We start from the raw sequence: 72089 nt of genomic DNA, 5'->3' as shown, positions 1-72089 counted from the left end.
CCCATATCTCAGTCTCACTCAAATTTTGCAATCCCAGTTGTTTAAGTTATCTAAACATTATCACCCTAGGACTCCAAACCCTATCACACCTCTCTCCTAAAACCCTATAAATACCCTACTGGGATAGAGAAAAAAAGGCGGGAAGGAAAAAAAAAGAAAGAAAGAAGGGGAAAAAAAAGATTCAGAAATATTCAAAAAATTCAGAGCTATTTAGAAATATTTTAAAGCTATAGAAAATTTAAAGATATTCAAAACTCTTTTAGTTCTTTCTTGTTTCTTTTTTTTTCTTTAAGAAGATTTTCTTACAAGATTTCTGAAAGGCTAGTTTTTGTTATTTTCTTTTCAAGATCTACGCCACGTAATATTTAATTCTATGTTCTTTGTCTTTTAATTTATCTTGCATATTCATATGGATCATGTAATCATGTTTAATTTGAAGGGATACACAATTCTGCATATATTTAGTTTTCTGTCTCTCAACTTTTTATTATTTTTTATTATTTTGTAAATCTGTAAAAATTTTAGTAAAATTAATTTGATTAATTTTAGGTTCAAGAATCACTGAAAAATCTTCTGTACTTTATAAGTTATTGCTATTTGAAGTTAGGGTTTATGCCAAATCCGATTCGCAGCATACCTAAATTATGAAACCTATATCTTCCTCGTTTCTAAATGTTTTTGTGCGAATCTGGTGTCTAAAATTAATTTTAGAATCTTATGAAACTTTTCCAATTGGTTTCGCATTCATATCTATTGTGGCTAATGAGTTATGAATTTTATAAAAAAAATAGTGCGATTCTATCACTTGGAAAACTTACGATTTGTGTAGACCATTTGGCTAGGGTTTTGTTTGGTCTATAAATTTTATGATCTTGTATGTTTTGGCTGTCTTATGTAATTTTTTCATGATTTTTAGGCATCTCTAACTATTTTTCAAAAATCAGATTTCTTATTAATGTCAATTTGTCAGAATATGGAAATTGAATGTTTATGCATGTTCTTGTGTGTTATTGGGTTCTAATTAATATTTTATCAATTTTTCTGTGTTTTTTAATTTAAGAAGTGTTATGAAGTATTTGTAATATATTAGAAGACCTGGACCCTTAGGTAATTGTAACTAATTAGGAATCTTAATTCCTTAGGAGATTGGAGTTAGAATCCAATTTTATTTTCTTTCTTCCTTTATTTTTTTTAATTTTTCTTTTTTTTATTGCAAACAAAATTGGAAAGTAGTCCTAAGGTAAGTACCAAAAAAGACATTTATATAGAGCTAAACGAGAGTAAACCAAAAATATCATTGCCATACTAAAAGAGAAGATCTTTTTTTAAGGGCAGTTTGCTTCAATGGCAACTGCAATTATTAATAAGTAAGTAGCCCTAAATTTTTAAAATAATTGTTTGTATGAAAATGTAGTAATAATAAGATTTTTATTTGGTAAATTAAAATTAACTTTATTTTTAATTTAACCGACTTTTACATGTAATTAATTTGAATAAATACTTGGTAAATTAAAATTAATCTCATTTATTAATTAAACTAACCTTGGCATATAAAATAAATTTAATTAAATACTTGGTAATTGTAAAAAAAAATTAGTATATTAGAAATCTTTATTAAGTTGTGATTGTTTGGGCCTTGTGTGATATTAGAATAAATTACATACGTACATAATTAATTTAGTTTAATTATCCTTAGGATAACTTGGTGAAAAATTAATTAATTAAGTTAAATAGAAACTTAGGGTTGTTTGAAATTAAATTCTTAATAATGAATTAATTTTAGTCATCCGGTAAATATCATTTAAATAATTAGCAATTCCATACATAGGAATTACTTAAGCATGAAAACTGTTTGTAAACAATAAACCTTTTATGAATTACTTGCGTGTGTAGAATTAGAATTGCATTTACAGGGTAAAGTTTAATAGAAGAATAATAAACATGAAGGAACGGAAGCGTGAAAAACACAATATTATACCATTGAATTCAAAAATTTTCACCTAGGGTCATATGCACCATGCAAGATTTATTTTTATCTATTTGATTTCAATGATAAACAACATATTAAAACTCTTTTAATATGTTTTTGGATCTGTATTTGCCATTTAAGATTTTAAAATTAATCAGATTAATTTTAGAACCCTAGATTAAATCAAGAACGATTACACTAACCTCTTGATATGTCAGCGTGTTCGCGCTTTGAGATTCGTCTTGAGACACGGATGTTGTCCCTCTAGCTTGTCCACACCAAGAACACCTATGGCAGCCCTTGAACAGCTTCTAAAGCCTTTTCTATTAATTAGAAATTCAAGTTCTGCCTTTTAAGAGATTAGAGATGTAAACAGGACACTAGAAACAATTTCTAGTGTTCTTAATTCAAGAGATTGATGGCTAATCTCTTTGAATTGATGAGAGATGAAGAGAAATAGCTGGAGAGGCTCAAAGTGGCGTGACAATTGAGAGGAGAGGCTGCTGGTTATGTTTTCTTTTCATAACCACACTTAAATAGCTAGGTTAACACATTAAACCCTAGCCACATGTCACCTTTTGATTAGCTCTAGGTTTAAGTGACCCAATCACATTGTGCCAAGTGTCAAACCTATATTTAATCTTGATTTTAATCATCTTACATGATTAAAAAACATTTGGCAAGCTTATGTGTTATGCCATGTGTCACCATCTCATGGTGCCACGTGTCACAATCGTGAAATGACCAAAATGCTCCTGTGTCTTAATTTTGAGTTCTTAACCCAAAATAATTATTTTCTTCTTCTAATTAATTTATATCAAATATAAATTAATTAATTAATCTCTATTAATTAATTTCTCATCAATTAAATTCATATTTAAACACTTTAAATATAACTTTAATTTATACTACACATCCAATAATCTAGATTTGGCTTCAAGTCATGCTAGGGACTTTGCAATTTAATTGCAAACCAAATCTATTTAATTAATCAATTAAACTCTTTAATTAATTAATTAATTAAATCATATTTAAATAGGTGATAACTTGTGTATGTGTGTGACTTACTAGGCTCATCACTAATTGGCAATGAGACATGATATCAACTCTTAATATCATCAGAACTCTTTCTTACCATAAATGATTTCTCTAAATCATTTTATGAACCTCATAGACCATGGTTAACACCTAGCATAGCATGCCATGGCCACCCAATTAGTAATAAGGTTTACCTTAAATGAACCTATAATCATATGTTACCATGCACTAGAATCTCTCTCATTACAAAATCCCAACTCAAGCCGAGTCATGGTTTATGTCAAACTCCATTTGCTATGAATATTATGTTCTCTTTTAATTCCAGTTCTTGATTAAAAGATTTTTCTCATCGAAACTCTTTTACGAATAAATCTATCTGTCTGGCCAGAACTTGAAACATCAAGAACAATTAAATGAACATAGGATTTTAACTCTATTTACTTAGAGGAACAGATTCCATCTTGATCAACACCTACCTCCATATATAACTAGCAGGAGCCAACACATGCCCATATACCCATACATAGTACAAGTATGAAAGCAGTATCAAACTCAAACTACCTATATACAAGATAACTGTGCTATCTCGTGTCTAAAGATTATATGCATCGATATGATTTATGACAAAACATTGACAAGAGTAAACTCCATGTGCTTGTCATAAGTGTCACCGGTTGACCTACTTATCATTTATAAGTGCCTATCAAGTTTGTTATATGGCATGAGACTCACCATTCCATCTTATTTATATCTCATATAAATAACTTGGGAACAAACATGAATACAATCTTTCTGGATAAGTCATGTCCTTATTATGAAGTATCCTCGATTGTGAACCTATTTATGATACTTTGTGCTAGAAATATTGTCACTCATATTCTTAACAACTTAAGAATAATATTTCTAACAAAATATCAATGGACCTTTTCTATTACACATAAATATATTATGTAAACGGAAAAGTGAAAATGCCTTTTATTATTAAAAATATGTACAAGATACATACTAAATGATATGCTCTAGGGCATACTACTAACAAAACGAGATTTCTAGAAACATCAGTAAAGGACTGATATTCGAATTAACGAGATTAGACTAGGCGTAAGAGGTGCTTAATACCTTCCCCTTACGTACTTACTATCCCAAATCTAGACATTGGGTGATAGTAATGATGATTATGGAAACTTTGCAAGGAGTAAGTTGCCATCCATAACCCTCAAAAGAAATATTGAATATATCTCGGTTATTACCCGGATATCAACTATTGTCTATTTATGCCTTCGTGATATAAATTCTTAGTACCGTGATAGTATTATGAGAAGACGATACTTACTAGTGATTCGATTCTATTAGGATTGTATGAAGTGCATGTCTAGGAAATGCTGTCTGAGGAGGTGATACTTAAGTGAGACCATTATGACTTCACCATTTTTTCTGGGCATTATCAGGTGTATTTTATATAATTCTAGTAGATGATATTTCGCCTCACGCCTTACTACGATCTCCCCCTCCCCCCCAATCTATAGTCTCCCCAATAACTAGACCTAACCCCCTACAAGAAAAACACAACAATCACAACCAACAGGGCTTCAGGCCCACAACAAAAATTATAATGCCTATCCGGGGCCTACAATGACCTAATTTAGGTCCAAATCTTCAAACTCCAGCTCAAGTCCCTAACTCCTTTACAGTCTAAATAATTATTTTTAATACTTTAAAAATTATAAAAATATTCCTAAAAGTCCTCTACATTGTCCTTGGATTAATTAAAGTCATTTTACTTAATTTTACTAAGTAAAGAATATTTTACAGATTTTACCAGCTAGCTTAAACAAAGAACAAACTACACAATTTTAGTTAGAGACTACCTTTATAAATTCTACTACTTGGAATTTGTCTGGAACGTTTGAAAATGCTAGGAATGGCGGTAAACATGACCCCTTTTTGGGACAGCCCACTAGACACCCAGATTGGGCTAGAAACTCAGTTCTGAGTGCCGGTGAGCTATCACCAATCCGATTGCACCTAAACAAAGCCCAAAAATTGTTAATAATTATCATATAATTATATTTAATTTTTGGGCATCCAAAATAAAAGTAAAAAATCTCACCAAGCGATCTGGACTGTCTGATGATTGTCTTTTTCAAATAGTGTACGATCGGAGCAGGGTTGGTCTAATTTGGAAGGTCTCAATGCGCTGAGTGAAGGAGCGGAAGCATGAAAATTATTAGATTAGAACATTGAATTTAAAAATTTTCTTCTAGGGTCTCATGCATCATGCAAGATTCATTATGTACCTAATTGATTTCAATGTTCAATTGCATATTAAAAAACTTTTAATATGTATTAGGATCTACATTTGCCATTTAAGATTTTTGAATTAATAAATTAATTCATTAGAACCCTAGATTAATATAAGAATATGTGCACTAACCTTTTGATACACTGTAAATGTGATTAGTACCTTTGGGAAGCACTTAGGACCCCAAATGTTGTCCCTCTAGTTTGTCCACACCAAGATCACCAATGGCAGCCCCTTGAACAGCTCCTCAAGCCTTGCCAACCAATTAGAAATTAGGGATTTGCCTTTAGAGAGGTTTTAGATGTATATAGCACACTAGAAATAATTTCTAGCAATTTTAATTCAAGAGAATATGGACCATTCTCTTTGAATTGATGAGAGAAGAAGAAGAAGAGAGGAAGAAAGCTTTATGGGTGGCTGCACCTCTTTAGAAAAATCAGAACGTATTTTTATTCTTTCATTCTTTCCCTTTTATAATTAGGTCATCACTTAAAACTCTTGCCACATGTCATCTTCTGATTGCATCTTAATTTTAATTGACCTAATCACATTAAGCCAAGTGTCAAAACTAGGTTTAATCTTGACTTTGATCATCATGCATGATAGGAAGACAAATGACAAACGATGATGTCATGTATCACCATCTCATGGAACCACATATCACCCTGTGAAATGGCCAAATTACCCTTGCGTTTTAATTTTGAGTTCTCAACCCAAAATAATTATTTCTTCTCTTCTAATCAATTTATATTAAATATAAATTAATTAATTAATCTCTATTAATTAATTTCTCATAATTAAATTCATATTTAAACACTTTAAATATAAATTTAACTTATACTATACATCCAATAACCTAGATTTGGTTTCAAGCCATGCTAGGGACTTTGCAATCTAATTGCAAACCAAATTTATTTAATTAATCAATTAAACTCTTTAACTAATTAATTAAATCACATTTAACTTGGTGATTACTTGTGTATGTGTGTGACTCACTAGGCTCATTATTAATTGGCAATGAGATATGATATCAACTCTTAATATCATCAGAACTTTTTTTCTTATCATAAATGATTTCTCTAAATCATTTTAGGCACCTCATAGACCATGGTTAACACTTAGCATAGCATGCCATGGCCACCCAATCAGTAATAAGGAATGCCTTAAATTGAACCTATAATCATATGTTACCATGCACTAGAATATCTCTGTTACAAAAATCTCAATTCCAGCTGGAGTCATGGTTTATGTCAAACCCCATTTGCTATGAATATTATGTTCTCTTTTATTTCCAATTCTTGATTAAAAAGATTTTCTCATCAGAAACTCTTTTCTGATTAAATCTGTCTGTCCTGGCTAGGAACTTGAAACATCAAGAACAATTGAATGAACATAGGATTTTATCCCTATTTACTTAGGATAACAGATTCCATCTTGATCAACACCTATCTCCATATATAACTGGTAGGAGCCAACACATGCCCATATACCTATACACAGTACAAATATGAAAGCAGTATCAAACTCAAATCACCTATATACAAGATAACTGTATTATCTCAAGTCTAAAGATTATATGCACTTATATAATATATGATAATGCATTGACAAGAGTGAACTCCATGTGCTTGTTATATGCATCACTGGTTTGTCCTACTTATCATGTATAAGTGCCTATCATATTTGTTATATGGCATGAGACTCATCATTCCATCTTATTTATATCTCATATAAATACCTTGAGAACAAACATGAATATAATCTTTCTGGATAAGTCATGTCTTGTGTGAAGTATCCTCGATTGTGAATCGATTTATGATACTTTGTGCTAGAAATACTGTCATTGATATTCTTAACAACTTAAGAATAAAATTTCTAACAAATATCGATGAACCTTTTCTATTACACATAAACACATTATGTAAACGGAAAAGTGAAATTACCTTTTATTATTAAAATATGTACATGATACATACTAAATGATATGTTCTAGGGCACACTACTAACACTGAGTTCATCGATAGTCTCGGATCGCTGATCCGATAGTTTGATTGGCTAGAATTTGCCACAAAAGTTTTAGTTTCTCTCTCCTAGATTCGTCGGATTTCGACGATGATAAGGGCTGGGGTTGGTCGGATCTGGTAGCTTAGAGGTAGAGGAGTTGAACACCGATGGTATGGGTCCAATTCGCTATCAGAATTGCTGGAAAATGGCAGAAGACCGTTTGCCTTCCTCCTTGCACGCTTCACTAAAAAATCACGCCATCCACCACTGTTCGTCGTCCATAGAGGGTCGCCAATGCAGCTAAGGGCCACTAAAGGTCTGCTGGAGCTTTACCGACTATCGCCAGCCACTAGTCTGGTTGGAGGCACAATGAATGAAGAGGGAGAAGGAGAGATGCGAGAGAAAGAGAGAGAGGTTTTTAGGGGGGGGGGGGGGGTGTTGTTCTATTTGCATATTAAAATTTTTGGAATTTTTTTTAACTTTTAATTATACTTTCAGTCCCTAAACTTTTTGAGTATATTCAAATGGGTCCAAAATCCTTTTCAATTGGGTGCCCAGAATACAAATATAGATATAATTAAATAATAAAGAAAATACAATAATAATAATAATAATAATAATAATAATAATAATAATAATAATAATAATAATAATAATAATCACATTAATAATAATAATCACATTAATAATAATTAAATTAAATCTTAGAACTAAGGTTAACAATAATGTAATAATATATTTTGTTAATTGATTTAATATTAATATTTAAAACTAATCATTTCAATTAAAATTGGACTATTAAATAATTTATAAAATATGTTTAGATATAACATTAAAAATATATAAATGAAAGTTTTACCAAAATTATAAATTAGTTAGATAATATTAAAACAATATTTAACTACCATATATAAAAATATAAAATTTATATATTTTTAAAATTCAGGTTACTACAATCTTCTCCCCTTAAGAAAAATTTATTCCCGAATTTTACACAAAAAGGCCTAAGGAAAAGAAGGTGGTTGCTCATTACTCCTCGAACTCTACTTATGTTGTTGAACCTGTTCTACTATTCTCTAACTTTGCTGTAGCGTCTAAGCCATTATCATCCTTTTGTAGCAAAACTCCTACATCCAATCACTCCCTAATCTTTTTCTGATATCTTTGATATTCTTTATTCTTCTGCTACACTCTGGTGTAGCAGCTTGAAATTCTAATCTATGTTCTCTTCTATTACCAATCTTTGTGGCACACAAAAGTGACTCGTACTGCTTGTTTTACAATGCCTCGTGAAGCGTCCTTCTGAAATAATTACCTTTGCATGCACTTTTTCCAAGATCATTGCTGATCTTGTTTGGCCATTAGAGCTTTAATAAGACTTTTCTCCTGTGCTAAAAACACTGGTACTTCTTAATTCCATGATATTGTGAACTTCTTACTTACTTTATACCACGAACAAGGTCTTTGTACCAACTCCTACCTATCTCATAGGTGATCAACTGTGTAGAGTTCCACCCAAAAGCCAAATGTTTCTTATACCATCTATTGACATCGGAAAGTGAATTGGTCTCTCTCCCAACATGACAAAAGTTTATGTATTCTCCAACCACCCAGTCAACATGACTTATTATATCCTACTCCTTTTCTAAAAAGGAAGTTCCTTGACTTTTGCTTGAAATTTCTTATTATTTGATGTACTTTCTGATACATTGGCACTTTGATCGAGACTCCACAGCTCTTTTAACCTACCATTTTACCATAACTTGTCCTAAACATCCTTTAGTATCCCTCTCATATCATTCCTTTTAGTCTTTTCTCACCTTGTTCCTTTTCTTTGAAGATATCCATCCCATCAATGTTAACTTTAACCTTTTTATTATTTCTTAATCCTAACTTGATTGCTAACTCCATTACTTTCAAAATTCTAACTCTGTGATTGGTTTTCACTGGCATATACAGCATATAGTACCACACTATAGTACTAATCTACTACTCATATTATAGATCATAACCATTCACCATAAATAATTCTTCCTGCACCTCCTTCCTAACATAACCATCAAAACATTATCGTTCTCTGTTATCCTTTGTAGGGAATTACTCTTCATGGTTAGATAGGTACTATTGAACCTATGAGTTTCACCTAAACTACCATGGTAGTGAGAAATACGTGTTATGCTACAATCCCATATAAGATACTTTATGCATTCATTCTTCTTGATATAGCCACATTTATTACTTGCAGCTTTCCAGACTTCGTTCTCATATTTACTTATATCTCTTAGTCCTCCTTTACAAATCTCATCATCTCTTTGCAATTATTATGCTATTCTATAAGATACTAGCTACACCTACCCTTTGATATATTATTGGTCCCCCTGACATATCATGTTCATAATTTACTATCTCTGCTATACTCTATTCATTTGTATTATTATCATTTGTCTTGTGCCCCTTATACTCTGCTATATTCTAGAAGATATCCTTCGCTGATAAATTCTTCCAGAACTAACTCCAGTCTTACCAATAATCATTCTTTTGACCCTTGTACTTCTTAATAACTTGTAATTATGTATATACCTATCTTGCCCTATCTTGTCCTCTACTAGTGTTCTCTTATATATTATCATACTATCACTCATATTTTCTTATAAAATTATCCAATTAGTCACACTGAAAATATCTGCCTAACTCTAATTATAGACTCTATGACTACTGTCTCACCATTCAGAATTCTAACATCAAGTCTTTGTGCCATAGTCCATCATTCTATCCTTTCATCATACATATTTGAATTGTAACACCCCTATGTTCGATAGTGCGTTCTACTGTTCCGGTGACCAGTGTCTGTCCGGATAGCTAGGATGTCTAGAACTATATTAAAATGTTAGTGCGGAGACATAAAATAATGAAATACAAGAAAGGAAAATACGAGATAAACAAAGAAAAAATAATAGCAATGAAATGTAACCAAGTTAAACGAGCCGAGAACCCTAGCGATGGGTGACTGCACCGGAAAGTTACGGCGTGGACCGTTGACTAGCCCTGGACCGCGAGGAACCCTGTAAAATATTTTTAAGACATAATTAAAGACTTATTAAAGTATAAACATCATTAGAAATATAAAAAAAATTAATTAATTAATTAATTAGTACAAAAAAAAATGAAAAATCTAGAAAACGACAAAACTCGGTATTACTGAAAAATCGGGAATGTAACTTGAACAGGGGCATGGTGGTCATTTGACACCCTGAGTTGTCTTTTGACCTAAATGTCCATTAAAAATAAATGATATTACACTTGAAAAATGTCATGAAAAATTAAATTGTGACACATTATAAGAATAGTAAAAGAAATGGGGGATAAAAACTAAATTATGAAAGTTTAACATTAAAAATTATTTTTAATTCTATTAGTGCTCCACTAACACAACTAAAGTGGACCATTAAACATAAAATGGACAGCTATTTCACTCATCTTCTTCAACCTCACTCTTCTTGCCGAATTGAAAAAAAAAAACTCTCAAAACCTCCATGGACGGCCAACCATGGCCAAAGCTTCCTAACCTCCATGCAATCATGAAGTAAGCCCCTTTTCCACTTGATTTCTTCAATAAAGTTTGTCTATACAACTTGGGCAGTAGATAGGCAGCAAGAAAGTTAAGTTTTGGTGAGGTTTTGAAGAATTTCAAAAGTGGTAAGTATGTATTTTTAATTCTTGTTTCATTAAACTTTGAATAGGTGTTGTGGGTAGTTAAATTGTGGAAGAATTTTTGAAGTTTGATGTTTTAATGGAGATGTACATTTTGGCAGCCATGGAACTTCAATATGAACAGCTTATTCTTGCATGTAAATAGTAGTTGGAATGATGATTTAAATGTTTGATTTTATTGTAGTTGAATTCCATGTGTAAGGTTTGATTTGGAAGCTTGAAAAGTGAAAATGGAAAGTGATGGGTATGTGTAAACTTGTGGCAGCCTCATGAAGAAAATTGAAGTGTTTGAGTTTATGAAATATTGTTGAATTATGTTGTCATTGATGGTAGCATGTGTATATGAATAATTGTTTAAATTTGGATATGTGTATAGTGGTTTGAATTTGGACATGTAAATGAGGTATGTCTTGTGGTTAATTGTTGTAATTGGACTTGGAAAATTCTGTGTTATAGTGTGCATATTGAGAATGGTTATAAGCTACCAAAATGACAAAAAATGAGTTGCTAAATGTGTTAATGTTATGGTACAAACCAGAATTGGCATGGAAGAGTGACTTGGTAAGCATAGGATGTGTAATTGGTAAAGGATGAACAATGTGCAATAGGGCAGTGTATGTTTTGGCTTAGAACCTTAAGTGTGTGGCTCCAATTGGTATGAGGCCAATTGGAGGTGAAACTAAGCACAAAATGTGCCAACTTTCATAAAGGAAGCTTACCAAAATTCTGCCTAGAAGGTAACTTGAAAAATGACCAAATCCGAATTAGTGCTTTGAAAGCCTGAAAATTGACCATTTGGGTAGTAGTTAGTATTTTGGCCATAACTCACTCAAAACAGGTCCAATTGACCTGAAATTTTTACCATGAATAGTTGAGACATATATCTACAATTCTTATGAAGACATCAAATCCCAAAAATGGCCAGAACCAAGCCAAATAGCTTGCACAAATTCGGGTCCAAAAACTGGCCGAACCAAAAGTGACCTATAAATGACCTAAAGCTACCATTTTGGTACATTCTGTCCAGCATTGATAAATTGACCATAACTTGGTCTACACAACTCAGAATGACCTGAAATTTTGCCCCGCATGCAATAAGACATAGAGTTACAAGTTTGTAGTTTTGACTGAAACCCAAAAACCGAGGGAACTAGGTCATCCTGTTAGGTCAAATTAGTATACCGAAATCCGGCAAATTACAATAAAATGCAACATACTTGGAAATGAATTGGGTAACATGTACAAACACTAAAAGGCTAAAAATGTAACATATTGGTAACATTAAAACCTAATGCACCTAGAGTGCATTGAGGGTCCACATCTTAGGCTGACTAAGGAAATAATAGAATTCAATAAGTTAATTATTAAGCTTTATTCTTAGAGACAATTTAAATGAGTACTGAAACACTTCAAATTGTGTGTTTCAGTTAGCAAAGACTCAGAAAAGGGGAAGGAAACACTGAGTCAGGGCCAAGAGACATTTATCAGAGGTTTGTGTACAACAGTTATTTCTTTTGAATTTTTCAATTGAAATAAATTATGACTATTTGTATATTATTGTTTTAAATTGTGAAAAAATTGTTTGAATGATATTTGATGGATACTTATTGATTGAAAAACATTGTAAATGGTTTGAAATCACGGCTATCATGTATATTGATTGAATTCCTCGCTAGCTTGTCTAGTGGGATGAATTGACTTTGAATTCCCTCTCTGGCTAAAGTGTTGAGGTGTGTGCCTGTTGAAAATGAATAGAATGAGTACTCATATTATTGCTAGCTAGCTATGTTATTCCTCACTAGCCATCAGCTTTTGGGATGAATTGAATTCCTCACTAGCCATCGGCTTTTGGGATGAATTGAACTTTGGCAACATGATTAAGCTATGTGTGTGTGATTTATTGATAATTATTGTGATATTGTGAAATGGAGTTTAAATTCTTTATGACATTCATTGTCTTTGAATTTAACTATGGTTTTAAGTATCCACTATTTATATGACTTATGATTTGTGATTTAAAGTTGTATTTGGTTAATGTTGTGCACCACTGAGACATTGTCTCAGCGATAGCTTTTCATTACTGTCGCAGGTAGACAGACTGACAGGGTAGCAGACTAGGCTCCTAGTACTACACTGAGAGATCATCGGGTATATTGAGTATACTATATTTTGCATTTTGTATTGTAATGTATGTTCAGTGTATGTATATAGTGTTCTTGGTTTTGAGCAGTTGTAAATTAAAATTTTACATTAAAGTTGTAAACTAAATTTATAAATTATTTTGGCTTGTAAATATTGTGATATATTTCTTTTATCTCAGTTTTGAAAACACTGAAAAAAATTATTGCGGATTTGAGTTGCCAAATGTTGAGAAATTTATTGTGTTGATTGAATATTGGAGTTTGGGGATTGAACAAAATATAGGAAGTGCTTTTTACAGGTTTTTGAAGAAATGTTTTATTCAAAATACAGATGGCACTCTGCCAAAATTTTTACAGAAATTATTAATTATTCAAATGTATTATTTGGTTTCACTTCAGTTAAAAAAAATTTTAACACCTGTAAATAGTGCTCACCACTGTAAAAAGAAGTAAGAAAGGGTTTAAAATCTCTTGTAGTATATTTAATGGATTATCAGTGGACGAAGTTTAGTAATTCATTAGATATACTACGGGATCATGTTATGCCTTACAGAGGGGTAGGGTGTAACATGAATCTATTAGGTTAACTTTTGTTCAACTTACTATTTTCTAACTTCGCTTCTTTGTCTAATGAGACAGCTCAAATTACCACTGCACACCCTCTGGTTACTACCTATTTTGGTCGCATAACTCACCTAACCTTTCTCATATTATTAATAATCTAAAAAGTCCTTATTCCATTGCCCTCATTCTACCTTGGGGACAGAAAATAGACAAAACTTATTCCATATTCTACAACTCTGATCTCCATGTTCTGGCTCCTAACACTACACCAATTATGACCTACTTTGAGTTCTACACTTCTGGGTTCTATATAATGACAAACGTTCTCCCTAATGTCATCCTTTTCCAAGCTCTCTATCCTTAATTTTCTGTTTACCTCATTTACCTTTCATAGAATCACATTTTGCCTCTTCTATATCTTGACTCTACTCTTTTTAATCATATCCTAATTTAGGCCTTTCAGTTTGTTCTTTAGCCAACTCCTTTTTACTTGACTCAAAATCAAACTTTGATTATTTTATTCTTTAGCTCTATTCTCTTTCTTGACTTGACTATCATGTCAGAAACTTATACTTTTTTACTGTCTCAACCAAGTCATCTATACCTTAATGTTACTCAAAATTGGTCCTTTGACCACTCCATCTAGTACTTCCACTGACATTCAAGTTATACTGTACCTATAACTAACTGTCCAAATTTTCATTTATATACTTTCTCTATTTACTAGCTTTCTTTAATTTATCATTGCTTACTTACTACCCTTAATATAATTTTGTTTAGAGTATACTCTTGTCTTGAGCAATAGGAAGTTGAAAAAGAACTCAAGGATTAACAGCCATGCATTCATTGTGTGATCTCTGTTTCTATCCTTTAGACTACATGCTATCCTCTACTACCTCAAGGAGGAGATCTGTAGGGATTCTATTTTTCCATATCCACTCAATTAGTCAAAACTTAAGATATTAGGTACCATAACCCATCCTTCAATTCATAGGCTTTCCATCCATCATGATCTGATCACTTATGGTTCCTACAATAGAACTTATGCTCTCTCCAGGATACTTGAACCAATAACTCTTTATCACACTCTATAGTCCCATTTGGGACACTACTCTGTAGGTTACTATCAGTAGTAGTAACGTTCTGTCTCTCTTGAAAGGATAAGATTATACCCTATATCACAACTGACTGCAAAAAGAGGTACTGCATCTGCCATCCTACCACAACCATGTCAGACTATTTGCTCTCTCATCATATTGCAAACTCCTTAAAGTGTCTTTTCACAAGCTATGAAACATCATTCATAGCATCCAGTCTCCTCTTAGGGAAGCAAAGTCATACTCTATTCCTTGCTGCCACACAAAAAATATACTATTTTTACTAAACTTTAGGTAAAATGTCCATTGTAATGCCAAAATTGTCTAAGACCCCATATCAGAGACCAGATGGTCTCACTCTACAGATGTTAACTTTACTTTGTGACTATACTGAATCCTCTAATTTTACGACAACTCCTAATATAACTCTAGCTCATGCTAGGATAATCGAGTTACTGACTCTAATTACCGCCCAACTGTGACCTTTGATATTCTAGCTCAAGGATTTTAAACCCCTAACTAGAAGTTCTCAACTCCTTTGCACATATAGAACTCTGTTCTGGCATAACTGTACCAAAACAGAGGCTGTCTGTAACACCCTTAGGATAGACATTGGGGATGCACGCAGTTTTATAGAATAATCCCATGTCAGTCCTGTAATCTACAGTTTACAGCACAACCACTGAGAACATTACATAGTTACTATGATACATCACAACAGATTGGCTTCCCTGTCACACCTTACCCCTCTGTAAGGCATAACATGATCCCGTAGAATACCTAATGAACTATCGAACTTCACCTACCGATAACTCATTAAGTACCCTACAAGGGATTTTAAAACAATTTTCTTATTTTTGGTAAGTGGTGAGCATTTTCTAATAGGTATTTAAAATATTTAATTAAAATTAAAACTAATTAAAATTTTTGGTCCATTTTATTTTTCTGCAAATTTTATAAAAATTTTAACAGAGTTCTGTCTGTATTTTGAGAAAACAGTTTTTCAAATACCTGTAAAAAAAATACGTCCAAAAATTTTCTCAACCACTACTTCAATTTCACAATCAATCTCAACAATTTCTCATATCTCAAAATTTAGCAGTCAACATTTCTCAATTTCTAAAATTCAATCATCAGTAAAATAATATCTACCAATCTCATTCAAATTAAAATAAAATATTTCCATTCATTAAAGACAACAAACTATATATATACATCATACCAAAATCTACAGTATGAAAATTCAAACTAAATTTTATTACAACTTTATACAAACTTTTTACAAACTGCTCAAGACCGATTTACATGTCCATATATTTATGTGCAATACATACATCAAAATAAATATTTACAGGCAGGGTATAAATTATACCCGATAACTTCAAGCTGATAAATCCTCAATCCTCAGCAGCTCAGTCTACTACTCCTCTAGCCTCTAAATCTGCAACAGCAATAAAAGCTATCACCGAGTACAAGGACTCAGTGGTGCATAACATACTAAAAGAATCTTTATGCAGAATTTAAATCACATTTATTCAAAAATTGAATTGAGCATGCGAGTTAAACACAAAACATGAATTATATGATTTTATTCCAAACAATTTCATTTCGAAGTATCAAACACATTTCATAAAACCCACAGTTAGATCATGACATTCGAAACAAATAAAATCTCAATAGCCAGAGGCTAAAGAGAAATCACATCACAAGGCTAGCTAGCTCAAATATATGGATATCCATTCACATCCTCTTCTACTGGCACACCTCAACACTTCTCCAGAGAAGGAATCAAAATTCGAAACTAATTACCCCCACTAGTCGTGCTAGTGAGGTGTTCAAATATATAGTCATGACACTGTGGTTTCAAAACTTATCTTAACAATTTGCTAAATATTGTCATTTCAAATATACACAATAACTTTCACAATTTAAATCAAAACATCATAAATAAGGTCACAATAAACTTTCAACAATTCAAAGCAAAAGTAAAATACATATTTCATTCACTTTAACAATGAATTTTAAAGCATAGTGATGTTGTACACAAACTTCAAGCGAGTCGCCTCTTGGCCTTGACTCGGTTCCTTAGGTTTTTTTCCCGGTATTCTTTTCAATTGAAACACAAAATTTTACAGTGTTTCAATACCATAACTTAGCACAAATCCAAAAACAAATTTAACTTCACTTTTACCTAGCTTTAACGTGCTAAACTCGACGTTCTTGAAATTTTTGTGTTTCGGGTTACTATTCACTACACTATTCAAGTCAAATTGTTGACTTTCTAAGGCTTGATAGGTATGGAAATTCTAATTTCACCCACATACTACATTTTGGTCATTAAATTCGTTGGTTTTGGTTGTTTATTCAAATTCTAAGTCTTTTTAGGCAAATTTGAAAATTTTCAGTTTTGGAGTCTAAAATTGTACTGTTCCATTGGTCACTTTTCTGTTAGAATTTGGCAAAACCTCCTTCATAGAAATTGTTTCATATTGTCTTAAGTTTATTCTCCTTTTTGAATCACTCCAATTGGAGTTTTGTAGCTCAAGTTATAGCCATTTGAACCATGGCTGCGGATTGGACACAACCTAGAATTCTGGGCAATTTTCTGTGCTGGCAGTTTTAGGTCACCAACTTAGGGTGGTCAAATGACTTGGTTAATGGCATAATTTGGGCTTGTGTTCTTCATGAAAGTTTTAGGTATATATCTCATCTAACAAGTGGTAAAATTTCAGGTCATTTTGACCTGCCTAGCTCAAGTTATGACCAAATGAACAAACACTATTCATTTGGTCAGTTTGTACAGAGGCAGACTGCAATTTTCCAACTTTAGTCAATTTGTTCACTAGGTTTTGGTCACTTTTTGAGCATGCTTCCTAAATGAAAATTGTGTCATTTAGTGTCTATTTTCATTCCCAATTAGTCTCATACCAATTGGACTTGTAAAATTTCATTTTTGGTCCCTCAAATGTATACTCCATCCGAATTTGACTTTGATTCAAACACTTCTAACACACTTAATTAGGTCACAAATGACCATTTCTCACTTCACATTAGGTCAAAGACACCATTTACAAGTTTCTCACATTTTTGTCTCTAACCCTAAGTGTCCCAAAACCCTAATTCACAAACTCTTGCATTTAGCTACTTTCAAAGTCTTTAATCATAACCATTCAACTAATCAAAGTTCATATACCCATTCAAACCATTCAAATCATGCAATAAACCCCCATACACATGCTGGCTGAATTTTAGCTTAGTCCCTCAACAATTTGTTTTATTTCATTTTAAATTTATTTCTATGTTCTTGATGCTATACACACACTAATTAAACTAAAAATTTGAAGTTTGCATTACAAACCTTGCTTGGAGGGTTTTTAGGCTTCCCTTTCTTCAAGTCTTTCTTCTTCTTTTTACTCTCTAATGCTTTCCCAACATGTAAAGAGAATTTTTAATGTTGGGACTTTGTGAATTTATGGAAGAGAGTAGGGAAATTTAAGTTTTCTTTCCCTTAACAATGGTGGAATATGGTGAAGGAATGGAGAGAGAGATGGGGCGGCAAATGAGATGAGGAAGATGACTTTTACCTTTTTTTTTTTATGTCTTTAGGAAGACCAAAAATCTAATTAATTAAATATATTAATTATTATTTTTATGGCATCATGCATGATGTCATGCATGATGTCATCACCTTTTTAACTTTTTCATTTTCTTTTTTTTTCTATTTATTTTTTTTATTAGTTCTTTAATTTAATTCTCGATTTCGAAATTTTCTTTTCTCCGATTTTATTTGACAGTTAGGTCAGGAGTCAGCTCTTGGGGTCAATTGACTAAATTGCCCCTCACCGGTTCATCCCAGTTTGCAATTAATTTAATATTTCTTCAGGCTCCCTGACCTAATTATTTGACTGGCTTAATAGTTCTTTTTCGTGATTTTCTCTTTTCCACTGTGTTCGTAATGGTCCTAAGGACCACGGCGTTACATTTTATGGTTTGAATTTTGAGTTGAAAATGACTTCGCAGTTCTTCTTGAGAAGGTCACCCATCGCTGTAACTCTCTGCTCGTTTAACTTCTTATGTTCTGTTTTTCTTATTTATACTTAACTAATTGGCAATTACTAATTATTTGTGTTTATAGCTTATCTAGTTATCTTAAGTGTGGTTCTAATCCCCTTAATTGTCCGGATCGACATCGATCACTGAAATAGTGAAATATACCAGGCTATACAAATAGGGGTGTTACAATTCTCTCCCCCTTAAAATAAATTTCGTCTCGAAATTTTATCTGGTATCAATCTCTGAACAGTTGTGGGTGCTGTCTTCTCATGTCCTCCTCTCGTTCCCAAGTAGCCTCCTGGCCCGAATGATGGTTCCACAGCACTTTTACCAACGGTATTTGCTTGTTCCGTAGCTGCTTTACCTCATAAGCCAGAATCTTTATGGGTTCTTCTTCATATGTGAGGTCTGGATTCACTTCAATTTCCTCTACTGGTAGTACATGAGATGGGTCTGATCGATACCTCCTCAACATAGACATATGGAAGACATTATGTATCTTTTCTAACTCTGGAGGTAGTGCCAAACGATATGCTAAAGGACCCACTCTTTCTAAAACCTCATATGGCCCGATAAAACGAGGACTCAGTTTCCCCTTTCTGCCGAATCTCATAATTCTCTTCCAAGGAGAAGCCTTAAGGAATACTTTCTCACCCACTGCATACTCAATATCCCTTCTCTTCAGATCAATGTAGGACTTCTGACGGTCTGATGCAGTCTTAAGTTGATCTCTGATCACTCTGATTTTCTCCTTAGTTTGCTGCACAATTTCGGGTCCAATCATCTTTCTTTCACCCACATCATCCCAACACAACGGGGTTCTACATTTTCTGCCATACAAAGCTTCATATTGAGGCATTTCAATGCTTGATTGGTAGCTATTGTTGTAAGCAAACTCAATCAAAGGCAAGTGTGTATCCCAACTGCCCTCAAATTCAGTCACACAAGCCCGTAGCATGTCCTCCAAGATCTAAATTACCCTCTCAGACTGGCCATCTGTCTGTGAGTGGAATGCAGTACTGAAGTTCAATCTAGTTCCTAGAGCTCTCTGAAGACTACCCCAGAATCTAGAAGTGAACCTAGGATCTCTATCTGATACAATGGATACTGGCACTCCATGCAGTCTCACAATCTCATCAATGTACAACGTGGGCAATCTTTCTAAACTGTAGTCCATCCGGACTGGCAAAAAATGAGCAGACTTGGTCAGTCTGTCAACAATGACCCATACTACATCATGACTCTTCTGTGTCCTCGGAAGTCCCATCATAAAATCCATCGTTATTCTCTCCCATTTCCATTCTAGCACTGGTAGTAGATGTAATAACCCAGTTGGTACTTGGGGTTCTGCCTTCACTTGCTGACAAGTTAGGCATTTGGAAATAAACTCTGCCACATCTCTTTTCATACCCATCCACCAGTAATGCTCCTTTAGCCCTCTATACATTTTTGTACCACCAGGGTGCATGGCAAAAGGAGACTCATGTGCTTCCTTCAAAATGATCTGCCTCAAATCAACATCATTAGGAACACATATTCTGCCCTGGTGTAGCAATAGACCATCATCTCTTATTGAGAATTCTGGTTTCTTGCCTTGCTGGACTTCTTCCAACGATCTACGATACTTCGATCATTACGGCGACCATTCTAATCTGATCAATCAACACTGGCTGTACATGCCATGCAATTGCTGTCTGCCCATCATCATTAATCTCTAAGCTGGCATGCAATGATCTTAACTCATGTACCAAACACAAAGGAGTAACCCGTAGACTTGTCATAGTCTTGCGACTTAAGGCATCAGCTACAACAATAGCTTTCCCTGGCTAATAGTCTATTAGACAATCATAGTCTTTTATCAACTCTAACCATCTCCTCTGTCTCAAATTCAACTCCTTTTGAGTGTCCAAATACTTCAAACTCTTATGATCTGTGGAGATGTAACACTTTTCCCCATACGAATAGTGTCTCCAGATCTTAAGAGCAAACACAATAGCTGCAAGCTCCAAATCATGTGTTGGATAATTCCTCTCATGCGGTTTTAGCTGGCGTGATGCATAGGCAATGACATTTCGATCTTGCATCAATACACAGCTTAACCCATTGTGAGAAGCATCACTATATACTGTATATTCTTTACCCAGTGTATAGCCTAACCCATTGTGAGAAGCATCACTATATACTGTGTATTCTTTACCCGGTGTAGGTAAAGTAAGGACTGGAGCTTCATTCAAACATTTCTTCAATTCATCAAAACTCTGTTGGCATTTATCCGTCCACTGAAATTTCACATCTTTCCTAAGCAGCTTGGTCAATGGAGATGCCAACATGGAGAATCCCTTTATAAATCTACGGTAGTATCTAGCTAAACCCAGAAAACTGTGAATCTCTGTGACATTTCTGGGTGGCCTCCAATTAAGGATAGCTTCAATCTTACTTGGATCTACCTTGATGCCCTCTTCTGATACTACATGCCCCAAAAAGGATATCTCCTTCAGCCAAAATTCACACTTCGACAATTTGGCATATAGCTGTTTCTCCCTCAAAGTATGCAGTACAATCCGCAGATGTCTATCATGCTCTTCTGCACTCCTCGAATAAACCAATATATCATCAATGAATACCACAACAAACTGGTCGAGGTATGGTCTGAAGATAGTGTTCATCAGATCCATAAAAGCAGCCGGAGTATTAGTTAACCCAAATGGCATAACCATGAACTCATAATGGCCATAGCGGGTTCTGAAGGCAGTTTTAGCAATACTCTACTCTTGTACTTTCAGCTGATAATAACCTGATCTCAGGTCAATTTTGGAGAACACGGCTGCACCCCTCAACTGATCAAACAAGTCATCAATGCGGGGCAATGGATATCTGTTCTTTATAGTAACCTTATTCAACTGCCGATAGTCAATGCATAAGTGGAGAGTGCCATCTTTCTTCTTAACAAACAACACTGGCGCTCCCCAATGTAACACACTAGGGCGGATAAAGCCCTTGTCAAGTAATTCTTGCAACTGCACTTTCAACTCTTTCAATTCTGCAGGTGCCATTCTATATGGTGTTATAGAGATTGGGTCCACACCAGGCATAACATCAATCTCAAATTGCACCTCTCTTTCTAGAGGCAATCCTGGCAATTCATCAGGAAACACATCCGGAAAGTCACATACCATAGGGATGTCCCTTAGTGCTGGACTCCCCACTTGGGTGTCTATCACATGTGCCAAGTATGCTTCACACCCTTTTCTGATCATCCTTCCGGCTAGTGCAGCCAAAATGATGTTTGATGGCAGTAAATGCATCTCCCCATGTATTACCACATCACCGTACAAAGGGAGACCAAAAGTGACTGTCTTCAGTCTACAGTCAATCATGGCGTGATGCCTGGCTAACCAATCCATGCCCAAGATGATATCATACTCTCTAAAGGGCATTTCAATCAAGTCTGACAAGAACACATGTCCTTGGATCACCAAAGGACAGTCTCTATAAATTCTGTTGACTCGAACCTCTTGTCCTAATGGACTAGTTACTAGCACTTCAAAACCCATTTGCACACATGAAACAGCAAGAGAACAGACTATGCTAGCACTAACATATGAATGGGTTGAACCCGGATCAAACAATACAAATACTTCTTGATCAGAGATAGAGAATGTACCAGCTACCACATCGGAAGTCTCAGCCTCTTATCACTGTCTCATCGTGTAAACTCTGGCTGAAGCACTTCCTTATGGTGATTGACCAATCGCGTTGCTGATCACAAGTAGTGCCTCTACCTCTGCCTCTTCCTCTGCCAACTGACTGTGAACCTCTGGGAGCAGGACTCTGAATAGATCCCTCGACAGTAGTAGGAGCTGGACTATATCTCGGAGACGAAGCACTAGTGTAGTCTTTAGCTATATGGCCCTTACCTCTACAGTTAAAACAGGCTCCAGTGGCCCAATAGCATTTCCCCCCATGAATCTTGCCACAAGTCTCACAGAGGCGGGCAAAATGTGAACCCCTGCTCGACTGCCCAAACCTAAGGGGTCTCTGTCCAGAAAATCTGCCCCTACAAAATCTTCCACCTCGACCCCTGCTGGGTCCACTAAATTTCTTCTTCTTTCCAGAGGTAGCACCAGAACTCTGTTCAACTGATTTTTCCCCCTTGTCTTTCTCTGATTTTTCAACTTTTTCTGATTTTTCTTTTATTGGGGTCGCTTCTGATTCAATTCTCTCTAACTCAAGTGCTTGAGACATGAGCTCTGAGAAGTTACTGTGCCTGAATCCCACAACATGCATTCTAAAATTGGGCTTCAAACCAGTCTCAAATCTCTTACATCTTGCCTTGCTGGTAGTAAGGAGACTCCCAGCATAATGACTTAAGCGGGAGAACTCCCTCTCATACTCTGCTACTGATATGTTCTCTTGTTTCAAACTCAAAAATTCTTGTAATTTCTGGTCAACATATGCATCTGGGATGTATTTCTGTCTGAATTCTCTGATGAAGTCATCCCAGGTCAGTACTGGTGGTTCAGCCAAGCTGTGGGGGATGGTCTTCCACCAATCATATGCATCCCCATGCAGTAGCGACACAGAATACTCAAACTTTAGTTCATCTTGGCAGTGCAACTTCTTAAATACTCTGTATATTCTTTCAAGCCATTGCTCTGCCTCCAAAGGGTCCACTGTACCCTTAAATTCTGCAGCCCCATACTTCAATAATTTATCATACTATCTGGCTGGAGGCAATGGTTGTGCCACAGGTGTCTGGGGTGGAGCTTGAGTAGGCATACCCCCAACCATTTGTTGAAACATTGCCGCCATCTGCTGTGCGAACTGTGGAGAAAATTGTGGCATTTGCGGAGCTGGTGCTACAGATCCACTGACATTTTGTAAAGCTGGGGCTTCCCCTTGTGCCTCAGCTTCAACAGATTGCTCAACTAAGCGATCCCCTTCTTCCATTTCAGTCTGAAATTAGGGTATCTCCTGAACAAATAACACAAGGAGATTTCCCTCCGTTAGTTCATATTCATGATGTAATGCACTGTATGCAACAAATATGGACATTGAGCAGTTGTACTTAACAAGAAAGACACAAATTCTCAAGTTAAAACATACTTCAAAAATTTTGCTCTGATACCACTAAAACATGTCACACCTTACCCCTTTGTAAGGCATAACATGATCCCGTAGAATACCTAATGAACTACCAAACTTCACTTACCGATAACTCATTAAGTACCCTACAAGGGATTTTAAAACAATTTTCTTATTTTTGGTAAGTGGTGAGCATTTTCTAATAGGTATTTAAAATATTTAATTAAAATTAAAACTAGTTAAAATTTTTGACCTATTTTATTTTTCCGCAAATTTTATAAAAATTTTGACAGAGTTCTGTTCTGTCTGTATTTTGAGAAAACAGTCCTTCAAATACCTGTAAAAAAAAACACTTCCAAAAATTTTCCCAACCACTACTTCAATTTCACAATCAATCTCAACAATTTCTCAGATCTCAAAATTTAGCAGTCAATATTTCTCAATTTTTAAAATTCAATCATCAGTAAAATAATATCTACCAATCTCATTCAAATTAAAATAAAACATTTCCATTCATTAAAGACAACAAACTATATATATACATCATACCAAAATCTACAGTATGAAAATTCAAACTAAATTTTATTACAACTTTATACAAACTTTGTAAAAACTGCTCAAGATCGATTTACATGTTTATACATTTATGTGCAATACATACATCAAAATAAATATTTACAGGCAGGGTATAAATTATACCCGATAACTTTAAGCTGATAAATCCTCAATCCTCAGCAGCTCAGTCTGCTGCTCCTCTAGTCTCTAAATCAATGACAGCAATAAAAGCTATCGCTGAGTACTAGGACTCAGTGGTGCACAACATACTAAAAGAATCTTTACGCAGAATTTAAATCACATTTAGTCAAAAATTGAACTGAGCATGCGAGTTAAACACAAAACATGAATTATAAGATTTTATTCCAAACAATTTCATTTCGAAGTATCAAACACATTTCACAAAACCCACAGTTAGATCATGCCATTCGAAACAAATAAAATCTCAATAGCCAGAGGCTAAAGAGAAATCACATCACAAGGCTAGCTAGCTTAAATATATGGATATCCATTCACATCCTCTTCTACTAGCACACCTCAACACTTCTCCAGAGAAGGAATCAAAATTCGAAACTAATTACCCCCACTAGTCGTGCTAGTGAGGTGTTCAAATATATGGTCATGACACTGTGGTTTCAAAACTTATCTTAACAATTTGCTAAATATTGTCATTTCAAATATAAACAATAACTTTCACAATTTAAATCAAAACATCATAAATAAGGTCACAATAAACTTTCAACAATTCAAACCAAAAGTAAAATGCATATTTCATTCACTTTAACAATGAATTTTAAAGCATAGTGATGTTGTACACAAACCTCAAGCGAGTCGCCTTTTGGCCTTGACTCAGTTCCTCAGGTTTTTTTCCCGGTATTCTTTTCAACTGAAATACAAAATTTTACAGTGTTTCAGTACCATAACTTAGCATAAATCCAAAAATAAATTTAACTTCACTTTTACCTAGCTCTAACGTGCTAAACTCGACGTTCTTGAAATTTTTGTGTTTCAGGTTACTATTCACTACGCTATTCAAGTCAAATTATTGACTTTCTAAGGCTTAATAGGTATGGGAATTCCAATTTCACCCACATACCACATTTTGGTCATTAAATTTGTTGGTTTTGGTTGTTTTTTCAAATTCTAAGTCTTTTTAGGCAAATTTGAAAATTTTCAGTTTTGGAGTCTAAGGTTATACTGTTCCATTAGTTACTTTTTCTGTTAGAATTTGGCAAAACCTCCTTCATAAAAATTGTTCCCTATTGTCTTAAGTTTATTCTCCTTTTTGAATCACTCCAATTGGAGTTTTTTAGCTCAAGTTATAGCCATTTGAACCATGGCTGCCGGATTGGACACAACCCAGAATTCTGGGCAATTTTCTGTGCAGGCAGTTTTAGGTCACCAAATTGAGGTGGCCAAATGACTTGGTTAATGGCATAATTTGGGTTTGTATTCTTCATGAAAGTTTTAGGTATATATCTCATCTAACCACTGGTAAAATTTCAAGTCATTTTGACCTGCCTAGCTCAAGTTATGACTAAATAAACAAACACTATTTATTTGGTCAGTTTGTACAGAGGCAGACTGCAATTTTCCAACTTTGGTCAATTTGTTCACTAGGTTTTGGTCACTTTTTGGGCATGCTTCCTAAATGAAAATTGTGTAATTTAGTGTCTATTTTCATTCCCAATTGGTCTCATACCAATTGGACTTGTAAAATTTCATTTTTGGTCCCTCAAAGGTAATTTGGTCATGCTGCCAGCAGCATGACCATACTCTATCCGAATTTGGCTTTGATTCGAACACTTCTAACACACTTAATTAGGTCACAAATGACCATTTCTCACTTCACATTAGGTCAAAAACACCATTTACAAGTTTCTCACATTTTTATCTCTAACACTAAGTGTCCCAAAACCCTAATTCACAAACTCTTACATTTAGCTACTTTCAAAGCCTTTAATCATAACCATTCAACTAATCAAAGTTCATATACCCATTGAAACCATTCAAATCATGCAATAAACCCCCATACACATGCTGGCTGAATTTCAGCTTAGTCCCTCAACAATTTGTTTCATTTCATTTTAAATTTATATCTATGTTCTTGATGCTATACACACACTAATTAAACTAAAAATTTGAAGTGTGCATTACTAACCTTGCTTGGAGGGTTTTTAGGCTACCCTTTCTTCAAGTCTTTCTTCTTCTTTTTACTCTCTAATGCTTCCTCAACATGTAAAGAGAATTTTTAATGTTGGGACTTTATGAATTTATGGAAGAGAGTAGGGAAATTTAAGCTTTCTTTCCCTTAACAATGGTGGAACATGGTGAAGGAATGGAGAGAGAGATGGGGCGGCAAATGAGATGAGGAAGATGACTTTTACCTTTTTTTTTATGTCTTTAGGAAGACCATAAATCTAATTAATTAAATATATTAATTATTATTTTTATGGCATCATGCATGATGTCATCACCTTTTTAACTTTTTCATTTTCTTTTTTTTTCTATTTATTTTTTTATTAGTTCTTTAATTTAATTCTCGATTCTGAAATTTTCTTTTCTCTGATTTTATTTGACAGTTAGGTCAGGAGTCAGCTCTCGAGGTCAATTCACCAAATTGCCCCTCACCGGTTCATCCCGGTTTGCAATTAATTCAATATTTCTTCCGGCTTCCTGACCTAATTATTTGACTGGCTTAATAGTTCTTTTTCGTGATTTTCTCTTTTCCACTGTGTTCGTAATGGTACTAAGGACCGCGGCGTCACATTTTATGGTTCGAAATTTGAGTTTAAAATGACTTCGCAGTTCTTCCCGAGAAGGTCACCCATCGCTGTGACTCTCGGCTCGTTTAACTTCTTATGTTCTGTTTTTCTTATTTATACTTAACTAATTGGAAATTACTAATTATTTATGTTTATAGCTTATCTAGTTGTCTTAAGTGTGGTTCTAATCCCCTTAATTGTCCGGACCGACACCGGTTACCGGAATAGTGAAATATACCAGGCTATACAAATAGGGTGTTACATTTCCCACCTCTTATCTCTCTGTAACCACTGATATCATAAACTTGCCTTGACTGGGCTATCCACTGATAATTGCCAGCAGTGGTACCTTTGCCTCTATCTAGGGTAGCTATAATGCTATGACCCACCTTTATGTACTAGTGCCTATATCACAACTGACTGCAAAAGAGGTACTGCATCTGCCATCCTACCACAACCATGTTAGGCTATTTGCTCTCTCATCATATTGCAAACTCCTTAAAGTGTCTTTTCACAGGCTATGAAACATCATTCATAGCATCCAGTCTCCTCTTAGGGAAGCAAAGTCATACTCTATTCCTTGCTGCCACACAAAAAAATATATTATTTTTACTAAACTTTAGGTGAAATATCCATTGTAATGCCAAAATTGTCTAAGACCCCATATCAGAGACCAGATGGTCTCACTCTGTAGATGCTAACTTTACTTTGTGACTATACGGAATCCTCTAATTTTAAGGCAACTCCTAATATAACTCTAGCTTATGCTAGGATAATCGAGTTACTGACTCTAATTACCGCCCAACTGTGACCTTTAATATTCTAGCTCAAGAATTTTAAACCCCTAACTAGGAGTTCTCAACTCCTTTGCACATATAGAACTCTGTTCTAGCATAATTGTACCAAAATAGAGGCTGTCTGCAACACCCTTAGGATACACATTGGGGATGCATGCAGTTTTATAGAATAATCCCATATCAGTCTTGTAATCTACAGCTTACAGCACAACCAACGTTAAGAACATTACATAGTTATTATGATACATCACAACAGATTGGCTTCCCCATCTCTTATCTCTCTGTAACCACTGGTATCATAAACTTGCCTTGACTAGGCTATCCACTAATAACTGCCAGCAGTGGTACCTTTGCCTCTATCTAGGGTAACTCTACTGCTATGACCCACCTTTATGTACTAGTGCCTTACACTAAATAGGCACACCAATTAACCCTATTCTGATAGGAACACGACATTTTGGGGTACGTATCCCTATGTCAGACCTCAACACGCCTGCTAACTCAAGTTCAAGTCACCATGTACTCATGAAAACTGAGGCACTAAATTGAAGCACTCCTACACTATCCAAGGAATGATGCAGAATATAGAAATAAGAAATTACAGAAAAAAGATGAAATAGAAACCTATACTCCACATGTGAGAACTCCAAGTACACATTTTCCCATGAATCTAGAGCCTAAGCCCTGATACCAACTTTGTCGTGATCCGATTCCACGGGTTAGACTGGCACTAGTACTTGGGCTAGTATAAAGCCCCCGAGGCCTGTAGTAAGCCTCACTATTCCCAAACCCATAACCAGGACCAAAATCGAGACTCAACATGCAAACAAAAATAAAATAAAATGTTATAAATTTATTTTGGGCAAACTTAACTCGATTTCTCTTAGAAAACCAAAACTAAGGGAGCCTAACTGAACCTTGATGCCCATCAATTACAAACTATTTAATATCACAAGTTTTTTCATTAATTAATACAATATATACACAAACCAATGTCATAGCAGAGTTCTAGTTATCAAACAAACAAACAAATAAAAATTTCTGGGTTTTTTTTTTTTCTTGAACTTTTGATTATACTTTCAGTCCCTGAACTTTTTGGTATATTTAAATGGGTCCAAAATCCATTTCAATTGGGTCCCCAAAATACAAATATAGATATAATTAAATAATAATAATAATAATAATAATAATAATAATAATAATAATAATAATAATAATAATCAAATTAATAACAATTAAATTAAATCTTAGAACTAAGGTTAACAATAATGTAATAATGTATTTTGTTAATTGATGGGGGGGGGGGGTGTTCTGTTTGCAAATTAAAATTTATGGGGTTTTTTTTTCTTTAACTTTTAATTACACTTTCAGTCCCTGAACTTTTTGAATATATTTAAATGGGTCCAAAATCCTTTTCAATTGGGTCCCCAAAATACAAATATAGATATAATTAAATAATAAAGAAAATATAATAATAATAATAATAATAATAATAATAATAATAATAATAATAATAATAATAATAATAATAATAATAATTAAATTAAATCTTAGAACCAAGGTTAACAATAATGTAATAATGTATTTTGTTAATTGATTTAATATTAATATTTAAAACTAATCATTTCAATTTAAATTGGACTATTAAATAATTTATAAAATATGTTTAGAAATAATATTAAAAATATATAAATAAAAGTTTTACTAAAATTACAAATTAGTTAGATAATATTAAAATAATATTTAAATACCATATATAAAAATATAAAAATTATACACTTTTAAAATTCAGGTTATTGCAGTAAATTCTATCATTTTGTATACTTGCCAATAGAATTCCTCCAAACAAAGTGGGATATCTGGACTAATCACAACTCATGTCTTCCAAGTATAAATATTTTTTCAAACAACCTAATAAGGTATGTAAGCCCTATCTCAAGAAGCTACTCTATTCTTACACTGAGGAAATAGAAAGCCAATAACTCTCACTTATATTAGAGAGAGCAAGAGAGTCCCTTATGTTCCTTAATCACATATTGATTTAACCATCGAAGGCTTCATACCAAAGACCTCTCCAACAATAATTTTCTCTTCGTTTTGCAAGATCCAATATATCTAGTACCACAAACACTATATGGCAAGCTCTCAAGATTTGCAGATTTTGAGACACCAATTACCACTATTTGTGGGCAACGTCTGAACATTTTTCTCCAACTCCTGAAAAGGCCAATTGCAAAATTGTGACCATTTCCAACCCATGCAAGCCCTACTAAGGCTTCTCCTACATCGAAATCCGTGATATTTATGAGCCTCGCAAACCATGTCCCTCTAAGCTGCTCCTTTTTTTTTTTCTAAGACTCTAAGCTACTCCCTAAAGCTACTAAATGCAAGCTTTAACTTACAAGAGTATACTCTTTCACCTACAAGAGAAACATGAAAACATGCAGAGGCTAATTTTAAGAGAAAGAGATTAATGTCCCAAGACTAGTTTCCCAAAAGAAGGAGATTAATGCCTAAAGGCTAAACCCTAGAGAAAGACAAAAATGTCCTAAGGATAAAATCCCTAAGATGGAGATCGACACCTAAATAGTTGTCTCAAAAAAAAAAAAATGGAAAATCGATGCCTATAAACTAAGTCTAAGAAAGAGAGACTAATATCCATAAGACACCACTTGAAGCAAAATAAATCATTGTCATGATGTTTTTGACTCCATACAGATCGAGCAGTCATTCACCAAAGCAAGCTTATCATCTTAATATCCCCAGAATGGATGTTTTGCTTATAGAGAGCCATACCATCAAGATGAACAACTCTTTAAAGGAACAATTGATACGAGACAAAATACACGCGCCACTAAATGATGACAGATAAAACCTTGAATTGTTTTTAATAAAGACATTAATGTTCAACTTAAAAGTTTCATATATGGCTGAAAACGAGAAAAACCTAGCATGAATTGGCACTCTCAACTTTGACTCTTCTATCTTTAAATGACATTGGCCAATCTGGAAAGTTTAAATATTAGGCTATCAGAGACCTACTTGATAAAATTGTATTAAACACTCTCTTGAGAATCCTCAGTGGCATCACTCCTATCTACGCCATAAAGGTTCGGCCTTCGCTTTCTCTCTTCATTTTTCTTCTCTCTCTCAACTTAGCCCACACTCTCTCTTTTCTTTTTTTTTTTTTTTGGCTTTTTTCTTTTCTTCCTGTCCATTCTCCTTTTGGAGAAATCTTCACATGGTTCGATATTTGTGGCAGCTCGGCCGCCATGTTATAATTATCATTTGGTTTAAAAATTTTGTCCAAAAAAAGTTTAAGTCTAAAATTAAATTATATTATTATCCCTAAAAATTTTTAATATTATTCTCCTTTTGTAACTACCTACACCTGTTTCCTTCGATTTTTCCTTCTTCTTCTTCTTCTTATTGTTATTATTATTAAGATTTTGTAGTATCTCTAACTTATTAACCTGATTTTGATACAACATAATGATCATTAGCTAATCAGATATAATAGATAGCTATCAGATTGAAAAAAAAAATGTTATCAAATTTCCAATTCCTCAAAGGAGACGACTCAGGTTGAGCACTTCAATTCGTGAAACGTTTGCATTTCAAATCGCTTGAAACGCAATTTAAGTACCATATCCGTATCATAATTCAAGACATATTGCGTTCCAGGTAATTATAACTAATATAATATATGATTAGTTATGCAATAAAATTATTATAAGATGCAAAGGTGCATTATTGAGTATTACTAAATTGCCTAGTAATTAGTCATCTTGTGTTAGCTCATCTGTCTTATTGGTCTATTGATTTGTCTTTTTTTATACATATAAAAATTTTAAAGAAAGGACTAAAGGGATCTTGCCTTAATGTTTGCTATTTATTTTCTTCGATTAGATTTGGCTTGTTTCTTCGAATGGTCTGTAACCTTTTGTTAAGTTTTTCCACTAAATTTAGTCTGATGTCTTTTCAACAAAATTTACTTTTCTATAAAAAAAATGACTATAGCCTCATCCTTCAAGAAAATTTTTCTTTAAATCCAATTTATTATAAACTCAAGACATAACGTATAATTAAGATATAATATATATTATGAAACATATATATAAATTTAGTAAGACTGATATATTTATTTTTTAAGTCCACGATCAATTATATTCAGATAAATTATTTTCCATCTCCATCCTATAATTTGTATTCCACTCAATAATAATAATAATAATAATAATAATAATAATAATAATAATAAAGTTTCTCACTCTGAATTCAGGTCGCGAATGAAATCTACAGGAAAAGATTTTTGGGTTTTATTGTTGGAGAAGCACGGAGAACAACTTAATTATGAAGTAATTTTTACTCTCATATGAACACAGAAATCTCAAACCCATAGAAACATCATTAATTTCTATCAAGAAACAGACTCATAACATTTGCATCTGGAAATTAAACCAACTGGTGCAAAAGGTCTGATCAAAGACCACAATAGGCTTTCAAAGTACGTTGGTGTTTGCGACCTTCAGCCGTACCAAAGAAATAATGAATCATACCAACATGATCGAATGGTTTATACTTTAATGGATTCTCTTCATCAATTAATTCTTCTGGCACTTGTATTATCCCCTTGATGAATGAAAATAGGCCCAGCGAGCATCTTGTTTCCTTGTACTTCATTGTCACTCTGTGGTCACAAGCATCTATTCTATCATTGCTCCATCCCTATAAGCCAACCCAAACAGTCTCAAACATGTTATGCTTCAAAATTATTAGTTACTTGGGCACTTTGAAAATGACAATTTATAGTTTTATACAAACTTTAAATTTTAGTCTCTTACCATGATTGCTTCGCCTGCCATGACTACAAAGGTTGAAGGAGCAAAGTCTACACTAATCCACTCTCCATTCTTTGCTTTAACTTCCAAACCATTAACATGACTCTGATGAATTATGGTAAGGAAGCTTTTGTCGGTGTGAGGGTGCAAACCCATACAGCTCTCATTTTCTTGGGGAGCTCGATATTTGAGTATTCGCAAAAGGTAAGTGGTTGATTCTATGTGGGAGTCATAGTACTTATTCTCTAAACCATAGTTGTCGAATATCATCCTCACCACCATTTCATGTAGCTCTTTCACCGCCTTTGAGAACGAATAAACAGTTTGGCTATCCAGCAAGTGAACATAAATCGTTAAATATAAACAAACATCCAAGAATTCTTTCTAGAACATAATTTGAAAAATATGACTAATGTTCCCGTAAATTTCAAGAATTGAAATGAAGTACTGCTATAAATACGGGTTCTTTCAAGAATTGAAAGTAGAAGGATAGATTTGATGTTATACCAGAAATGATTGTTTCCAGATGGCCACATAGTATTTGTGAACTTGTCAACTTGTTCCTTAACTGTGACATAATCTATGCCAAAACTTTCATAAAGGGGTCGAGCAGGCAGTTGTCCATGGTAGCCAAGGAAACCGTTAATATTCCTGATCTTGACGTCAGTAGGGAGATGAAACAATTCCTCTGATACATCAAAGATGGCTTCGTTAAGTTGAGAAGAAACTTTATTGTACTTTGCTAGAAAACACCCATGCTCTTCAAGTGCGCTCCATATTTCTCTGCATACGCTAACCCAAGAACTTGTGCCAGGCTTCAAGTCGTCGCTAGTGAAATCTATGACTGGAATCTTCGCCACTGTAACGGAACCCATGATAGTAGTTTTTCTTTCCTTCTCTCTCTTTCTATGTTGATGATTAAATGTTTGTTAGTTATGGAAAGGGAACATTGCCTTATAAAGTGAATTTTATTTGGTGTAACTGAAGATGATAGAAAACTTCAAATGCACATAAAAGTAGTACTCTTCTCTCACAGAAAAATAGATCTCCTTTACTCTTCTCTCACAGAAAAATAGATCTCCTTATAATATAGAAAGTGGATTTCATACATAATTATAATTGTAAGAGATAGTGCATATACCGTGAGTGTACTTAATAATCTCTGTGGTGTAACACACTAAAATAAATAGTTCTAAAAGAACACACTAAGATAAATAAGTGCTAGGTATAAAATTTTTAGATGTTTTATTTAATTTTTATTATTTTATTTTTTATTTTTTATATTACAGAAAATTATATATTATACCAATGATCCCGTGTAAAATAATATATATGAAATGACAAGTTAATAAAATATAAATAAGTTTATTTAAGTGGGTCCTATAAAATATTTCTTTGTTTATTTTTATCTTGAGTTTTTCGTTCGTTAAAAATTTCGTATTTAAAGAACTATATTTTTTTTAATTTTAACTTTTATCTCTATTAAATACTACAATAAATATTTATATAATTTTCTAGATAAGATAAAGAGTAATTTAGTTAATTATTAGTATATTTTTATAAAAATGAAGTTATTTAATTATTTTCTTAATCACTGTATAAAATAAATAAAAATAAATGTAGTAGTAATAACTATCTCATGGTGAGTTCCAAAAATTATAACTATCTCATGGTGAGTTCCTAAAAATATAACTACCCTATAATTTTTTTTAAATAATTTAAATAACTATAATAATACATTTATTATTTTTAATTAATTTATTATTTCATGTAAATTGTTTACGAAAAATTCTTGTCTAAATTCAGCCTATTATAGATTTAAGATACAAATATATGGAACTTATATATTTAATAAATAAATTTAATCATACATCTTATATCTTAAATCTGTGATGAACCGGATTTAAACAAGAAAAATATAATTATTTACATGGAATCATTATTTTATCAAATAATTTCTCATATATTTCATAATTTAATGAGTTATAGATTATTTATTTATTTTATAATTATTACGATATTGACTCACTCCACTAAATATTTTGTTAATAATTTTGGCTATTATATTAACAATGTTAATTAATTATCTGCTATTGGCAATTATAAGGTATATGTGGAGGCTTAATTTATTCTACTTGTTATCACTAATTTATGCTTGCAACTTCCCATTAGTATTAATTAGTAAAATTATTCATTTTTTTAATTGATTCTAATTAATTAGAATTTAAATCTAAAACTTTATAATTTTGAGGAAACTATTAAATTAATATTTATTAATAAAATTATTTAATTTAATTTTGATAAGGTTAATATTTTAAAAAAAAATTGAATTTCATCTAATGGAGTACAATTATTATGATGTTAATGTTATTATGATGTTATCAAATAGAGAATAATGAATGTTATGTCCCACAAAATTAGGAAAAATATATATGCTAAAAACAATAGGGATGTCCATAGGTGTAAAGGAATTTAGGCCAAATTGATTCCTTCCCTTAAACAAGACATTGGAGTCCCTAATAATGTCATGCCCTAGTGATCTAATCATGGGGATCTTAGAATAAGTTATGAAATGATTTTACAATTTTATAATGAGAGAGATGCATGCATGCATGCATGCTCTCTTTAAGTTAAATAATTAATTACAATAAATAAATAAATAAATAAAGCGTCTGTTTTTATTTTTTTTTTTTTAACTAATGAATTACACCAATCAATACAAATTATATTTGTTTAATCAAGTAGGTAGGGATTAAAAAAGTGAGGATTTAAATTGGGATCTATCAGTGAGTGATATGTCTTTTAATTACTTGATCAAGTTAGACTAAGTAATTAATCATATTTAATCTACAGAATATTTTAAATTAGTTATCTCATCGGTATTTATTAGTTATTTTAATTTTATTTTCTTTCTTAATTTTTAATGAAAAAATTTATTATGAATTTTCTTTATTATTTATTTCTTATTTATATTTATATAAGTATAATAAAATTGGTCTCTAAAATAAATATACTCAAAGGTGATAAGTGGCACTTTTTTTTCATTTGCCAATTTTTACCTTATTTTATTATTAATACTATTTAATATATAATTTTTTAGTTTCTTAAAACTTAGCATTATTGTTATTTTTATTTTTAACAATAATTATAATTTATTTGTTAAATAAAATTTATTTATCTTCGCATTTTTAGTAGTTAATATGTGATTTTTTAATTTCTTAATACTTAACATAAAAATTTAAATAATATATATATATATATATGAATTATAATTAAAAGAATACATTTTTATCAATAATAATAATAATAATAATAATAATAATAATAATAATATTTAATATGTATATTTTTATATTAATTGTAGTTAACAAAAATTTATTAAAATTATTATTGCTACTAACAAATAGGTAATTTTTTTTAATTTCTTAATGCTTAGTATAAACATTTAAATGAAATTAATATACACCTATATTTATAAATTATAATTGCAAAAAATGAATATTTTTATAATTAATAATAATTAATTTCTAATATGTATATATTAAATTAAACAAAAATTAATAATAATAATTAATATGTACATAATAATAAATAAATATTTACATTTTTGCTATAAATAATAATTTAATACGTATATATTAAGTAAAACAAAATTTATTTATAATAATAATAATAATAATAATAATAATAATAATAATAAATACATATATTTTATCATTAACAATAATTAATACGTATGTACTAAATAAAATTTATTACTTTTATTGTCATCGCTAATTAATATGATTTTTTAGTTTTTTTTAATACTTAGTATAAAAATTTAAATAAAATTAATATATATCTATATCATTTTAGTTTATCTTATATTAATTATTTGTTAATAATTAATATGTATATATTAAATAAAATTTAATGGTCTCTTTAAATTTATAGTCATATTATTATTACTAATCACTTATATATGAGACTTTTGATTTCTCCTTAATTCTTAATACAACATCTATAATTAGATTTTAACATAAAACTAAGTTATGATAAAAAGATAAATAGGCTAAGGACAAATAAAATGAAAGATAATTAATGCATACAACAATGAAATATAAAAATTTATAATCGCAAGCATATATTAATGAATAAATATCATGTAAAATTACTATTGAAAATATAATTCTATTAAATTTTAAAAATAAAAAGCCAGTATAAATTTAAAATCATTATAAATATCCATCATTAAATGTTAAAAGTTATAGTTAAAAAAAGTATATGGGTATTGTAAGTTTTTATAAATATTTACAAGGTATGGTTTTAAAATTTATGATTTTTTATATTTTCAAAATTTAAATATTATATTTTATTTTTCATTTTATTAATAATTCAAAAAGTATAATATATCCACGCAACACAGAGTAAGTATTTAATTAAGATAAAAATAAGTTAGATAATTTTAGATTGATCAACTTATTAATATATAACAATTCAAAATAAAATTATACTAAATATAATTAGATTATCTAAAAAAATAATTAGATTATAGAAAGAAACATTTTAAAAATAAATCATTCATCTTGCTAAATTGATATAACTTAAAATATTAATTCAATAGCTTTATTAATAATTTTGTTAAGAATTTAATTTAATTAATTTTTTTTGTCAATTCTCAGAAGTAAAAGAATTAAATTTCTTTTAATTTTAAAAAATTATTTTTAAATAAATAGAAATAAGTATGATTGTGTGATAATTTAATTGAATTTTTTTTTACAAATTATTTATTCCAAATAAAACTATTGGATATTTCAATTTTAAAGGTTTTATATATATATATTCTCAGAAGTAAAAAAATTAAATTTCTTTGAATTTTAAAAAATTATTTTTAAATAAATAGAAATAAGTATGATTGTGTGATAATTTAATTGAATTCTTTTTTACAAAATTATTTATTCCAAATAAAACTATTGAATATTTCAATTTTAAAGGTTATATATATATATATATATATATATATATATATATATATATATATATATATATTTTTTTTTTTTTTTTTTTTTTTGCTCTAACTCATATTGCAATGGCAGAAAAAAAAAAGAAATTATAATTTCAATTGATAATCTTATTTTAGAAGCTCCTTTCTATAAGGTATTTTAGTATTTTTAATCGATCTATAACTATCAAATTAATGAAATTATCAAAGATAAAAACTATTAAGAAATTAATGAATACATAATAAATTAATATGCATGCAAGAAATGTGACGCCCCTCACTCGTTTACAGTGTAGCCGAGTAAAGCGTGCCACATTCGATGTCGGAGCACCCTGTCTTATTTTGTCTTGTCCATTGTTAAGTTTAAATTTCATAGAAAATATGTGGTAAATTTTTTATTTTTATCATAATTTATTTCTGTGAAGACCCGGACAGAATCTTCTCTGTTTTATTAACATCTGGCAGGTTTCAATATTTACCTGTCAACATAATCATATTCCATTCATATTTTTCCATGTCATGTTATGTCATCAAACATTCATATAATTTACTCTTAATCATTCATATAAAAGTTTATACACAATAATTTATAATTTCATTTACAAACTCAAAATGTAATTACATGATGTTTATGAATAATAAACCAAAAGACAAAATCTAATACATGGGCTCTACCAATAAAATACAAAATACTGAGGTGACTCTGGACTGTGACAGATATGTCAAAACTCCGTTAGAACACTACTGCTACAACTAGTACTGTGGCTGTGTCTGGACTCCAATACCTACGCAATGAAAAACCAACGCGCTAAGCGAATTGCTTAGTGGTGCATAATTTTAAAGAAAAGTAACTAAATAATTAAAAATAATATCTCTATGCTTTGTTTCATAAAATCTAAGTCATTTATAAATTTCCTACACTTTGAGAACAATTAAATTTAACAGTATCTTTTCTGTTCATTTCTCATATTTCCAATCTTAATTAATTTATAACAGTGCCCAAGTTACTTATAACAGACTATAAGTGCTGGATACACGGGGGTATACTAGTTAGACAACCATATGTCTACCCTGTATACAACTGTCATATTAGACATAAGGCCAGTGGGCAGGCTTTTAAAGCCAGAAATGAAATTAGACACAATAGACAACGAGCAGGCATATAGCCTGTAGAACAATCATATTAGAGATATTTTGTCGCTCAATGATTATTCATGTAGGCAGTACTGCTATCTGTAGTCTCTAATTAGTATACCAATCTATCCAAACTATATACATAAGCCTAGGTTTACTTTGGGCAATTAAGCATTATTAATTTCTTATTAGAAATTTCAAGTCAATTTGCAGTGGAAAAGTGGATCCCACATACCTATTTCATGTAATTTAGTGTTTAGCAACATATTAGGGTTAAAACCCTGCCATAAAATAATTTATCTTATGAACCTTTTTTTAGGTTCAATTTTAATGTCTTAAATTTTCCTATCAATTTGATCAATTTGTGGCCACTGTTTGGCCATACTTCCTTCATGGAAATTGTTCCTCTATGTCTTATCTGTGTTTTCCCTTTTTGAATCATAGCATTTGGATTTCTAGAACTCAAGTTATGGTCAAATAACCATAACTGATTCATTTCCTAATTTTAGCTCTTTAACTAGGCAGATTCTAGAGTTACATATTACTAATTTAATTGAATATGTTGCAGCCACTTTTAGGCTTAGTATTTTTCATATAATTTGTTGCCCTATGTCTTATAGTCACTTAAAATTTTGAATTTCAATTTTTCAAGTTTTGTAGAATTAATTATAGCCAAATAACTGGCTTGGACTCAAGTACGTTGTACCAACAGGATTCCAGTTCAGGTCAGTGGCCTTGACTTTATTTTTAGGGTTCTTACACTCATAATTTGAGGAATGTGTCTAAAACAAAGTTGAATCCCTATTCCTTAGGTTTCCAGAACAATATGGCTCATCCCAATTGGAGTTTACTAATGGGAGATATGACTAAAAGACTGTTCTGGGGTCAAGTGGTCACTTAGGCAATTTCCAGAATTTACATATTAAGTTGACCTAGTTCCCTTGATTTTTGGATTTTGGTCAAAATACCAATATTGTATATTGATGTCTTGTGGAAATTTTCCACTGATTTCATTGCATTTGAATTTTTGTAAACCAAGTTATGGCTTTTTTACCAAAACTGGTCGGGTAAGCCTATGTCTAGCAATTTCTGGGTAATATGGTTCTAGACAGTTTTGTGACTTAAATTAGGCAAGCAATTTGATTTAATTAAAGGCATTTCTGGGCTCTGTGTCCTTCATAAAAGTTGTAGAGCTATGTCTAAACTTTCCAATGGTATAAAATTCAGGTTATTTGGATCTATCTAGAGGGAGTTATAACCATGAATGTGTACAGTTCATTTGGTCATTTTTCTGGGTTCATTGTATAGTCAACCGGATTGGGACAGTAATTAGGTTAAGTTATGGACAGAATTTGAATATGGTTTCTTCATGAAAAATGGAGCATTTTGGGTCTAATTTCACCTCCAATTAGCCTCATACCAATTGGAATAATACAAATTCAGTCATGGCTTAAAACATACACTGGATTATAAAGTCCCAAACCTACAAAGAAATGTACACTTTCAATTTCCATTTCTTCCAACTCCCAAACTACAAATTGGCATTCATGACACTTCTAAACATCATCAACTCATCTCAACAAAGTCAAATTCCAGTAATTACACAAAATCTCCAATAGTTACGTCAAAACCCTAATTCAAATTGTCAATCTCAAACATACACATGCAATCAAATTCTAGTACATGTAACTTCATCACTCAACATATAACTCACATCTACTTATTCATCAATATCACAAATCACCATTTACATGCATGAAGTTAACAAACTCCCATAGTTCCCAAGTTGCCAAATTCTAGGGTTCTCAAATACTCATCATTTTCTTCAATTTTCTTATCATACCAACTCATTTCAACATGTTTAGCATGATTAAAGAAGAGAGGTAAGATAATTCATGCACTAACCTTTAATGGACACTTCTTCAAGTTGCCAAAACTTCACCAATCTCCTCTTTCTTGACAGCCATTTGACTTCCTAAGGTGTGGGGATAAATTTTGATGAAGGGACTTATGAAGATTATGGTGAGAATGGAAGGGATTCAAAGATTGGAAGAAGGAAATCCATGGAGGAAGAAAGGGAGCAATGGTTCGGCCATGGTGAGGGTTGAAGAAGAAGAAATGTTTGAGTGGTTGAGTTTTGTCACCTTATGCCTGTATATATTTTATGATAAATTACATAAAATATTAATGATGTAATATTTATATTATGCTTAGTAATAACTCATATATTTATGTTTGATTTTCCTTCTTTTCTTTTCCCATTTCAATTGCATTTTTCATGATGTTAATTTATTTTATGTGTTTTTATCTCTCTTATTTTTAATTGACATTTAGGTCAAAATTCAACTCTGAGGTTGAAATGACCAAAATGCCCTTCGTTATACTTGTCAATTTATTTTTATCTGTACCGATTAATAAATTTTCTAAAATTTTCTGTGACGTTTTTAATGTCATTTATGCCTCAGTAAACCTTTTATTAAGTCCCGAAAATTATTTCTTAGGGTTCTTCGTGGGTCTAGGGTCAGCAACTGTCTTCGCAGTTACTTCCCAGTACGGTTACCCATTGCCGTGGCCCCGACTCCTTTAACCTAATTACATTTCATTTCTTTTATTTTCCCTTAATTTTTTTTTATTTCATCAATTTATGTCTCATTACCCTAGTTTAAGTGTAGTTCCAGACATTCTAACTGTTCAAACAAACATTAGTTGTCGAAACAGTAGGATGTACGGACTACCTAAGGTGAGGGTGTTACAATAAAATTTATAAAAAGAGCATTATATTTAAAATTTAATAATTAAATTTCTTTATGAGGCTATTTATCTACAAAAATTCATAATATTATAATTTGATATAAGCCATTAACATGATTTAATGATGCAAGTATAATTCTATGTAACTAGATACTTTTAAGGGTATTTCAAATAGAAAGATATAAAACTAATTTTTGAAATCTTAATCTACAAGCTTAAAATTTTAGGTTGAGTGGTTTCTTGATATAGTATTAAAGCTTCTTAAAAGTTTAAAATTTAAATCATAATCACCTTGTTTATTAACTGAATATTTCCACATACGATAAAGTGGGCTTATGCTTATTGCATAATAGAGAGATATAGAACTGTACAAATTTAACTTTTAGATTAAGAAGTTTTTTTGACACCAAAAACATATTCCACTAATGCAACATGATAATTATTGTACAAAGAATTCAACTTCTTCAAGGGGGAGAAGTCATCCGGATTTTAACTTTTTTTTTTTCACGCAAAAAATAAGAACTTAATTAGGACAGAAATGATGAATTAATTATTATCTAGCAAACCCATTCATTAATTTGAATTTTTTTTTAAATAAAAGCTACTAATTTTATAAATTACTAGCATCAAACAAAAGCATGTCACATAGGAATTAGTGGAGGTCTCAACCTCTACTTATTCAAATCAGACGTAGAAATAGCAGCTCTTGCTAGAGCATAAGCACACTAATTTGCTAACTTGTGAACAAAACAAAAAGAAACATTAATTTGAAATTAATTGCGCAATAATTTTTCATCCTTTAATTTATTTTTTCAAATACCGCAATAGGCCTTAACAGGACACTTGGATTTGTAACCTTCATCAGTACGATAGAAATAGAGAAGTCCAATGTGATCCAAAGGCTTGTACATCAAAGGGTGCTCCTCATCTACGAGTTCTTGAGGTAATTGTATTACTCCACTATTAAAGGCAAATAACCCCATTGAGTATCTATCAACCTTTCCATTCATGATCACTCTATGGCTAGGAGATATTATTCTGTCATTGCTCCATGCCTAAACCAAATACAAAATTCAACCAAATTATCACTACATAAATATTAGAATTAGTAATAAAAATTTTACAATAACCTTAATTTTGCCGCTACAAAGCTAACATATAATATAAACAACTGCTTCTAATGGTATATAAAAAAATATAACAATAATTATTCTTACCATTGATCTTTTTTCAACAATAATTATTATTGTCAATAACTAAATTTTTTTTTTCTGCCGCTATAATTTTGTTGGAAAATATTTATGACTAATTTTATAGAAGCAATTCATATATTGCCGCTACCAACTTATATTAATAAATTTTGTACTTTTGACGGTAAAATTTTTCACGGTTAAATCTAACATTTCTTGTAGGATAATAATTTTAGACCAATCAATCATTTATAAATTTGAGCTTTAGATTGGTAACATGTTAACTTACCATCAAGGCGTCACCTGCTATGACTACAAAGGATGAAGGTGAAAATTCTACTGTGATCTTCTCACCACTCTTGGTATCCACTTCCAAACCATTAACTTGATTTTGATGAAGTATGGTAGTGAAGCTCTTGTCAGTGTGTGTGATAAACCCCAAGTTAGGCTCATCTTCTTTCGCTGCTCTATTCTTCAAGACTCGAAGAAGGTAAGTAGTAGACTCCAAATAAGCATCATGGTACCTCTCTACTCCATAGCTTTCAAATATCATTCTGGTCACTATGTGATCTAGCTCTGCTGCAACCTTTGCATACTCAAAAACACACTCACTGGCCCAAAAATAATAATAAAAAAAATAGAATAAAAACCCATGAAGCAGATTGTACAGGCTTGACAAGAATTTAATTAAAAGGAAAAACTAGAATAAAAATATATATATATATATATATAGCAGTTTAATAATTAGTACCAGAAGTGATCATTTCCATTGGGCCACATGAGATTTGTGAAATTTAGAGTTGCCTGTCGAGATATTGCATCATCAATACCCAGGCTTTCATGGAGAGGGAGTTTGGGTATCTGTCCAACATAACCATTTAAGGGTTTCTGATATTTGTTTTGTATTTTGGTTTCAGTGGGAAGATCAAACAAGTCCTTCAAGGCACCAAAGACTGCATTGCGAAGTTCTGGAGATAGTTTCTTGTATTCTACTCTAAAACAGCCATACTCTTCAAGTGCCTGCCTGACATCAGCACAGGTTTTGAGCCAACAGCTTGTACCTGGCTTCAAATTTTCCTGGGTGAAATCCAGGACAGGAAGCTTTGGTGCTGCTTCAGAACCCATGATTCTTTTCTTTTCTTTTCTTTTCTTTTTTCCCTCTCCCTCTTTTCTCACTTAATCAATGGCAAGTTTACAGGCTCCTATTATAGAAATATATGGAGGTTGATGCTTTTGTCTCATTAGAAGACAAATTGATAATATTATCATATAAGAAGCAAGTAATTAATTAATGAATTTAATTTGGCCGTATTTGATGATTCTTTGCACTATACTTTCATGGAGGCTAGTTGGCTGGAATATGCTCAGGGTGGCAATTTGCATGATCAGTTAAGATAGATCAACAAAAAATTAGTCTCTAACAACTAAAGAATTGTGTGGTCCATCTTAATAGGGCTAGCTGAACTTTTTGGATGGTTGTTAGGAAAGAATGCGGCAATTTCAACAAATACATGATATGCATCATACAGATGCTCTTGCAAGGTTGGATAATCAATCATTATGAGAAGGGTGAAGAAAGAATTTCAAACCCTAGCCATATTTGTCTGCATTATTATAATTAAGATTCATACTTGGACAATAAATTAATTATACATCTTATAATAATAAGCAAGTTGCTTATCTTAAATCAATATCTTAGAATAATAAGTTCAGGATATAGCCATCAATATATATATATATATATATATATATATATATATATATACACACACACACACCAAATACAAATTCGTAATAGTCGATTGTCTAATTTTTAAGTGTAAATTAAAATATTAAGAATTCAAATATCTAGAAATTTTTTAAAAATTTCATTAGTATATTGGAGGGCAAAACAAAATTTTAATGGTAGCTGGATATGTATGGAGCTTCTTATATAGGAAGAAAAATGTGAAGAAGATAATCTTATTATTTATTCTGTTATGCTAGTAATTATGCTTGCATTATTTTTTTATATATATATAATTGAGTCTGATTAAATTTATATTTGAACTTAAAATAAATTTATATTTGAACTTGAGACAAATCACAATTTTAAATATTATTTCAATACAGCTGAGTTAAATCTCATCGTGGTATTATTCTTGTATATGCTTTCATTTTCCCTGAAAATGACAAACGTAAATCCATCTTTCAATTAGGATGGAATTAATTATAACATTATAATTAGGATAACTAATTGGCAATTCAATCTTGGCTTCCAGGACCACTATTTTTTTTTTTTTAATTTTATATTAATCCTATCTGTGCTAGGTTATTTTCACAAGAATCAATTATTTGATTTTTGACTGGGACATTAACGAGTAATCATCCTAATAAAATATACCATGGAAATATCAAATGTCTTTGGTTCCTAATCAATAATTATATTTTGGATGGAACCAAAAAAGAAATTGCGTATATAAGATTTCGTCAATTTTCCTGAAAATTAAAAATGTAAGAAATATTTATAAATATAATTTTACATTGATATAAATTTAATTTATTAATATTTATAAATATTATTATATTAATATAATATATAAAATAAATTGTTAATTATATAATATAAATTTAATATTTATAATAATGTATTAATTCAACCAACCTTTTTTCATAATTTTTAAATTAGATCAAGTTTAAAAATCATACTGATTATAACTAATTAAGTTTATTTGATAATATTATAATTAGGTTTTTAGGACCACCTTTTTTTTATTACCAGGACCACTTTTTACTAAAACAATAATTTTGTTTGTTATTTAGCGCTAATAATGTTAATTTTGAGGGTTCATAATCTGGTCCAGGATCAGAGACGCAAAGATTAAAAGCATAAAAATTAAGTGTTTATGATAAATAGGACCACTTAATTTTATTTATTTATGCACAGAAAATGGGACCATTTTCTTTTTTTTTTCATAATCCATCTGTTACATAGTCCAAGTAATGAAGGGTTTCATGAGTTTTTTTTTTTTTTTTTTTTAATAGATGTAGCTGTCCTAACAAAGCAAAACAAAAATTAAAATAAATAAATAAATGCTTTCATTTTCATGAACAAGACCATGCTAATTAAATAAGCAATTAAAAAAAATGGAATAATTTAAGCTCCATATATGTTCAATTAGATCTAAATTATTGATCGAATTAATTTAGACCTTTTGATTTGAATTTATTTAATTTCCAACACATAACAAGATTTTTGCTGAATGTGATTGGAAAGGGGTAAAAGAACTTGACAAGTTAGCCTATAATATACAACATCAGAGCAGATTTTCATCGACTCTGGAAATTAAACAGCTTAACAGAAACTGCAAAAGTAAATGCAAAAAGTATGGCAAATCCAAAAATCACAGCTGCAACTAATCCCAGGAAATCATGTTTGAAACCGAAATAATCCGCCACGAAATGTTCCACTGTTTCACCTATTTCAAGCGTCTCCTTTATATCTCCAAACTGTGATGTAACCAATCCGTATAAGGTCCAAGCTACTGGACATATCCAATAGTACCATGAACACCATGCCGGCATCCTCTGTTTTATAGCAGGTGGAGAAATGAAAGAACAAAATTAAAGAACATCATAACTATGCACATTGGAAATGTAGTATGGAAAAAGAATTATGCTTGAAAGAACTTACTGTTCTTGGGATTATGAATCCGGAAAATAGGTTCCATATTGCATAAAATGCGGAAGAAATTATAGACGAGATGTGGTGGTTTGGTGATACACCCACAGTCATCATGCCATAGAAGGTGAAGTATAATAATGTGAAGTACATGAAATATAAATACCAAAAGAACTTAGAGACAGTCCATTCAAATCCAATCATTGCATAGACTAAAACACCATATACTGCAGCTTGCACAAAAATATATGGAAGTTCAATCACAACCTGCAACAAAAAATAAGATTATGTAAAGAAATATACAAGTTCTTGCATAATAATTTGTATAGTTTGTGATATATATATATGTGTGTATGTAACAGTTTTTACCTGTCCAAAGGCATATGGCAAGGCTGAGTACATTCCAGCAGCTCTCTCTCTATAGAACACTGTTCGTTCAATAGCTACCACTGGCTGCACAGATGATGCATTTTGAATGCCAAGGAATAGAACTGCAGCGTACATTGAACCCATTGCATTAAAAAGATCTTGTTGCTTTGTCCTACAATAAGTCACGTGAAGATGACATTAGAAGATATATGGATGGATACTGTCCCATTTTGAACGTCTCTTTTGTTCTAGTAGTTCTTGAGTTGTGGCATACATTTTGGAGCCAAGATCCCAGAACATTGTTCCGAAGATCAAGCCTATGAAGGTTGTAAAGAGAAATCTGACAGCAGTGTATGGTGGATTACGCCAATATGACAGACGTTGTTTCCATAAGCATGCCAAAAATTGAACGAAAAATGACTCTGAATATTGATTAGGAAAATAGAGGTCCTTTGAACCAGGAGCAGGCTTGCTTAAATCCTTAATAAGAGCTTTGTTTCTCCTGCAAAATTTCCACAAATCAGTGCTCTGCTTATTCTAAATAATAAGCTGTTTTCAATAAATTACCTGTACAACTCTGAATTTCTGTAGATATCAGCAAAATCAACCCCTAAAGCTATTTCTTGTGTTGAAGAGGTAACTTCCAACATCCAAGTTGCTGGATTATAACCATCTTTGATTTTGTTGACTCCTTCAATTCCCTTAATTTTAAATGTATTGTGTTAGCTGTTTACATGAACATATATCTCAACATATTTGAACATATCAGCTGTAAATTTTGATTCTGTGATAACATACCTCAAAATACTTAATTAGATGGCAAGAATATTGACCCAATGGCCCTACATATATCTCTTGTCCTCCTCGCTTCAATAGGAATAGCTGATATCCCATGTTAAACATGTCAAAATCACTCATATATGCTGAAGAACACACAATGAAGCACTTACTGCATGATCAACTTAACACTTCCTTACCTCATCAAAAGCTTCAAATATGTCAATGCTTGGCTGATGGATGGTGCAGACAACTGTTCTTCCAGTATCCACTGTGTTTCTAACTGCTCTAATAACTATTGCTGCAGCTCTTGCATCTAGCCCTGAAGTTGGCTCATCCATAAAAATGATTGAGGGGTTTGCCACTAGCTCAACCGCAATGGTTAGACGCTTGCGTTGCTCAGTTGACAGACCATTTACACCAGGCAACCCAACTAATGCTTGCCTCAGTGTATTCAGTTCCACAAGCTCCATGACTTCCTCAATGAACATCTGCACCATTATTAAAATTTAAAGTTTAAACATTGCTGTATCTGGCTGCTAAAGGCTTTTTCAATGTCCATCCATTTAAAAGAAGTTACACGATTGAGCTCAATTTTTCTGGTAAAATCAGCAAAGGATTACCTAATTGAATTTTTTGAGTAAGCAGTGATTCTAAGGAAGGAAGTTACTTAAAATGGGTAAAAAAATTACAGAATAAATAGATTTCTATTTGCACCAACAGGATAAGCATCTAGCTCCACCATTGACCAGCACTACTCTTGGTCATGCAAAATCACCTCTCCATCTCAGTCATGCTTATTTATGTGGTTGAACTTTACCAATAAGACGGAAGTAGACTGACGCTATTTGAAGAAAGAACTAAAAACTGATCATATTCCCAGTAGCACTAGCAGGACACTAGCTCTAACAAGTCTAGATCAACTTCAAAAATCTTTATTGACTTAGTTTGTGCAGAGATATAAATCTCTATTGTCAAAAAATTTCAAATGATGTTGCAAATATTTACCTTTCTGGTTTCAATGTCTACTTCATCAGGTAGACGCAGCCAAGCAGAGAAGAGCAGCGACTCATAAACAGTAATATGAGGAGAGTGGATGTCATTTTGCTCACAATATCCAGAAATTCGGGCAAATGTTTCTTGCTTCTTTGGGTAACCAGAAATTGTGATACTCCCCTCAATATATCCTCCAGTTTTCCTACCGGCTAGCACATCCATCAGAGTTGTTTTACCAGCACCACTAACACCCATTAGAGCAGTGAGAACACCAGGCCTAAAAGCACCACTCACGCCCTTCAAAAGTACCAGTTTGTCTTCATTGACACCCTCATTTTTCATTGCCTGGAAAATCCAATTCAAAAATAATTCATCACATTTTTAAATGATTGCATTAATATTATACCATCTGTCAAACTTTGTTACCTGTGGCATGTCAATAGAGTATATAATTTCATCAAATGTAATGGAATGTGGTTCAAATGGAAGAACCATTCCTTTTTTGTGGTTGTTCTGTGAAGACCTGGGTGACTTCCCTCTTCTAATTTCATATCCACAGTCTGCATATCAGCAAAAATTTGATTAGTATTTAGAAAGCAAAGAATTAAATGACGTACACATATGCGCACATTCATAACGGGCATTGCCACCTGTGTTTGTTTGTTGATTAAAGCTACTCCTATGGCAACTCAAATGAATACCATCTTCCATTCCACCAGTTTCATTTTCTTCAGGTTCTTTTGAAGTAACAGCCTGAGGATTGCTAAATTCTGCATAGTAGTTAATTAAACAACAATATAACACAAGCGCTTGCTTTTAAAGAGCATGACAGTTGTAAAGGTATTTACCATTGAGAAAAGTGAGAGCCGCAGTGTATAAGAAGTTGAATAATAATGTGAATCCGCACAGTGCCCCTAGTCCTAGCCAGTACCAATATGCTTCTGTGAAGAACCCACGAGATTTTAAAACTTGAACTCCTAATGGTTCTGTTGAATTTTGGAGAACCTATGATAAGAAAGAAAGATTTTAGTTGATCATGAAGAGGGAAAAACAAAATGTAGAAAATGAGTAGTTTCTGAGTTTACATGACTCCAACTATGTCCAAGGAATTCATTAACTACAATTGCATTTTGCCCATACATCAGTGGGGATGCCCAGTAACCCCATAACCACCATTTCTTTATGTCATCTGCAGCATTAGACAAAGAAAAGAAATAGATTAATTAAGTTTTCAGTTTGACTAACATATTATATTTTACTAAGCTTATTTTACTAATTATACCTCGTGACAAGATAAATCCACCCAAAACGAAAAGCAGCAGCAGTATGAATGCACCAAAGGTGTTGGCTATAATCATGTTCCTGCCCACTGCAGCAATAAATCGGAATAATCCAGAAGCCATCTGGTTAACAATTAAGAGCACAAGGTAATGCCTAAACAACCTGTAGAAATATATGACCTTTGGATGTAAGAAATATCAACTCATAAATCAGCTTTACAGAGAATCTCTGAAATAAAACTATATAAATTGAAGTTCCTGATAAATTTTACAATAAATTTCACTTCTTACCTTCCAACATTTGGATCAAATCCAATGACATAATATATCATGAATACCAAAATTCCAACTTCTATGAATGTGATGGGGATTTTAAGGATCCATGTGGGAAGAGCATAAGCCCAAGCAGGATAGAAACGGAGGTCTCTTTGCTTGTAGAAGACAGGAAGCTTTGCAATGGTCATGGAAATTTCTGCCAAGCCATTGAACAATACCGTAATCACGATGAAGAATAAAGCACCCGCGTAAATTCCTCCATCAATTACTGAATCTCGGTGCATCTCAGTCCGGAGAAAAAGTGTCATTGTAATCAATGCCAATATTGTCAGCTAATAAAAGAAAGAAGGATGAGAAATCATAATTCATATGCAAAAATTTACAAAGCAGTTGTTAAAATAAAGTCGATATACTCACTTGACAGAACTTGAAGATATAGAAAAATGAGTTTCTCTTCATAAGTAGAAATTCTCTCGAGAAGCAAGCTTTACATAGCTCCATCTTGTTCACACCATACTTTTTGGTTGTCAAAGCAGCTGGGTGGCTCATGGCTTTATCAAATGGAGTTGCAAACTCCTCTCCAAGTCTTCTTCCCTCATGGAATGACTCATATGCCTCAGCAAATTCCTTGGCAGTGATAAATCTGTAAGGCTTATCTTTACGGGCCCAATATTGCATCTGATCTTTCCTTGATGTTACCTGCAATGATTTTCAGTATTCACTCAGATTAATGTGATAGTTCAAAATAATAGGTGGCTCAATCATCCAATAAGAAATAATTAAGATGGAAAAGCCATCTTTATGCTTACTTCTTGCAAGAAGTCAGCCACACCTTTTCTTTCAGGACACTGGAAGCCCATGAATTCAAAAAACTGAAGCACCTGTTCACGATGACCTTGGTACACTATCAGGCCATCAGAAAGGAGAATGATGTCATCAAAGAGATCATAAGTCTCTGGGGCTGGCTGGAGTAGAGAAATTAAAGCAGTTCCCTTCAGAATTTGAACATATTGCTTCAGTGAGTTCACAATCTGGTAAGTTGTCGAGCTGTCCAAACCAGTAGATATCTCATCCATAAACAGTGCTAATGCTGGTCCAACCAGCATCTCACCTACAGTTTGGTTGTTGGAGATTTTCATTCTGATACTACAAATTCCAAATAGAAAATAATGTTATTTGACATTAGAAATGCACAAAAGAGTTTGTTTACCAGTTGTTACACGTTTTCTTTGTCCTCCAGAAATTCCCCTCAACATTTCATCCCCCACCATTGTATCTGCACAGATTTCCAGTCCTAAAACCTATAAAGAAAAGAGAAAAGGCATTAAATAAATTATAATTAATTAAGGGATATTATCTTTGAGATACCGCTGGTGATATTACCTTTAGAATATAATCTGTGATGACATTGGCCTCCTGACCTTCTGTTGCAGCTGCCTGTAATAGCAGAAGCAGAAGAGATAAAAACCAAGCACCATGTGTGCAACTTATTCTTCCATGGCAACTTTCATAAATGTCTTGTAATAGAACATGGAAGAAACGGGACAACTAAAGTTGATGATTAAAAATATCAACAACAATCTAAACATCTTATTCAGAAAAATATTTTCATCATTGTTTATGCTCCCCTTCAAAAGTTTCATACTTTCATTATGTTTTGGCTTCCCTCACCTTCATGAAGACGTCAATATCAGCATCAGGTTTAATATTTGCTGCAATCTCTCTTCGTGATAGCTCTGCTAACAGATCTCCAAGTTGAATTAAATAATTAATAATAATAAAGAAAAGAAACAACCCAGCACTGCTCAAACTTTGTATAGACTATAACTTGTATAGAGAGAAAAGTGTCCATTGAACTTACCATAACGGCTTCCAACCCCTTGGCATCTAGCAGAAAAGGCCAAAGTTTCCCTTACGGTCATTTCTCCTATATGAAGATCATGTTGACTGATGTAGGCAGCAGTTCTCTGGGGTATAAACTCATCCAAGTCATGACCATTGTAACTGACCCTCCCTGAAACCTGCAGTAAAAATGTAACTTATCAAGTTATGAATATAAATAAAAAAATAGGTTAACATTGAAACCCCATGACAAATATGAAGCTAAAACTATGAATTATCACCTTTAGAGTAGGATCAAGCTTTCCAGCCAAAGCCAACAAGATGGTGGTCTTTCCAGAACTTGGAGGACCCAAAAGTAATGTCATTCTGTTAGAAAGATAAAAACATAGGAACATGATTAGAAATGTCAATCTGATATTCTTAGTCTGGTTTGAAAAAGCCTAAAAAAAACCAAATACCATTAATGAACTTTTCACCTTGATGGCTTGATGATACCACTCACATCTTTGAGGATATGCAGGTGTTTCTTTCTGCTTGAAAGAATATGGAAATAATTCAAGAGACCCTAAATATTGAAGAATAAATCAGTTTTAGAAGAATAAATCCACAATTTTTTTTGCAAAAAAAAGAGTGAAATAATAACTCTTGAGCAATATTTGCAGTTTGTCACCTCTAGCTTGTTAAAAAAATAGTTAAAGAATGTAGGCAAAGCTCTGCTTCCTTCATAGACTTCTGCTTCAACTGTTAGATGCTCAAACCGGACTTCAATTGTGGGGATATCAATTCCAACTCTAGAAAACCAAGAAACAGGTACTTCCATTATTGAAAAACAAAACAGTAATGCATAAGACAACAAATAATATGGAAAATCAGAGCAGAGTTCCTCTGTTTGGACTTTGAAATAGTTGCATTACGTTCAGGGTGACGAAAGTTGTTCATTTTCTCTCTTGCAATATATACATATATGCATGAAAATTTTAACTTAACAATCATAATTTCATTTCTTTGTAGCTTTTTGTCTGTAACAAACCGAGTCCAGGAACATTAACAAAAAATTTAATTCTTTACCGATCGATACGATTCTTGAGCTTCAACAAGAACTTCTCATTATCCTCATCCGCTACTCTCACCAATCGCTCAAGCAAATTCTTCCTTTCTTGGAACCCAAGACTGTGTACATCAATTTCACTGGCTTCGCCAGTCATCGTAGTTAATATACCTTTCCTCAAACGATCATAGGTAGGCAATTTCTCTAGTGCAGCCCATTTTAAAGACTCTTCATCATCTTCTTCTCGAAAAGATTGTGTAAAAATTTCCAAACCATTGTTTCTCCGAGCCAAAGAACTGCCTCTTCTGAAACTGCTACTCGCTCTATAAAGATCAGCACTTTCCATTGATACAGAAACTAGTGCTTCAACAACAACTAAACCCCACGACCAAGATAGTGATTCTTGCTGCTGGGCTACAGAAAGAAATGGGTTTCTCTCAATTTATCCAAATATGAGATAGCGGCATTTACATAAAACTATAATCTAGAGGAGAAGAAGGCAGATTTTCTTTTGGAAGAAGAATGGGAGGGAAAATTGCAGAGGCTTTCTTTTTTTCGAGGGGAAGGGACCACTACCCATATTATATGGGAAAAGCGTACAAGGAAGCAGACGGCCACCGCTAGAAAGGCGCATGAAGTAAACAAGCGCCAGCCATTAAATAGTAGAAGCTTCTGTGTTGAAACTTGGCACTGAGAGTAACCTTCCTCCGTTCACACGTGAGATTCACGTTTAAGTAAAATTTACATATATTTTAAATTTACAATAAATTAAATCTTTTAATATTAATTTTCTATCAATTTTCAAAAAATATAACTTTCTACTAAATAATTTTCCAAAATATTATACTTCGCATGGGGTAAATTATTCTTTTTAATTAATTTTATTATAAAATTTATATATTTAATTTAATTTTAAAATTAAATTTTAAATAAAATGAGAGTTATGTGTCAGAAGGTGGTGGGGTGTATTTTTTTATATTCATTCTACAGGTAACCCTAATTTAATGGTTCAAGACTAATATTATTTGTATCAGATCAATCCTCTAAAAGTAAATTATTTTTAATAAATATTTTCTTCATTTATTAATAAATACCTGATCTTACTTGAAAGATAAAAGTGATAAGCTCGTTGTACCAAAAGCATAGTAAGAAGATTTAGACTTTATAGAAAGTGAAGGTATCAACTTTGCAAGGTGACTTTTAAAGAGTGAAACGTGAAGCCAATGAATCAAAGCGAAGCCATCTTGTTTGTAGATTCGGCGACGGTGTTTAACCTACTTAATATTTGCCACCCTCGACGTACGAAGTTATGATCATAAATGAATTAAATTGGCACACTCAACATCAAAAGTCGGTTCCAATTTTGTGGACATGGATGCAGATTTTGTGGACTATTAAGCCACATCTTTTATGTACTTTAATTTCCTACTCTGTTTTTCTCTCTTCATATGCACAGAAAGAGACTTGAGATTATGTATTTACCATAAATTTTTTATGTTCAGAACAAATAACAAGTTTACAATCTCTCTGTCACTTGCTTCAAAAAAACAGCAAATGAATTGAAAAAGACGATATTTCCTCCTGAAAATATAAATATAATTGATTTCAATTGAAGTTCAAATTCAAAATATATTGAACTAATTAACTCGGCTCATTTAAGTGTATGAAGTAACATGCAACCACCTACTTAAATTTCAGAACTATATAGAAGCTCAAGTCATGGAGGCAAATTAATGGAAGCATGCAACACATCCCACCTTCTACGTCTAGTGGAGGAGATTCAAGAAAATCTTCAAACAAATGTTACACATGGACACACTTGTAACATTTGGATGGATGCTCATACCTAACTTTTTTTAATTTTCAAGCACTCAACCACAACCAAACAACTCTAGTCATTATTTTTTATTTTTATTATTATTATTATTATTATTATTATTATTATTATTATTATTATTATTATTATTATATCATGCAAGATCATGTATAATTTATTTATATATATTATTATTACATTGATAAATATAATTATTAAATAAATATATCAATACAAATATATAACCGATCACTGAAAATTGAAACTAGACTTCTTGAACTTTGAAAGAATTTACTACGAAATGAAGAGTTCTTAATTAAGAAATCGTCACATATGCATATATAATATGATTCTATTATTGAAATAATGTTTAATTTTATCTTTATATATACTGAGCATATTCAATTTAAGTTATTTTTAATTTTTTTTAAATTAATTTAATATTTTAATTTAAACTCAATTTAATTAGTCTTATCATCTGTAATAAACTCATGTGCTCATTTTTTAAATATTTAATTTTTGCATTTTTCATATTAAAATATTATTTTTATATTTTTCATATTATTAATTAAAATAAAAAATAATATTTATATATTTTTATATAATTAATTAAAAATAAATTGTTATAATTATAATTAATTAAATTTTAAAATTATAATTATAATTAAAATAATTATAATAGTTACAAACTGAAACTCATGCAGAGTGTGGTACGTGAGTTCTTTTGTTTTATATATACAAAATATTTTTTTAATGTTAATTAATTGTTTAATTATTTCTAAATATATATGCATTTTAGATTAAATTAAATTTAAATTGAAATTTTTGAATTAATTTAAAAAAATATATAAACTAAATTGAATATCTTATAGGATTCCTTATATTATTCAAAAATATTCCAATTAATTTGGCAAAATTTAAGAATGGCTTATGATTTTGCAAAGATAGTTCAAAACGTAACTAGTTAATAAAAATCTCCGATAACATTTGTTATGAAATCATAAATGGAAAAACTTATGAGATCTCAAACACATGAGATGAAAAATCCTGGTGAGAAACACCCATATATATTCTGTATGGATGAAGGAGTGATTCAATATATTATTTAATTACAATTATTTTCTATATATTTCTTATTCATTGTATATTTTGAAGAATTAATATCATATATTCAAAAATATTATAATAGATTATAATTAAATTATAATTTTTTTAAGGGTGATAACACTTTAGGAAATTTTTTAATATTTTAATAAAATAATATAATTATTTTTTTGAGAAGGCCAATAGCTAAAATAAAATAATTTTATCTAAAATAAATTAATTTCTTCTCTCTATATCTATATATACAAGAAAAAATTTTAAAAAGGTTGGGGGGCCAAGGCTCCCCTAGTCCTCTGTTTACTGGTTTTTCAATCCCGTAAATGCACGGATCGCTAACAAGTAATAGAGTAGTGAGTAAAATATTGTCCCATGAGGAATTTAGTTAGCAAATATCAAACTACACAACAATTTTGACTGTTTAGGCTATCGAATATAGATGGAGAGCGAATCAAATCTATTTTGGATGCTGAAAATAAATTTTGAATAAAATTATCTATTAAAGTAATTCCAGAATTAAGATTTTACACTGTAATCTTACTATGGATTTTAATCTTGTCTATTCATCAGATTAAGAATCGTTGCTTTGATGAGAATTAATCCTAAGATATCCTAGGTCCTCTCTTAAGGCACCTAAGGTGTGTTTCAACCATGATCAAACCCTACTTTCATTGGTGATTAATCCTAATAAAAACCCTTTAAGATTTATAATTAATTATGGAACTCTATGAAGGATTTCAACCTATTTTTAGATCAGATTTTCTAAGTTCAATATTCTGATTTTCGAACACTAACCTTTAACTTTCAGTCCTGCAATTAGTATCTTACCTCATTACATAAGTGGGTGTCAACACATAGCACCAACACATAGCACGCATTGAGAACACAGAATATTAAATCAAAAAATAAAACTCAAATCCAATAAATAAAACTCAATATTGATCCATAATAACGATTACAAGCGCTACTCTCCTAATTCCAAAATAAAGGAATTACCACTCATGGTGAGTTTAACAAACATAATGAAAATAAAATTAAAGAAAATAAAAAGTCTGCTTAAAGAATAGAGCAAAAGAATCGAAGAGGATTTTCTGCATCTTTGAACTTGTGAAACTTCAGCTGAAGATTTCCCTTTTGTGCTGATGTTCTTATTCTCCAAAATAGCTGTGAAGAGTATGTGTGAAAAAAATATCAAAAGCTCTCTATTTTTCGATTTCCCTTTTGTGCTTTATGCTGCTTCTATTTATATTGAATGATCTAATGTTAGGTTTTTAGAGTCCCCAATGCATCAGGAGTCTCTTCTCTTTGCAGAAACTGGAGCTGGAACACTAATCAGGAAACTGGCAATCAGCTGATACACGACCCGTGTGTCAATACATGGCCCAGGGCCGTGTAACTTACTGAAGCTTGAATGGTTGTATATTGTATTGGTACAGGAGATTACACGAGGCATTGCTAGTTACACGGGTTCGATTACACGGCCCGTGTTCTTTTGCTCTTCAGAGAATTCTTCAAGCTTAGCCCGGCAAAGACTTACACGGGTCTCCATAGTTTACACGGATCGTGGTACACGGCCCATGTACAATGTTTTTTCGTTGGCTCTTTAGCTTTCTCTTGGCAGTAGGTTATACGGGTCTGTGGTTTTGCTTATACGACCCGTGTAAAGTGTATCAGCAACACTTCTCTTTTCTTTGGTCTTTCCAAGCTTTCTTCTTTATTCCTATGCCTTGAAACTTCTTTCAAACATCTAGAAACATACAGAAAACATAAAACTTAGAATTTGACAATGAAATTTATAAAAGTTGATGAAATCAATGATTATGCATGAGATTACTTATCTAAATGTTATGAAATAATATACAAATGTACTTAAAAATATCTATATAATACAAATGCATCATCTTCCCCCCTCCCTCCGCCCTGTATGGATCAGTTCTCTGCAAAATAGACAATCTTCTTCTAAGAATGCACTGGAATCATATTTGAACTAGTGCTTGTTTGCATTAAGATTGAAGAGCCAAAACTACTTGTTTTAGAGAAAAATATCACTTTAAATACCATTAAAAAAAACAATTTAAAGGAAATTATTTTACTATATTTTAGTGTTTTCATGGCTAAAATTTATCAAATTTAATTTAATACAATTATCTCTTACATCAATGAAGTTTACAGACTTTTGCTGTCAGTTATTTGTTAAAAGCTTTGTTAAACTATTCTTCATCATCACGTTCTGTTGCAACAGCATCTTCATTGACACCAGAAGCAAGTTCTGCTTCAAATGACTTTGAAAGCAACCTCTGATAGACTCTGAAACCCTTAGGAAGTAGCCTATATTGTCCAGCTGTGAGAGACTGGCTAAGTTTTTCATAATTCCATCTCTGCTGAATATTGACTGCTGCTGCAAGAAAAACCGCAGTGGTGGATATGACAACATCTCCGAACTCAGTAAAAGTCCATATTTGGGTTGACAAATTCATATTCACCTGCAAAGTAAGGATTGGGAACGGAAGCTCTTATGTAATCATAGACATGAGGAAGATTTCTGACAAATGTGTTCGGACAAATGTTTTGAAATCTGGCTAAGTCATTCAACCGGAAGGCAAAACATATTTAGAAGGGAACATTAGTTTTATAAAAAATTTCATTTATTTTTTAAATTAATTATAATTATATTTTTATTATTTAAATTTATTTTAATATTTATATAAATTTAAAATTTTTTACTTCTCTTATACTTAACTTTATTTAAATATAAAATTTTATAATAATTAACTAAAATAAAAATTATAAATAAAAAATAAAAAAATTAATTATTATTATTATTATCGTCAACTATATTTGATTTTAAAAGAAATTAAATACCCAAATTGAGGTGATAAAAAATATATTCTCATTTAAGTGTGAGATCAAAATCTAAAAATAAAAATAATTTATTAATATTATTAAAATTATTAATATAATTCAATTTTTTTTATTAGATAACTTTTTTATTTAAAAATTTTCATAAACTTATGATCATATATTTAGATTGTAAATATTATGTAAAAAATATTATATTGAAAAAATCCACGCATACGCATAACATTAATAATTTAAACACTACAATAAATCTATATATTAGAGTTAACCAATCTAATACAACAATATCACTGAAGAAATTAAAAAATCATATAAAATTGAATTTTACATTATATTATTTTATATTGTTACTTATATTATATCAATTATTCTCTTAAATTGTAATATTATATTATATATAAAATTTACATATAAAAATTAAATAATGAGCAAATATGACAAGTATAGACAATATGCATCACACGTTAAAAAAATAATATCATTAAATAAATATTATAAAATTATTAATAATAATATTTTATTATAATTAGTAGTTTTATATATTTTATGAATAATTATTAACATAAATTTAGTTAAATTTTAATATGTAAATATTTTTTTAAAATAATTTAGATTAATTAAGCTTTAAACAATAATATTTAATCATGTATAATAAAGAAATACTTAAAATTAAAATTTTATAATTTATAAATATTGATATAATAATTATATAACACAATAAATAAAATTATATAGTTTTTATTGTATAATAATAATAATTATAATAATAATAATATAAAAGGTAATTCAATAATTTAGGTTAACATTCTAATATAATACATTATTGATACCATTAATTTTTTAAATTATAAGCGAGTGAAATTAAAATTTTTCAACTTTCTTTCCCATAATTATAAGTTAATAATTATTAATTATTTAAAAAGAAATAATTATATATTAATTAAGTTGATTATTTTATATAGATATATATAAATATATGATAGAATAATGCACATCAATCGTTAGAAGAGATGGCCTTTAGTCATAAGAAGCACTCCCTAAGTTCTGGGTTCAATATTCAGCGACCAGGCTGGTCCGGTTTGGTTTTCAAAATAATGGCTCTCCATGAAACAGAGTTCCTTCAGAGGCTTTAAATCAATCAGCCACATAATTTGTGGAAGCAAGAAAAAGTCTCGTACAAGACCCACATGCTCAAAGTTCAGTTTCCCATTCTCGCAGAGTCCGGGAATCACCAGCAGAATCAACATATTTCTCCATTTGGAAAGGTTCCGGCTAGTTTTTAAACTATGAACAATGAGAACAATTACACACCCAATTACGTGTATCGTCAATGTACAAAGGAATACCCTCTTGTCACTTGGGACACGATGGAATTATTGTAGGTAACATCTGATACGAGATTTCCACACCTTCTGACAGAGTCTTATAGTTAGTAGAAATGAAACCATGGCAAGAATCTTCGCCGTGTAATCAAATAGATGCACCCACCGATTCTTCTCTAGATCATATGACGACGTTTCATAAGATTCAAATGACATTCTCTTGAAGAGAGCTTCTGCCCCTGTGATCAGTGGAAGGCCATACCCAAGCTTCAACACCAAGCATCACCAGAGATATGAAAGGAACAGAATCTGCATCCTGCTTTATGTAGAATAGCTGGCTTAAAATGCAGCCAATTGCAAATGAAACCGTTAAAATTTGGAGGATCCCCTCAATCCCCCTGCGAGATAGAATGTGTTCTCTCTGCCTCCTCCGGTACATAATGGGAAGAGTTTGGAGCCTAAGTGTGCCAAAATGTAGGGGATCATCACCATTGCATTGGCTGGATATAGATATTCTAGCAGCTGGATTTACTAGCCACCGAGATGTAGTGGGTGGATAAGACACAACCACTTCAATTAAGCAATCAAACCTGATTCCAGATCAATGCTGTCAAATAAAATGTTCCATGAGGCTTGGACATCCCTGCAGCCAACTAGATACACCGTGCCAACATGAAGGTCATAAAGGCCTTCAAGAAAAAGCACAGAAAATTGCTCTAAGCATCTCCATTAAGTGTGATTTGAGCTGATACATTCATAAGGAGCTGCTCTTCAGTGTCTCAGCTTTACCGTGGTAAGGATTTTCCTCATCTGCAGAGGAAACATTGTATGAAGACGAATATCACCCAAACATGGGGCCAAGTGAGAGAATTTCCATCTGAAAATCAATTCTTGTTGGCCGAGAACTAGGAAATGGATCAGGAAATGCAGAGGTGTGGAGGGTTAGGTCCCCTGCAAGAAGAGAAAGAATGGTTATGCATGCCTCTGTGTCTTCTAGTTTCGGGGACTGTAGCAATGATTTCTTAAGGACAGTCTGAAAACTGAAGGGCCCATTTTTTTTCCACGATAAAAATGGCTTTCTCTATTTTTGAGCAACTGCAATACGGACGGAAGTTTCTGAAATAATTCCACAGCTCTGTAGGCCACACTAGTTTTTCAAATGATGAAGGGAAATAGGAGGCATTAATTTTAGCAGCGCTGAAAAAACTCCCATAAACTATGCTTCGTTGCTTTATGGAAAATGACATAGGAATGTATAAACAGATGCAAGAATTACAGCTACTTCTCTCTGTATCAACTAGTCCAAGGCAACCAACCATGCAAAGCAGCCCGCTAGAGGATTTCCAAACTCCTTCAGCAGCAACAGTCATTTTGTTTGGCCCGGATCTCACTGCCATAATAAACTGATTCTCCATGGGAGGGACAGCTCAAAAGACGGCAGCAACCCTTGCAGAACTAACATTTCCTTGCGCAGGCATCTGCTCACACTTGACATTCTGCGTAAAGAGTTTCACACCTTTGAAACTCCCATCTGTCGCCTTAATTTCTTTATCAGACACAAAAGGACCAACTTACTGCAAAAATCATCTGCGCTGTCGCACCTCCAATTAGGCACAATTGTAAAAGGCCCAGCTCCTCCTCCAGTAATTTGCCCTAGAATTTCACAAAATCCTGTTCCTTTGTAGATATCAATGCCACCATCCACCATGGTATCCAGTATGGATACAAAGTACAAGCTTTCAAAACAAACTTTTCAGAAGCAAATTCATAGTTCACTAACTTTGACACCTGTGATAAAATGCGGACTGCATCAAAGTACTTGAGATTTGATTTTGAGTTTAAACTTCTTATCTCTCCTTTGATTACCCTATTGGTCAATGTAAAACTCATTGGATGATGAAGAACAAGTAGAATCTGATCGTCTTATAGAAGAGGTGGCTGGTAATAACTTGAACCTTTCACCCATTCCCATGGATCACTCGATTCAGACTCCCGAGAAAGCAACATTGTGCTCCCCGACAAACACGACTCTTTCTCCCATTTTTTTTTAGACTCAGTGTACGCTCCTTGAAATGAAATCGAACGCTGGGCATGACCGGGCCACATCTGAAACTGAGGACTAGAAGTAGAAGTAGTTTGCACTTTGCAGTAGTTTTTGGGGGAACAGTAATTGATTTGTGTCTGCTTGCCTTGGATGGCCGCCAATTGTTTTATTCTACGCGCTGTACATTGCTCGTGAGCAACAGTAACAGAACTCAAAATAAAATTCCCCTTTAATCCTCATTCAGTCCTTCATAAAAGTATTAGAAATAAGGAATTTAAATGACACATTTTTAAAGTATATTCATTTCTTTAATCCTCATTCATTTCTCATATAAAAGGTCTATGTACAATGAAATCTATTAACAGAGATCTCATACCTTTATCATTACATTGCTTGGTCTCACCTCAAGTAGAAAAACAATATTCTAAATTATTCATTTAACTTGATATAGATGAGACTAAAATTTTGATTCGGAGGTTCACTTGCCAATTTCCATTGCTTTGCAGGCTAATCTGAAGGAATAAGAGTGGATTCCACATCAGAAGCAGAAGATTTAGAGCTGCATCTGGAAAACCCAAAACAAGAGCAATCCATGCTTCTCAATTTTAGCAACAGATGAAGCAAAATCCCACACCCAAATCCCAATGCAGCACTCGACCCAGTTAATGAAACAGCAGCGCAAACCAACATCACAAAAGATTGCTCTTTTGTATTCATATCCTTAGAAGCCATAGCCAACTCAATCCCTGCAAACAACAACAGCACTCCAAGAATCCCGATTGGGAATTGGTTCAAAATCCTCACAAAAGAATTCCCAAACACCAATCCTATCACTAACTTCCCTATCCCCAGAAAAACAACTGATGCACCACTCCTGGAACCAAACCTGTACTGCCCTGCTAGCCCACCTGCTCCATGGCACACTGGCATGGCTCCAAACCAGCAACCCACCAAATTCATGATCCCAACACTAACAGAAACCTTTGTCGCTGACAATTCATTATCTGGGAATAAATCAATGGATAATTTACACACTGCAATTACAGAATTCAATATGGACAGTGGGATTTGCGGAATTGCCCCTCTCAAGAACCCGGTTTTCCAATCTTCCCATGTAATTTTCAGCAGCTGGATTCTTGATGGACCAAATTTAAAATCATTAATGATGGAAGGATCGCGAATGAAACATAAAACCAACCCAACAAAGAACACTATAAGAGCAGAAGGAATTGCTGACAAAAACCGCAATCTTTTACTCACCCGTCGCTGAGAGCCAGTCAACGAATTGTTATCATTTTCGTCGATTGTGTGATTATCACCACCAGAACCGGTGGTGAGAACTAGAAAAAGAAGAGCAGAAATAGCAAGAATAAGACCATCAAGACCAAGCCAAGACCGAGGAGTGGTAGATTTTGAACTGACAAAATCTTGATCGTATCGGATGTACTTGATGGCGGAGAAGGCGAATGAAAGGCCCTGGGAAAGCTGAACTCCGCGGACAACAGGGAGAGGGATGAAACGGTAGAAGAAGGACATAAGGCCAGTGGCACCGAGGATAAGGAGAGTGGCCGCGGTGGTTGCGCCTGCGGTGGCGATCTGGGCGGTGGTGAGATGGGGGAGCTCGGAGACGGCAACAGCAGCGATGGACTTCATGGGCTGAACCGGCATGGGAACACCGAAGAGGAGGCCAGTGGAAATGTTGTAAAGGGAGGTGAAGATTAGAGTGGTGGAAAGGTCAAGGTGGGAAACCAAAGTGAGAGTAAGGACTATAGGGATGAAGGTGCCCAAGTCACCCACCGCGCCAGAAAGTTCAGAGGAGAGGGTGGTTCTAAGACGCAGATGGCGTCGCCACCACCGGTTTGGGTGGCGGAGAGGAGTGGCGAAGGAGAGGTTCATGATGGGGTTGAGCGAATTGGTTTGGCGAGTGTGGCGCGTGACAATGCAGTGTTATCATGAGCGACTCCTGAATCATCGTAGGGAAGTTTTTTGGCAAATTAAAGATAAAATGGGATAACGGCGTCCGTGGCTCTCCATTCATTGCTCAAGGGTATGTTTGGATGGAGCAACTAAGTAATAAAAAGTGTAAGAAAAGGTTAAAAAGAGAATAATAAAAGGGGCTATAACAAAAAAAAAATCACATATTTAATAAAAAAAATTAATAAAAAGATAAAAAAAATATTATATATTTTTTATATTTCAAAAATATAAATAAAAATAAATTTTAAAAATATATAAATAAAAATATTTATTATTTTTAATATTTCTCTCATTACTCTTTTTTATATCTCAAATTAAAATATAAAAAAAATTAAAATTTATAAATTAAAAAAAAAATAAAATTTATCTTTATTTACTTTTATCCTTCATTAATTTATCTTTTTTTAAATAAAAATAAAATAATTACTTAACTTCCTTTATTTTTATTTATCCTTATTTCACCCTCGTCCAATTTAACAACAGGGCATGACTAACCACTCAAACTCACTTTCACTTCAATTTTTAGAACAAGTTTCCTGCATCTTTTATCTTTTATTTTACTTTAACTTTTTCATTTTAATTTATTATTTCTTTTAATTTTATTTTATAATAAATAAATACAATTTACTAAATTTAATAATAAATAATTAAATTATATTTATTATTTAAAAAAATTACAAAAAGTCAAAAATAAAAAAAAAATAATCGTGAATTTGATTAAAATAAAATTCCCATCCTATACAGTGACTAATACTAACACTATTGGGCCCATCCTATACGCAACCGCTATAAAAATCCACCGTTTAATTTGCTCACGTGGCACTCCTAAATTCAAAACCAACCAAAACCCTTTTTCCATTGCTATGAGCTAAGAATTCGACCGTTGGGCTTCTTTTCTCTTCAGTTCAACCAATCCACAAAACACAAACGCCCTGTTGGCCCATTCTCTGTTTCAAACATCTTTGATTCTAGCTCAAACCAAGCAGAGAAATCAAATGGCTGTCAATTTCGCATTCAAGGAGGAAGATATGGTGGTCAACGAGGGAGTTGGGTACTCAAAAGCCTATGCAAAGCTTTGTAGGGATCGTGAAGCTGCTGGTACTTACAGCCACGGCCCTCCCTTCACTTTCCTCCCATCTGCAATGCAGCGACATGAGGTAAAATAAATAAATAAATAACCCTTTTAAGAATTCAGTTGGGTGTTTCTTAGAAAAAAAAATGGAAGAAAGAAAGAAGAAAACTGGGTTTCGGATTTCTGTTTATTTTGCTGTGTAGGACCTGAGGAATTAGCTCAAATGACTATAAAATTATAGTTTAGAAACTGCTGGGTATAGAGATTTTAGTTTTGTTGAAATGAAGAGAGAGTCCATAATCGAAACAGTGCTAATTGATGATTTGGTGCTCCTAGATTTGGTCCTTTATGCTTCGATGACTTCAATTTGTGAAATTAGCAAGGATATTATTGTTTATTGATATTCAAATTGATAAATCTAAATCAACAAATATGGTTACTTCTGAGTGTTCTTCTCATTTTTTGGCTATGCTATAAATTGAATTTTACTGATAGAAAAAGATGCTGGTTTTTGCTGTAATTTGCATTGCAGATTCAGAGAGCAAAGGAATTAGAACAAATGTTCCCAATTGTTGAACCAAAAGCAAAGCCAACAGCCAAACCCAAGATTTTTGTTGGTCTCTTGTGGAAGCAACTCGATCACCTAGGGTAATCATTTCAATGCTCTTACAGTCCCAAAAAAGACAAAGAAATTCTAAAAAGTTTTTCGATCATGAAATTATATGATTTCTGATATATATATATATATATTTTTAATCACTGTTTTGGGTTACAGGAATGCTGGTTTTGATCCTGCAGTAATTCGAGTAGATCCGTATGGCAATGTTCTATATTTCCATGCTGATAGAGCGTCTCCTCTTGCTTGGGACATTGATCACTGGTTTCCTTGTCAAAGTACAAAATAACTCAACTTCCTCTCTGCCCATATGTTGTTACTCTCTACTTTAATACATCTGAAATGTGGTTTGCTTGTTGGAATTTTAGGGGGCGGATTAACCGTTCCAAGTAATCTTAGGATACTTCAATGGCAAGTGTGCAAGAGAAAGAATAACAAGTTAGAATTTATTGTTCCATGGTGGGATCTTCAGCTGGGAATTTCAGTGAACCAGTTTTTATCTATATTTGCTTCTTCCAACTCGGATTTCAGGTGGCTTTACATGAAAGCTCTACATTATGAAAGCATTTCAATTGAGAAATGTAGGAGGTTATCTAGTAACACATTTACGTTCCATAATTATGGCAGGCATAGGTCATTTTCATTTCTGTTCTCTGAAGGAGAAAATGAAGAACTAAATGCTTCACAGACTGTGGATTCACATTCTTTTCCACAACATTTCTTTGAATCAAAAGAGCAACTAGGCCTTGCTCCGGCTGCCCTTGTTTTATCTCGAAGAGAGTCATATGATTCTTCATTGGCTTTGAAATCGTTGGATTATAATAGGCAGATAAGGCCACATTCTGCTGCAATTGGTCAGTATGACAATGTCAAACAGTTAGCCTTTCCTTCCCTTCTGGCTTTTCATTTCTTGTTCATATATTTTGAACTTCAAAACTTCAATATCTCGCGTTCATTATTTTTGTTACTTTAGCTGCGAGAAAAGTAAAGTCAGGTGACTTGAAAGAAAATGAGAACCCAGATTTTGTTACAAACCCCTACCAAGCCATTGTCATGGCCAGGGATTCTCTGAAGCAAAGAGAAGAAGCTCACAAGATGCAAGTTGAAATACAGAATTTAGACGACGAAGTTAATGAAACGAGTAGAAAGAATGACGAGGAAAAGCTCGCTATTCAGGACTTGGAGTTGACACTGATAAAGCGTAGGAGAAGGGCAGAAAAGTGCAGGCGGCTGGCAGAGGCACAATCTTCATATAGGAATATGTTAGAGAAGATGATTCGAGATGCTATGCACCAGTAAGACTTGTAATTCCATGGAAATGTTTGTTTTATCTAATTTATTACAGATTCAAATCATTAAATTGAGAACCATTTTTTCTGCAGGAGTGTCATTTACAAGGAACAAATGAGACTGAACCAGGCTGCAACTAATGCACTAATGGCAAGGCTAGAAGCACAGAAGGCAATTTGTGATGAATCAGAGAGAGATGTCCACAAGAAATTCAAACAAAGAGATGAGCTTGAGAGACAGATATTGCCTGAATGGGAACACGCGAGGAAGAGATCAAGAAAGGATAGTACCTTATCTGAAGATAGAGACCATAACGCTAGTCTTTATTTGCCAGGAACCAGGCCGAGAAAACCTCTGCACAAGGAGCTGAGAGTATTTCTAGAGGAAGAACAGAAAGCGTCTGAAGCTGCCTTATCTGCAAATAATGATGGAAAGCATGAAGAAATTGAAGAGGAACTGAAAATATCTGCGAAAAACCTCTTTAGAGAGCATGATAAGTCCATTGTTGCCTTAGAGAACTATGAAAGCGCCATTGAGCGTAAGCTTCAGGCAATAGAGATAGATGAAGGGAACAGACACAAAATTCAATTCCCAATTATCAGAGGACAAGAAATAGAGGAAGATGAAGATGAAGATAGCAGGAGGCAACGAGGGAAAGGAAATGTAGAGAAGTGGTTACAAATGTTGCTAGAGAACTCTCAAGATGAGTTGGAACCTGAAAACTCAAATAGCCATGAAAAATCCAGGACTGATGATATATTTACAAAGCTGAATCAAAAGTTCCCACAGGAGGCCAAGAGTTCAAAGCATCCAGGATTTGACAAGGAGACTTTAACAGATGTTCCTGTGGAAAACCAGAAACAAACAATCCAAGAGAAGGATAAACGAAAGAAGGCAGAAGAAACTGTTGAAGTGGGTGGTGAAGGGATTGGAAGTAGCAAGTGTTTTGAAGTAAAAGAAAGGATGGAGAACGGTAAAGAAAGAGCACTTGTAAGATCTGAAAGTGCCAGGACCTTGAGGCGTCTCCCATCTTCTCCTCTGCTCTTAGGTATGAGAAAGGGAGTGGAGTGCATGACGAAGAAGCCAATGGTAACTAGCGATGATGACTCTAACGAGGACTATGCTGCAGGAAACAGCTTCATCAAGTCATCCATCAAGAAGACTATTAAGAAAGTAGTGAAAATATGAAACTTCAATCTACATATGTTAATGCCTTTGTATTATATCTACATATTTTCATTCTCTTTTTTTTTTTCCAATTTTTTAATAGAGTGCCATGGCTTCAAAAGCTGAATAATCGAGTGACATCTATGTATAGTCTTTGATTTGTGTATGAGATTGCTTGTGAGAAGAGATGCGATCACAACTTCCTGTGTATTGATTGAATAAACTAAATTCAACTTCTTTTCATTTTCCAGTCCAAATTCCAAAATGTTCTTACATATTTTTCTTGGCTCCAAAAACCTAGCTAGCACAAGGTAATTTTGGATGTGTAATATGTGTAGGTTTTCGTGCAGATTCTAATCTAGATAGCCATGCTCAAAGAATCCTGTTTACCTCATTAACTGAGCAAATGCTCATATGAAAAACGACATGAAAAATTTCCAATTCTTGTTCAAATAACCTGTAAAAGAAGAAGATATTGCTTCACCTGCTTCAAGCTTTACATCATTTATTGTACGTATTATGCAATTTACTCTCTAATTACCGCAAACAAAACAATGGTTTCAAACCAGACAAAACATCATCTATCTGAGGATTATTTTTGCCCCTTTCAACTCCATAGCCATACCAATACACAACTTCACAATCTCAGAACTATGTTTTGAATTGGAAAGATGCACATACTATGCAATATCTTGCTGCTAGAATAAAGCTAAATTTTCTATATGATGCTTTTCCATAAAAAATTTCTCTAAATTTGCTATTGTATGGTTCTGATGGCATAAGCATTAGGCCTTTAATTGCATGACTGAACTCGACATGGTAAGGAGACACCACAAATAATACTTGGAGCCCATGCAAGACTCTGCCAGGCACCTTCCCTCAATCACATGCCACTATCTTGCTATTTTAATATTTGTCGTTCTCCTGTCTGGTTTTTGGTTGAGGGACATTCAGGGAATACATTCTTCAAATCTACAGTAACGGGATCAGTTGCCACCCCCACAGGCGTGTCCGCAGCTACATTTGCTGTCTTGTCAGGTCACACACAACTGTTCCCTGCTACGGGACTCATCCGGCCCCTACAAATATCCTAGTCTTTTTTTTTTGTCTGAAATCCTACTCTAACATTAAGGAGAAAATGATAAAAAAGAAATATCAATGTGTACTGTTCACTGTTCAAGAATAAACTCTACTTCCCCTTAAAAATTGGTATTTTATCAGATATAAAAGACTAATAAATTGACCTGGCCGGAGCTTGCTACCCGACCTTTGAACCAGATTTAGCTCGCCCAGCCGATCTCAATCCAACACCCGGAGAGACCGAGCTCTAAGGAGACCTTTCAAGACACTCCAACTGATCATCCAAAGATCATAAAGATCAAGGAGGAACGAAGAGATCGGCATCCTTTGAGTCTGAGCCCAGTGATTATCACGCCACCGATCACATGTCGACCTCGCCTAATTCCCGGCTCAATCTATGAATAATGACCTTTACAAATTAATAAGGGAATTAGAGAGGATCGGGCCAAGATTTCATCCCATTCACTACATAAATCAAGTAAGGCTTCAAAAACAGGTATGCAAACAAAACTCACTCTTATCATACTGATATTCTATCCATAATCGAATTACTGACTTGAGCGTCGGAGTGGTTGCCAACCACCACTAGCCCTCACCCATTCCTTGATTTTCAAGAGACCCTCAACCCAATCAAATCCAGTATCAAGGAATTCCACGGCAACATCAATTGGTGCCATCTGTGAAAAAAAACTACCAGCTATTTTTACCTCATTTTCTCTTTAGAGTGTTGTTCATGGTTTTTCTGGAAATTTTCTTTTTTCCTTCATAAACAATTTCATGGCTAATGAAGGATCAAACTCCGGAAAGGCACCTTCAGAAATCTTGGGAGACATGGATGCTCTGCCAATGGCAATACATGTATAACCAAATGCAGTAGCCTATGGAACCCAACCAAGAGACCCCTCTGATCCTTAGTCTATGATCAAAAGAATTAAAGAAATGGAAGCTATGCTGGAATCTCTGAAAAAAGAATATAAACAAAATACCAAGGGTAGCACCCCTAATACACCAATAACAATACCGCCACCTCTACCTTCCATAACCACCACACAATCTAGTAAGCCAATCAGAGAGGTAAAATTGGGAACCAACAAAGGCAAAGCGAAAAGAATATACTTGGATGATAACGAATCAGATTCTGAATAGAGTGTCCTCAGCCAAAAAATTACACGAGCAATCAAGAAGTTCCAAAAGACCTCTCACGATGATGATTACGGAATGAGAGATGGCTCACTGCTAAGTAAACAAATATTATCAGAAGTTTTCCCATTAAAATTTAAATTACCAACTTTAGACAAATATGACGGGACTCCTGACCCTAGAAGCCACTTGGCAAAATTTCGAACAACAATGCTTTTACAGAATGTTAATAGTTTTATTTTGTGCAGAGTTTTTCCAATGACGCTAATAGAATTAGTCCAGAAATGGTATCAAAGGCTCCCAGACGATTCCATAGAGAATTTTAAACAATTAGTGAGCTTATTTAAGTAAAAATTTGCAAGCTGCATCCCACCCAAAAAGCTATTGTCTAACCTCATGAAGGTACGATAAGTAAAAGGAGAATCTCTTAGGGACTATATATCTAGATTTAATGCAGAAGTTATCCAAATAGAGAACCTCAATCATGAAACAGCCTAGGAGGCAATAAAAAAGGGATCCAAAAATAACAGATTTATGGATTCCCTAATAAAAAATTTAGCTATGGACTATGAGCAACTGATAGAAAGAATAAAGAAGTACATTAGAAAGGAGATATGAAAAAAGATGAGGCGATCGGCGAGCTTGTGGATCAGATTCTGGAACCTCTAGATGAGATCGGTACAGCTCTTACACTCCACTGACAGAGTCCAGAGCTCAGGTATTAATGTGGATATGGAAGAATGACCAGAAAGTCAAATGGCCACCAAAAATGAAGCCAGAGACTGCAAGTCAGAGAGATAGAAAGAAGTACTGCAATTTCCACGATGATCATAGACAGATGAATGTCGATAGCTGAAGGATGAAATCGAAAGACTCATTCACTAAGGAAACCTCAAAAGGTTTGCTAGGACAAAAGGGAGACAAAAAAAATCAAAGGACAGGAGCCAAGAAAAAAAGGATAAAGAAGAGCCTATCGGAATCATCAATGTCATTGCAGGGGGACCAGGAGGTCATACAAACATCAGTAAAAGGGCAGTCGAGGCTCTTAGCTCAGAAAATATATTTTTCGTTGACACGGAGTCCATCTCCAGAGATCGAATCACTTTCAAGCTAAAAGATTATGAAAATTTTAAAAAACCTCATTCTGACCCTCTAGTGGTTAATATTTTATTAAACAGGTACATGGTATGAAGAGTCCTCATTGATACTGGCAGCTCAATCAAGTTGATCACACTGGAAGTTTACGAGAAGCTAGGATTGAAAAGAGCAAATCTCACCAAAGTAGCGTTCCCCTTGGTCGAACTTGGGGACAAGACCGTACTAGTAGCTGGAACAACAAACTTGATAGCAATTTTAAGCAATGAAGTCCACAAGCATA

General features: G+C 32.8%; 5 protein-coding genes across 5 annotated transcripts; 1 reads left to right on the top strand and 4 right to left on the bottom strand.

Annotated features, from left to right (window-relative positions):
- Positions 1-32563: 32563 nt before the first annotated feature.
- Positions 32564-33797, bottom strand: LOC110643932 (probable 2-oxoglutarate-dependent dioxygenase AOP1). Its single transcript, XM_021796470.2, has 3 exons — positions 33430-33797; positions 32926-33250; positions 32564-32809 (listed from the first exon to the last, which is right to left on the bottom strand). The coding sequence occupies exons 1-3, from the start codon at positions 33795-33797 to the stop codon at positions 32564-32566; spliced, it is 939 nt and encodes a 312-aa protein (XP_021652162.2).
- Positions 33798-42600: 8803 nt separating this feature from the next.
- On the bottom strand, positions 42601-44148 carry LOC110643945 (probable 2-oxoglutarate-dependent dioxygenase AOP1). The gene is made up of 3 exons (XM_021796481.2): positions 43730-44148; positions 43268-43589; positions 42601-42843 (listed from the first exon to the last, which is right to left on the bottom strand). The coding sequence occupies exons 1-3, from the start codon at positions 44101-44103 to the stop codon at positions 42601-42603; spliced, it is 939 nt and encodes a 312-aa protein (XP_021652173.2). The 5' UTR covers positions 44104-44148.
- Positions 44149-46146: 1998 nt separating this feature from the next.
- Positions 46147-53853, bottom strand: LOC110643942 (pleiotropic drug resistance protein 1). The gene is made up of 24 exons (XM_021796478.2): positions 53248-53853; positions 52850-52970; positions 52656-52744; positions 52461-52545; positions 52199-52358; positions 52009-52085; positions 51721-51774; positions 51548-51638; positions 51147-51448; positions 50755-51036; positions 50353-50669; positions 50064-50224; positions 49867-49970; positions 49630-49786; positions 49432-49551; positions 49208-49341; positions 48794-49126; positions 47986-48276; positions 47807-47890; positions 47576-47709; positions 47283-47510; positions 47009-47180; positions 46652-46906; positions 46147-46545 (listed from the first exon to the last, which is right to left on the bottom strand). Exons 1-24 carry the CDS (start codon positions 53571-53573, stop codon positions 46288-46290), a joined length of 4335 nt encoding a protein of 1444 aa, XP_021652170.2. The 5' UTR covers positions 53574-53853; the 3' UTR covers positions 46147-46287.
- A 6192-nt stretch (positions 53854-60045) lies between these two features.
- Positions 60046-64419, bottom strand: LOC110643941 (molybdate transporter 2). The gene has a single exon (XM_021796477.2). The coding sequence runs from the start codon at positions 64263-64265 to the stop codon at positions 62877-62879; it is 1389 nt and encodes a 462-aa protein (XP_021652169.2). The 5' UTR covers positions 64266-64419; the 3' UTR covers positions 60046-62876.
- Positions 64420-65088: 669 nt separating this feature from the next.
- On the top strand, positions 65089-68734 carry LOC110643928 (uncharacterized). The gene is made up of 7 exons (XM_021796466.2): positions 65089-65503; positions 65951-66066; positions 66194-66312; positions 66403-66565; positions 66662-66888; positions 67008-67329; positions 67417-68734. The coding sequence occupies exons 1-7, from the start codon at positions 65342-65344 to the stop codon at positions 68510-68512; spliced, it is 2205 nt and encodes a 734-aa protein (XP_021652158.2). The 5' UTR covers positions 65089-65341; the 3' UTR covers positions 68513-68734.
- The last annotated feature ends 3355 nt before the right edge of the window (positions 68735-72089 follow it).

Source organism: Hevea brasiliensis, chromosome 6 (assembly GCF_030052815.1).
Source record: "Hevea brasiliensis isolate MT/VB/25A 57/8 chromosome 6, ASM3005281v1, whole genome shotgun sequence".
In the NCBI taxonomy this organism is placed as follows: domain Eukaryota; kingdom Viridiplantae; phylum Streptophyta; class Magnoliopsida; order Malpighiales; family Euphorbiaceae; genus Hevea; species Hevea brasiliensis.
Note: the sequence above shows the minus strand (reverse complement) of the source record. Positions and strands in the feature narration are given on the sequence as shown.

Excerpts from the sequence above, each read along its gene's own strand:
- LOC110643941 (XM_021796477.2), bottom strand. The coding sequence starts at position 64,265 with ATGAACCTCTCCTTCGCCACTCCTCTCCGCCACCCAAACCGGTGGTGG.
- LOC110643945 (XM_021796481.2), bottom strand. The coding sequence starts at position 44,103 with ATGGGTTCTGAAGCAGCACCAAAGCTTCCTGTCCTGGATTTCACCCAG. Across the intron at positions 43,590-43,729 it reads AATGGAAATGATCACTTCTG|TGAGTGTGTTTTTGAGTATG; the intron begins GTACTAATTATT and ends TTTTTGGGCCAG. Across the intron at positions 42,844-43,267 it reads TAGCAGGTGACGCCTTGATG|GCATGGAGCAATGACAGAAT; the intron begins GTAAGTTAACAT and ends TATTTGGTTTAG.
- LOC110643928 (XM_021796466.2), top strand. The coding sequence starts at position 65,342 with ATGGCTGTCAATTTCGCATTCAAGGAGGAAGATATGGTGGTCAACGAG. Across the intron at positions 66,067-66,193 it reads AAGCAACTCGATCACCTAGG|GAATGCTGGTTTTGATCCTG; the intron begins GTAATCATTTCA and ends TTTGGGTTACAG. Across the intron at positions 66,566-66,661 it reads TCTTCCAACTCGGATTTCAG|GCATAGGTCATTTTCATTTC; the intron begins GTGGCTTTACAT and ends TAATTATGGCAG.
- LOC110643942 (XM_021796478.2), bottom strand. The coding sequence starts at position 53,573 with ATGGAAAGTGCTGATCTTTATAGAGCGAGTAGCAGTTTCAGAAGAGGC. Across the intron at positions 52,086-52,198 it reads AGGGGTTGGAAGCCGTTATG|ATCTGTTAGCAGAGCTATCA; the intron begins GTAAGTTCAATG and ends TTCAACTTGGAG. Across the intron at positions 46,907-47,008 it reads TGCCATATGCCTTTGGACAG|GTTGTGATTGAACTTCCATA; the intron begins GTAAAAACTGTT and ends TTTTTGTTGCAG.
- LOC110643932 (XM_021796470.2), bottom strand. The coding sequence starts at position 33,797 with ATGGGTTCCGTTACAGTGGCGAAGATTCCAGTCATAGATTTCACTAGC. Across the intron at positions 33,251-33,429 it reads TCTGGAAACAATCATTTCTG|CCAAACTGTTTATTCGTTCT; the intron begins GTATAACATCAA and ends CTTGCTGGATAG. Across the intron at positions 32,810-32,925 it reads TGGCAGGCGAAGCAATCATG|GGATGGAGCAATGATAGAAT; the intron begins GTAAGAGACTAA and ends GTTGGCTTATAG.